The 69,069-nt window shown below is 47.4% G+C and overlaps 1 long non-coding RNA gene across 1 annotated transcript; it reads left to right on the forward strand.

The window, feature by feature from the left end:
• Nucleotides 1–35,267: 35,267 nt before the first annotated feature.
• On the forward strand, nucleotides 35,268–53,199 carry LOC144166721 (uncharacterized). Its single transcript, XR_013321742.1, has 3 exons — nucleotides 35,268–35,421; nucleotides 49,187–49,418; nucleotides 52,875–53,199. It is a non-coding gene; the product is annotated as an uncharacterized LOC144166721 (long non-coding RNA).
• The last annotated feature ends 15,870 nt before the right edge of the window (nucleotides 53,200–69,069 follow it).

A 69,069-nucleotide genomic window follows, 5' to 3' on the forward strand; every position in this document is an offset into this window, starting at 1 on the left:
ATTTGATCGTGCCCCTCGCGAGGGGGATGTTTCATTGCGTCTTCTCTCGGTCGCGGGACCCGTGGCGCCATCTGGCGGAGGCGCGGCACAACTCGCAGCACTTTCTTTGAAAAAGCGCCTCTAAAGCGCGGCAAATATGAAATAGGGATGACGCGCTTTCGAGGCAATCCGCCGACGCGGCTGGTTTGTGTACAGACTCGGCGGCGAGCGTCCCGGGATTCTGGTGCCGACCGAATTCTTTACGCGCTTTCCGTGCTTGCTTGCTGTACTCTTTCTTTTTGCGCATACGCGGTGCGCACTGATAATGCTCGTCGCTGCGCTCATCTTTGTAGCGGGCATCTGCAAAAGGAATGAAGACAAAATGCGAGGTTGGTGCGTTAAAAACACTGCTTTGTCCTGATAACGAGGACACCAATTTTATCGCAAACTCCCAACAAGTCACGGAGAAATTATTTTTGTTTTTGGTCTTTAATCTCGCCTCTCGGCGAAAAAGTCGTTAACGCGCTTTTTTTAAACGAATATGTGTTAGCTCGGTTATGAATCAACATGTCGTTCTTCATACATGTGATGTTGATATGCAAACATATATGCAGTTTTCGTTCTTCCTCGAAGGTGAAATCTCATGCTCAATTTTTAACTCCTCTTGATCAGTTTATCCTTTTTCCGTCTCCGTTCTCTTCCGTGATCCGATCTGCATTTTCTCTTGTCCTGCTGTCCCTTGTGCCCTGGTAGACCTGTAAAACTCAGAAACTGATTACTTCCCCTAACCCCCCTTCCTCTTGTGTTTCCTTCCCTTTACTTCATATTAGTTCTTGCTGTTACTGATGTTCTAACCTGAACTACCTTGATTTTGCTTCCATCTTGTTTCTGTTACTGATATCCCTACCTTAGCTATCTTGATTGGGTTGGATTTCGTTTTTTACTGAAATTTGTTGGACTTCCGCTACTTCCCACTCCTCCAATTTCTGCTCCCTTTATATTTGTACTTTCTACTTTAACGTACTTTAACACTATTGCTCTTATGTCGTGTTTTTCGCTCATTATCAGTAATATTTGATCTCGTGCACCCCGTTACGCGATTATATCTCCCAACTAACCTCAGATATTTTCAAGCGGGTGCAGCCACTCTAACCTCTTCCTTTCTTCCTTAAACCTTACTGTACATATATAGTTCTACACTTTTACGATAGTTTTTTTCCCATTCCCTTTTTAACCCTTCCTAATTTCCTGTGTACACCTTTCCACTTGGTCTTCTCTTTTTTGTTAATAGAGCACCAAAATACATCGATAGATCCACAATTGTTATTGTGCCCTCCTGAGTTACCAGCCTTGGTTGATATTTCCGTTTTAACCCCTGCCCACCCTGTTTATAATATTTCCCCATCACTCTAATAGAATTACGTGCTCTTTTTTAACATACCTCCCACGAGGGAGGGTATTTGTCCTCCTATTTCCTTGAAATGCACCTTCCCGCCGAGGTACGCCATGGGGTCACCAACTCAGGCCGACTCTGTGCTTTTGCAGTTACTTCATTCTTTTTTTCCTTCTCCGAGTTATCCCTAGGGCCTCCGGGCATTGTTGCGCACACTCGAATTGGATCATTTGTTGTACCTTGATCTTGAGGTACAATACGTTTGGCGACGCTTGGCACGTCGTTAGTCTCAACGCAAAAAGAGCCCTGAATGGGTATCCAGAGGTGATTTCCCGCGCGCAGTCGCCAGCATACGCGTACACGACATGTATACCACTATTGCAGTTCTGCGCAATGCAGGGCCACTAAAAAGAAGCAAAAAATCTTTCTTCATTTTCTTGTTTACGTATGAATCCACGTCGCCATTCAAGGTAACATTGCCGCAGCTACGTTTCCGCCTTTACGACTACTCGGTGCGAAGACCTCTTTAACCCCGCGCCGTGCCTCCTCCAACGTCTGCAACGTGTCGGAAGCAGCGAACTAGCGGTTTGTGCTAGGTTGCTGTGCTAGCCCTCTTATGCTATTTAGCTGCTGGCTAAATTAACAAAGAAAGGACTATCCGCTTTGCGTGTGCATTTGCATATGCGTGTGCGGGCGCCGGCGTACATGTGCTCCATAAGCATCCGATCTATATATGAGTGTATATATGCTGGAGTCAGGGCAGGTACCGAAAATGCGTCGTCACTTCGGGCTGACCGATATTCATGTTGCTACGCTCGCTTTATTGCCGGCTCGACCTAAGTCGCGCTGCTGCCATTGCGCTCGCCAAAGCCGCTTTTAATGCTCTATGAAAGCAATTGTTTGCTGGCCATGTGAAAACAAATTGTGACCCATTCCACTGTGGTGCCCTCATCCTGCCGAAGGGACCTTGCGAACGGGCCGTTGAGGTACCGTGCGCATACAAACTTCCGGTGTCCGGAGACCGTGAAAAGCAGGTGTTGCAAGTACCCGTGTATAGTGGAAAGCTTCACTGGTGATTCGTTAGTACCTGGTGCGGGGCCGTCGATCGAGGACGTTAGTACGCATCGGCCGCGGAGCTGGGGGTTGGGGGGGGGGGGGGAGCGGCCGTCGCCACCAAATAGGGTACTTCCTGTCTCCGACGGTTGGGGCCCAGTTATCGGACCCTATGGGTGAGCGGTTACCCGTGGCAGGGACCGCATATTTGGCAATTGGCACTGTCTGATGCCCTCGCTGAGCAATCAGTCTTGAAAAAGAGTCAGACAACTGGCTCGGAGCAAAATTGCTCCCCCCATTCCCATCCTTTTTCCAATAACCCATCCCGATGCCCAAACAATCCACCCCATCCGGCTTCTTCCTAGGGGGGACAAGGGGGGTCCCCCTGTGCCCGTCCCCCTGAAGGTGGGTCGCAAGATAGCTTTTCCCGTTAATTTCTCTCCACCTTCGGGTGGACAAAATTCTCTTTGCCGGTTGGCCCGTTTTTGTACTGTTGCTATTGGGTATAACCGGTTGTACTACGGTGGTACCGGGGGGCTATTGAAAGCTCCATTTACTCGATGTGGTGAGCATTGATGACCAGCGAGTCTTTTAAGCACACAGCGCAGAGGTGGCCCTGAATTAGGTGAGAGCTAGGATGAGAAAACCAGTTTTTTTTTGTGCGTTTACGGTGGTCGTCCCCGAGGAAGACATACAGTTGTAGCCGTTTTCTGCTGAGCGTTCGCGATACAGTTGGCTTAGCTGCAAGACGTCTTCGCACACACAAAGCAAAAATGTACGGAACACTAGCCTATGCCCATCTCGCATTCGGAGAACTTTATCCTGTATGTTCAGTAGCGTCAATGAAACAAATTCTGTTTCGACTGGTTCGGGGTGTGTGCGGTGCTGCAGCACAAATCCCGACCTCCTTTCTTGGTGAAAACGATCACCCCAGTGTGTCCTATAACTTTGCTGTAACCATCACAAGCATACGCCATTTGGAACATGAGGGGACATTCACCTTAGGTGGTCCAGCGTTCGCCTCGCGCTTCAAAGACGCGTGGAGCTTAAGAGTTTTTATTGACGGACAAAGAAAACACCTGTAACTCCACCTATTTGAGCTTCGCTTGAAAGTGTTCTGGAATAATATATCGCGATAGATGAGTTCCGTGCCTGAAGTACAGATAGTAAGACACATTAAATTTTGACGCAACGAGTACATCAGGGATATCGCTGCAGACAGAGAAAAGAAGTATTCCGGAACACTGGTAAAAGATACGCATAAAGATAATGAAATACTGTTTTATTTTGGCAGCCGTATGTACTGAAAATAGATTTTATGCAGCGTTATGTACTTCAAACCAAACACAAGGCACAAAGCTGAATCAGTGATACCAGTACATGGTCAGGAGAAACATATAATATAATTAGGCATACAAGGAAGGGATAATATTGCACTGCAGCTAAAACAGCTTCCTATAGTTTTCACGTCTTTCTCTGTGACTGCTTTCTTGACGATCGTTTTTAACAGCGACGCTGTTTAGCAAATGGTAGTGGTGGTGGTGACGATGTTCATTAACGAATTGACCTAGTCGCCCGTGGTACGTCTGCAATTGCTACCCCGTTCAACAACTGCTTGCCGCGGTGCGCGGGAAATCACCAGGAGTCACTGAGGCGTGTGTCCCTCAAAACTAGAGTATCAGGCGCAAAATATCTCTTCTGGTGATCCATTGGCCTATAGCAAAATTGATAGCATCCAAAGAGGCATGCGGAGCGGCTCTCCTTCTAAGTTCTTTAAAAAAAAGCTAACCGCACTGTGGCATGCTATCGGCAGTCCATAAGAAAATGTCTGATATCACCTGTTACACAAAAAGCTGCGCAACAAGGGGAGGAGATAATGTTCAGCTTATGAAGCCACGCCGGTGACTGCACTGAGTTGGTCCTGATGCGGAACCGTAAGGATGCCTCTGTCCTCTTCATTTCTTTGGTAACATAAATTTGGTGCTGTGGTCACCAAAGCGATCTGACGTGTTCTTTAATGTTAGATTAATTAGCCGTTCGTCTGGCGACACTTTCAGAAAAAGAGTACAAGATATCGCTTCGCGGGCCAACTTGTCGCGGCTTTGTTTCCAAGCAATCCTACTTGCGATAGAACCCACTGAAAGTGAACGTTAAGTCCAGTTTAATTTAGCTGCTAAAGAAGTCGTAGGGGGCGATGACTAGGTTTATCTGCGGGAAATACAAGCTGCAAAAGTTGTAGTGCTGACCACGAATTCATTAGAATTACCGCCCGCCGCGCCCGAAGCGATTTGATCTTTTTCAAGGCCCCGTCTATCGCTATACGCTCCGCCGTTGTTAAAGACGCGGACTGGCCAATGCGAGCCGCCCAGAAAACGTTCATTCTTGCAATCACAAATACCGCTCCGCTGGTATTTAATTTTCTATCGACAGATCCGTCCGTAAACACGTCAACACAATCTCCGTACAACCGGTCCTAGTGCTCAAGTGCTAGAATTCTCACTTCATCCACTGCTGTAAATCTCTTCTAGCGAATGCCCAGGATGGCGAGCCGACACTCCAAACTCTCGAAAGACCACGGCGGGTCCAAGTGATGTTTATTCTTCAGCTAATGTGGGTAGAGAACGCTGAGAGTGTTGCGTGCCACGTGTATGCGAGATTCCACCCTTAAGCGGAGACGACTGGCCAATGCCTTTCCGGCGTCGCACTCTCCCAGCTGGATGAGCTGCAAGAGCAGCCGCTTTGACGCCATCAAGCGGAGGGGTGGAAAATGGGACTCGTCAAGAACCTTTTTGTGTGCCGCCGCCTCGGCAATTCCAAGGGATATCTTCAGGCCCTGGCGGGGCATTGCTTCCAGACGACCATACTGGGACTCCGAGGAACCAAAAAGGTAGTTGGTAAAGAACCCGACTCAAGATGAACCCCGAGTGGAGAGGAAGCATAGATGACGGGTGACTGACCCAGTTGGCTCCAGCAACTCGTCGAAGCACATGTAAGCGGGTACCAAGGACGTGACAAGAGGCTACACGGCCCGCCTCCATAATGACTAATAGTCGATGTTGAGGACAATGAACTTCAGACGATTAGCAAGCCGGATTGGCAAGCTTCCTTGTTTGTCGTCGTCATTGTGCGCTGTTAACCCTTCATGGGCCGCGTAGTTTTCTCTTGGCTTCCAGGAAACAAAATAAAGCCAGACGTTTCCGCGAAGACCGTTAGTCCAACCAACGATAGATTGGATTGGATTGAATAAACTCTATTTAAGCCGGCAGAACGACGTTTTTACGCGCCGCGTCGCAGGCGTCGGCGTCGTCCTGGTGGCTACTCATCCTAGATGTGAGCTCGCCGTTGCCGACTCGCGAGTCTCATGCCTTGCGAGCGCCCGCAGGACCTGTTGGACGGCCCAGTGTTGATTTTCGCAGGTGTAGCTCCTTGCGGCTTCTGCAAGCCTTGGAGGGATGGTTCTTGACGTCACTGCCATAGATATGTTTGTACGGAACAAATTACTTCCTTGAACTATCATAGCTAACCGCTTGTGTTGATATCCGGAGATCCAGATACATACCTATGTCGTCTGCATATGTTGATAAGTACACGGCCTTGCAATCCTTTCTGGACCGAAGCCTGTTAGTTACTCGTCCTTTGGCGTCTCCTGTCATCTTCTTCGTGTCTCGTATCATGTAGTCACGGTACTAAAACACTGGGACACCAGTTTTCCAATGCCTCCCTCTAGAACGTAACACGTACTGCAAGAACACACCCGGATACTCGTTGCCAACGCCTCGCGCTAGAACGTTTCCGTGGTCGAAAACGCGCGCTAAAAACGCACCGGTACACTCGTTTTCCAACGCCTCGCGCTAGAACGCTTCGTGCTTCAAATACTCGAGACTTTTACAGCATAGCTGTATACATCTATTCCTACGGTTTAATCTCCGTGGGCAAACGCGCCAAGGCGCGACGAATACACTTATGCACTGCATGCTTCACGCCTCCTCAGGTTTCACGTTAGTGGAGATGGCCCGGGACTTTTTAAGGCTGGAGGGAGCCCCGCCATCACCACATTGAAACGTGTAAAGAACAGAGCCCTTCCTGCTGAACCCTCGCGATATACCTCTAGTGCTACTTACAAAGTGGCCTAATCACTCCTGCATAGAGCGACCCGTGATAAACGCGTGCACGAAGCGGAGAAGACTTCCTGTAACTCCCATTTCTTGCTGCTTTGTTATGATGCCGCTTTGTAAGAGATTGTCGTAGGCCTTGGACACACCAAAAAAAGACAGTGTTGAAAGACTATAAGACCTCTGGTGCTCGACATGGCTGACAATGTCGAGGACGCTGTCTTGTGCGCACAAACGTTCCCTGAAGCTAGTCATACATGGCGGAAGCCTTTCCGTACTTTCGAGCTACCACATCAGCCTAACATTCACAAGCTTTTTCATGAGCTTAGCCACACACGATGTCAGTGAAGCGGGCCGCTATGAGGCAGTGTTTGCCTAATCCTTGCGGGGCTTTAGAAGCGGTGCTACCCGTGCAAGCTTCCACAAAGAGGGAATATTTTCAGTGTCCCAAACAAAGTTAAAATACAGGAGCAAGTTCTTTTTGCGCTCTAAAGGCGAACTGACAAGAATTTGATTGCTTATTCTATCATGCCCCGCTGCGCATCGTCGGCGCGAACTCTTCAGTGAGGTCTTCCATCTCCCGGAAAAATGAAGGGAACATCCATGACAGACGAACGCAGAGAAGGTAAATCGCAGTACAGGCTCCTTGAATCCCCAGTAAAGCTGCCAGCAAAATCCTCAGCCAAGGCATAAAGGGCCCTGTTTTCTGTAAGGTTAGAGCGATGAACGGCTTGCACGACCGTCGGTTGGCAGAAATTTCATTGACAGCGCTCCAAATGCATGTTTCCGAGGTAAAGACGCTAACAGAATTGAAAACGCAATCCATTGCGATTTCCATAATTTTTGTGTGTAACGCCTAATCACCGACTTTAACCTGTTAAAACTAGCCTTAGTAATACGCCTTCTTTGTTTCATGTTAACTGACGTTCCGCCCTTCGCCGTGCGGCACACAAGTTCCTAAGCTTGAGGTCCGGTGCTGGGAAGTGGGCCGGTAGCTTAAGCATATTGCTGCTCTCTTTCAAGCGAGCATAGCGTCGAAGATATCGCCGTCAGAAGTGCTCACTTCGTGTATATACCGGTCCCAGTTGACGACATGTCCAACCCTGAGCTCAAGTTGTTGAAAACCGGCCTCACCAATAAAAATGGGGATCAAAGCTATCTGGGGGGCTAGTTGGTCTCTTGACATAATTGAATAGATGCGCTAACAGGACGGGACTGAGGGAAGGAAACACAAAAACAGCGCAGACTAGCAAACTGAGTTTATTGACCACAGCATATATACTGTGGTCAATAAACTCAGTATATAGTATAGTATATATGCTTTAGTATATATGCTGTGGTCAATAAACTCAGTTTGCTAGTCTGCGCTGTTTTTGTGTTTCCTTCCCTCAGTCCCGTCCTGTTAGCGCATCTATTCAATTATGTCAAGAGACCAACTAGCCCCCCAGAAAAGATAAGTGGTAGTATATATGCTGTGGTCAATAAACTCAGTTTGCTAGTCTGCGCTCTTTTTGTGTTTCCTTCCCTCAGTCCCGTCCTGTTAGCGCATCTATTCAATTATGTCAAGAGACCAACTAGCCCCCCAGAGATAAGTGGTAGTATATATGCTGTGGTCAATAAACTCAGTTTGCTAGTCTGCGCTGTTTTTGTGTTTCCTTCCCTCAGTCCCGTCCTGTTAGTGCATCTATTCAATTATGAAAAAAATGGGGAAATAATCGTGGCCCATTCGATCTGGAGCAGCGTTCCAGGTGACGGGCATATCCCTAGTAAGCAGTGATAAATCTGTGGCGCTCGTAGAAGAGGGAAACCCGAATAAGTTGTGTGAGCTATCATTCGTGATACGCAACCCCAGTCGGTTGAAAGCTTCAACGAATTGCTTCCCACGAATATCTGTTTTCGTGTCACCTCCCCACGGATGGTGCGCATTGAAGTCACCACAAATTACCCGTGGTGCTGGACAACGGGCACACAACGTCTCCAAGAAATACCTCATATTCATCTGCGATCGTGGGAACACGTACACAGATGCGACGCTGAGTTTCCGGGTGCCCAGCTGGATTCTCACAGCCAGAACCTCGATGGTTTCAGTGCGCAGGTCTTTCACAGACAAAGATACGTGGGGGATCAAGCACCGAACGTATAAAGCAGCACTCCCATTTGGAAAAGTTGGAATGCAAACTTTCTTGTTATCCACGTAGCCGGATAGCGACGTTGTCATGGGTAATCCTCCTTGTGATAAAGCCAATATTGGCGAAGGGGATTCCTTCAAAAACAAATTGAGCTCCAATGAACGGCTATAAAGGCCAGCACAGTTCCACTGGAAAATCGAGGGCACTTTTGAAGAGCGAGTTTTGTTCTCAGAAGGCATTGGCTGCAGCGAAGGATGCTATGAGCAACTTCATATCACAAATTACAGGGCCAGTATCACTTCAAGCACCGTCTTGCTTGTGCTGGGACCATAGGGCAGCAAAAATGCCTCGAACAATCACCTTGAAGTCATCCACCTTGTCCTCCCGGGCATCATACGCCTCCTTGGTTCGTGGGCTTTGGGTCTTCACGACACTGCAGCGCAGGGTTCTCGCTGACGTTCCACGGTAATTTTTCGTGCCCGCAGTTAAAAATACCAAGAAATTGCTGACGGCGCACCCGTAAGCACGGGCCGCGCGGCGATGGCCACGCAGTTATCAAAACCAAGAAAATCCCTAGCGTTCGCAAGCGCGTGCATCGCGACGAACACCCAGCGTCCCCGGCGCACATTTATCAAGTCAAGCATGCCAACTCAGGGCGATTGGCCAAGCATCAGGCGACCACGCGGCAGTTTAAAAAAAATTGGCTCGAATCCACGCTGTGAAGGTGGTTGGAAAGCAAAGCTTTAAACGACAACCACAGCAATTGCACATGCGACGTCACTTCAATTCACACACGTGGCTCTACAAAGAGTGAAACCAGAGATTCTGTCACCGTTACTGCAAATTCGCGGGGCCGGCGTCCCGAACGCAGCAGCAGCTTCGGCCACGGCCAGTACAGAGAGGAAGACGCCGCCGCTGTAGCCTGGCCGTGAGTCGGGAAGAAGATAAAGGAGAGGAGCGTCTTTCGAAGGGTGAGACAGCGGAACCTAGTCATCCGGATGTACTAGCTTGGGGCTACACCACCGCGCGACACAAGCGCAGACACCGAAACAATTCGGCATGTGAGCTTAGTAATTCCCATTTATACCGATTTCAACTAGTTAGTTTAGTAAGTTTGAGAATTGCTAGAAAGCTGAGGGAACTTTTATAATTCCTATTTTTCAGAACCTGTTGCTGCTTTCGCCTTTTGTAATACCTCTTAAAACACAACCGAATTGGTAATCACCAATTTAGAAAACGGATTCCCATTCGTGACGAGCAGTGCACAAAAATTAGCGTTTGTCTGGCGGCCAGATGTCTGGTTTGAACATTTTGTTTCCCCGCCCTGCAAACCAATCCTTAACGTATTGTGCCGTACAACCACTTGATTCCGTCGGGTGCTGGTTACCCTGGAGGTGCTGCCGAACAAGTTAATCAAGCCGTGTGAAGGCACCACACAAAGGACGCGAAGCTGCGCCAAAACAGGTCCAAAACAACCGTCGCTAAAGCAGACGACAAAGTCGTGCCACTGATGCCGCCGCCTGCTGGGTAAGTCCGCTGCGCCATCTCTAGTCTGCTCCGTAAGTGAAACCCTCCGGCGCCCCCCCCTGTCTTTCATCGCCGCCGCCTCCAACGCGTTGAGTTTGTTGTCCCGCACGCCACCAAAGAACCCTTGGCAGGTAGATCGAAAGCTTTGCTTCAAAAGCAAGAAAATTCCTAGCGCTCATGTGTGCTTCACGGCGAGCGCCCGCCGTCCCCGGCGAACGTTTATCAAGCGCTCTCCGCGATTAGGAGAGAAGTATTTTGCATGTACGAACATTCATCATGTAATACAGCAGACTGGCGAGTTGGGCGCGTTTGTAAATTTGCATGTCCAAACCTTCAAAAAGCGCACCACTTAAAACGTCACAAAAACAAGAACAAGACGAGCGCTCGCCCTGTTCTATTTGTGTCGCGTTTTCAGTGTTGCACTTTTTAAAGTTTCGACATTGATCATGTAACATGGGTCAACAGCAAGTCCATGCACTTTTGCAGTAATCCGAGTGACTGTTTAATTTCTACGGTCAAATGTAAGCAATAAATGTTATAGAACCTTCTTGAGAGTAACCTGCACATTTTGATTAATTTCCCTCTTCCTTAAAGGACTCGGGAAAAGCGGTAAAAACTTGCACAACACAGACAGATTGTCCAACGGACTACTGCTGTGTGCGTACGGCACCAGAACCAACGCTCAGATGCCAAGCAAGGGGAGACCCAGGGGAAGCATGCGGCATCACCATGGTCACAATCTTTGGCAGCGGCTCGGTCGGCAGCAATGCAGAAGCATACGAAGAGAAGTGTCCATGCAAAAATGGTATGTTTCAATGTCCTCGAAATCAATAAGGGCAAGAGGGAGGAGACAACTTTATCTCTCGATGAAATCACCAAACAGACAATCTTAGCTTGGGGGATAGCTTGCCTACCCATACAGACACAAACGCGTACACACATGCCTACGTTACGATCGCGCATAAATATCGGATCCTATCTCGCCCACGTAAATGAGTATTCAGAAAAGCGTCCATGGTGATGAGCTCGCCAGTAATACTTCTATGAGTATGCGAACTATACATGTGAGGTTAGTCTTCGGTCCTTCATAGCTCGCCCTGACACAACGGAATAACAAACCTACTTTGCAAGGTAACACATGACAGTTATGTCTTCTGCATTAAAATCAGAGGGGGGAAAGAGATACATGTCTTAGCTGGAGAAGAATGTCACGACCGAGTAGTAGCATTCAAAACTTTTTTTGTTTTAAATGCTACTTGATTGTGCTTACAATACAACAACACGAACAAAAAAATTCCCCCGCATTTCCCCGAGGGGGAGAATGTGAAAGTGCGAATGCACGGTTGTCGGCCCGCTTGCGGCGCTTGCGCTCGGCCCCCGCAGCCCACCGCCTCGCCGCCTTCTCTTCCATCTCTTCCATCGGGTTTGTAGTATCACGTGTACACCACACAGTTATCAAGCCGCTATAACGCCGCTGAGTCGCCAACGCACGCCGCTGACGACGTAGTTTGAATGCGTTAAAGATATAAGGCGCGTCACTAACACTGATATCAGCGTCGCGTCCGTGGCTTGGTCGGTAGAGCGTCGCGCTGCGGCCGCAGAGTCCTCGGATCGAAACCTGGCGCCAGATGCTATTTCTTTTTTAAATATAGAGGAGCACTGCGGACGCCGACGCCGCCGCCGCCGACGCCGCCGGCGGTGGATGGTTTGGGGTCGCTTATAAAGTGCATTCGCACTTAAAACTTCCCGAACCTTCCGTTCATGGCGGATGCCTTTGCATAGATGTGGGCGGATTTTCACACTTCCAGGAGGAAATTTATTATGTAGGATCTAATCTTATCGCACTGCTCTTTGGTCAAGTTCTAGAGCACATTTGTGCGAAATTTGAACCTCGTAGCAAGAATATCTTTGCAATTATAAAGATTTTCTTTTTCTTCGGAACCGGGCGGCAGCGCGCACTGGATCACGTGTAAGCAAAGCTGACCTAGCTAACTTCCGTGACAGGGTGAACAGTTAGAGACCATACTCGCGTTATCGCGTTGTTGTTCCGATAGTGTGACACGATGAGATAAGTCGCTATGCACATTTTCGGTAAAATTACAGTCGAGAACCGAATTGTAAACACCGTCACCGTGCGTTCGAGAACCTTCCCTTCATGGCCGACAGGCTTTGACGGAGCGGCTAGATGTCAGCTTCAACCTAGCCAGCTGAGCGTAAGCTGAGAAGCCCAGCTGCTCTTGACCGGCTTCTCTTTAGCCAGCTGAACTTCCAACCAGCCATTTTTGTAGCTATACACGTGAGCATGGCATTACCTTACCTTCCGGACGGCCAGATGTCAGTGAATATCATCAGTAAGCCAGAACCGCGCGTGTAAAAAGCAGAAACGACAAACGCTTGCTCAGTAACACTACAGCCGTGAGCGCAAATTTCGTAGGCGGGAAACATATTTCTCTCGCTCTCTCCATATTTTTCGTCTGGCTCTCTATGCCGAACGCATGCAAGTATGGAGTGCTGCCTACCTCGCAAATAACCATCATCCCGGATATCTAAGGGGCTACACAGCTTCCCTCGCTAGACAGGCTACGTGCCTTGAATGTTGCAGGGTCAAGATCCAATGGCGGCCTGTCTGGACCCAGAGATTCGTAGCACTCTCTGCTGTATCGGTGTTCTGACCGGCGCCTTGGACAGGTACTCTACAGGTGCTGGGGACTGAGGACCGAGAGTTTTGGCTAGTCATCGGACGTGGCGGCTGTGTATTACACCAGGGTGGTCAGATCCCCGTCTGGTGAGAAAGTGCTGTTTGTGTCTCTAAGAGCTTTCATAGCATGGGTGAAAACCTCAAGTTTTACTTAATTATCACGACAACCCCATTCACCCACAAAAAAATTTGCAAGTTCTCGGCCTTCGCTTGCAATCTCACGGAAGATAAGGATCAGCCGTATAACACATTCTTTGTCATTCCGAACCTATCCTTACCATGACGCGGGTGTCACTACACGCTCCAGGAGACTCAAAGAACCGGACCTTCTTCAAATCTGCAATGTTCTCATCATCTCTCGCATTCGTTATCGAGCGCCGTATGTCGTCCTCACGCGCACTTTGGTGGAGGAGATTGACGCTCTTATCGTCGAAGCGACAGAGATGTCTAAGGTACTTCCGATTACCACTAGCACCACCCTACTTGCGGAACAGGGTGTTCTCCTTGCGGTTTTCGATATAATTGAAATCCATCGCAGCCACCAACGTCCACGCCTCTCTGAAACTGCAACAGGTCGTCATATCCTACCCACAATAGGTTACCCTTCTAGACCCCTCCCCCCGACCTCAAACGACCCCTCTAGACAGCAAAATACTCCGACATATTACCGTAGCACCCATTTACCGCCACATCAACAAAGAACGCAATCCCAAACACCGTCTTACTCGTGCCGCATACTAAACCCATAAAATGAACCCTAATGCCGAGCGCCGCAACGTTTTCACCGATGCAGCATTTTAAAATAACTGCAGGAGGATTTCAAGCTGGGCTAGTTGGAATTTAGACATTCTTGGATAAAACCAGCGCGAATTCAGACGAAGACGAAGGAAGTAACCAGCGGCTGTCCTTGTGGTTACTTCCTTCGTCTTCGTCTGAATTCGCGCGGGTTTTATCCAAGATTGAAGATAACCTCGCTGCGGTCGCCTTCATCACTTGAGGGGGTACTCACTACTCCATCACTCGACACACTGCACCTTTCCAGAAGACGCCGAAGTTCTTCTGGGGAGGTGTCGCCATCGCTTTTGCCGCTTCTGACAACACATTCCCCGTCCGCACCACCTATATCTACACCGATTCCAAGTCAGCATGCTGCCGCCGGGCTCAGGGTCTCGCCTTCCCGTACTCACGCTTCCTCCTCAACAACTTTAAAGGGCCTTTTCACGTGCACCGGTTGCTTCGTCACGCAGGTGTTGCAGGGAACGAACGCGCTCATCAGCTTGCTCGCGAAGCTCTCGTGCGAGCCTCTATCCATGCTCCCGACACAAATCCTTGCCCTCCTTCTGCACTACCCACCATAGCAGACCTTCTGGGCGTACGTCAAGTGTTCCCTACCTCCACTCCGGGCTTACTCGTAGCCAGCAAGTAGTCATTCGGCAGGGCCAAACTTATACACTGCACATAGCCACTCGGCTCCATCTATTCCAACAAAGCCCAGATACCCCTGTCCCACTCTGTCGTCACTGCCGTATTCCCCCTACCCAGAACCACATGCGGTGGGAGTGCCCTTACAACGCTACCCAACCACACAATTACACCAGAGAGTGGCTGGCTGTTGCGGCGAGTCTCCAAAAGCAACGGGGACTGGCGGCCCACATCATCAGGGCCCTCAGCAGCTGCCCGGACCGAGGTGGCTGACTCGCCCCCATCCCATATCAATAAAGCTTCTATCTATCTATCTATCTATCTATCTATCTATCTATCTATCTATCTATCTATCTATCTATCTATCTATCTATCTATCTATCTATCTATCTATCTATCTATCTATCTATCTATCTATCTATCTATCTATCTATCTATCTATCTATCTATCTATCTATCTACCCACCTATCTACCTACCCACCCACCTACCTACCCACCTACCTACCCACCTACCGACCTACCCACCTACCCACCTACCCACCTACCCACCCACCTACCTACCTACCTACCGATATGGGAAAACCGATATTATCATGAAGGGATAAAATACGGAACTTCGGGCGTAAACTGTAGACCCCATTGGCGTACGACAGGAGCGGTTGCAGGTCAATGGGAGAGACTTTCGTCCTGCAGTTGACCAGAGCAGGCTGATGATGATTTTATTGTGACATATACCAACGCAGGTATATGTCAAGAATGCCTCGGAAAGCAAAGGGGAGCCAGAGACAACAAACTGGCAGCCAGTTTGTGGTCTCCCTACCTTACAATATGCACAACCCTAGCATTGCACAAGGCATATACTCATGCACACTGCGAGTAACCACTGGGGGTTCGAGCTAGTTGGGCACGATCACAATACTGAAACGCCGTCGCGTAAACTCAACACCGCCTCTGTTGGGCAGGTGGAGAATAGTCGACAAAAATATGCCCAGGGTATGGAGGAAAGATGTTTATTTTACACCAACGTCCCAGTTACATAATTAACAGTACAAATACGTACTTACCTTGTGGTGAAAGGGGCGATGGGGCGCCATGCGCGCGTCGTCGGCGCAGAGCCAGTGGGCTCTTCGGTAAGGGGAAAATCCGGGGCGCGGCGCAACCGTTGAGCGCGCGCATCACCGTGCTGGCCAGATCGGCTCGCAGCAGCGTGGGAGACGCGGCCCATTCGCTCGCCGGCGCATACCGCACGGCGTGTTCGTCGAGCGGTAGGTACGGCCTTACTATATGCAAGCGTAGGGACCACAGGAGCAGCCTAAGGCACGGGCCGGCAGGCGGAAGGGCTGGTGGGCTTTCGCCGGCACAACAGAGTTGCAGCCGGCTGGTAAAGAAAGCGCCACATACCTTCGGCCAACTCCTTCGGTGTCCTCGAAGCGTCTCCCCGAACGGACCCCTGCGCAGGGCGCGCGTTCGCGTCCCGGCTAGAGGGGGAGTCCGGGAATCGTTAAAAGGGGCCAATGGGGTGAGGTTAGCTCCACTACCAGGGCGGAGCACCTGCTGCGAGACTGTGTTTTATCGCCGCAACGGTCGCTGCAGCCTCACCTCAGGTAGGAGTTTGAGAAGACGGCTCGTCTCTACACAGTGTCGCTGATACGAACCGACATTTCGAGGAGAGAGGGGAAAAGAGCCGCGCAATGGCACAAACCTAGCGATCACGCAGAGGGCTCAGGCGCGAGGATTCCCACAAGTGGTAAAGCGAATTGAGTTTGGTTTTAGGCCATGTTCATATTACCGACGCAAAACTCGTATTGGGATCTATAGACGCAAAAAAATGCCCTGTGACGCAGTTTGGTTGGCTGAGGTTTGAAATAACGTCATTCGTTTTAAGTTATTATGACAGTTGCGGCAAGTCTGAACTAGGCCTTACTGAAACATTACGATGCTTACGACGCGGGAGCGACACAAGCAGTTCCGCGTTTATCGGCAAGGACAAATCTTGGATCCGTCAGATGTTCATTCAGCTAATTGGCCAGGAAATATGCTCCATCGCAAATTACGATAAACGCGTTTTGGTTCGTGCACTCCGTGGTCTGCGTCCAGCTTCGCAGGTCATCCTTCTTCACAGAGTGGAAGGGCACTAATTTTTTGTGATTGATTCGCGACCTACCTCAAGGGAAGAAAAAACCTTGCTTATTACGCCGATGCCAAGAGTCGCAGCTTCGCTGAGCCATCCGGAGTTCCCCAGGGCTCCATTCTGTGCCCTCTACTGTTTAACTTAATTGTGAATGATATACAGTTAATTATAAAACACTCATCTCACTTGCAGTTTGCAGATGACATGAATCTTTATCGTTCAGTGGTATCACATGCCGATTGCGACCAGCTGTAAAGCGACGTACACGCGATTTCCCTCTGGTGTAAAATTAACTACCTAGACCTAATTCCTTTTGAAGACCATTGCTAACACATACACCCGAAAGAATTTTTCTTCAACCTTTTCGTAAAACCTCTACTCAGTTTATCCAGAGTAAGGACGACATGCGATTTGAGTGTTTTGATAGATTCGAATATTCGGTTCATATCTCCTGTTAACTACTTGGCACGATCACCTCTTCACTACCTGGGTGCAACTTCTCGTGCAACTGGGGACTTTTTAGGGGGATTGTGCTTTCTGGCCCTCTATAAACCACTTATTGCACCCAAGAAGGAGTTTTCATCGGCAGTCTGGAATTGTTTTTGAGTGTGCCGTCATGTCTGCGGTATACGGTTACCACCTTTCCCACCGCAAAATACCCCGCCCTTGGGGTGGGGGGGGGGGGCAATGTATGTACTAGGTTGGAAATTTCTTGAAAAAAAAAATTATTAGCCAATGAACTGAAGCCCTCCCATCCCGGATAATCGCACTGCAATGCACCTGGAAAAGCGGCAATATGCATTGTCAGTTGTGTTCCTCAAACACCAATCGATCTTCAGAAATGGTGCAACCAACAGCAAGAGGTGGTCGCAGTTTTAACGCGCCCAGCCAAAGCACCACTTCTTTTAGTGTCGTTTTATGGGAGGCCATGCAGAGAACGTCTTAACCTGGGTTGGCTCCACCACCTTAACCTGGGTTGGCTGCTACTTTTGGCGCCTAAGACACGCTTTTTTAGCGTCTAAAAATCCGGCGTCTAGCCATTACGCATTATTATCGTACTATTGTCTCGTACTACTCAGTGTCTGTTGTATTAACAAGGATCTTGATCGCATAGCTGATTTTGCTGTTCATTTCAGGATTTTATTATACATTTTCGTAGAGATATATTACACGTACTTATTAATAGGGAAGGAGGTTTCAAAGTAAAACTGTCGAGGGCATTATTAGCACCCCAGCAATACTGCGTTTTTGAGGAGCTAGCCATGATAACGATGAAAATAGTGATTGCACAGACGTAAGTACGTAAGGAGAGCGTTTTCTTTGGCTTCAGGCATAAGCGATAATCAATGACCAATAAGTCTATACAAAACCATCAGTGGCCTTTGGCTGACTCAAAAGCTGGAGTACTCAGTTCACAAAACAGCAGGGTTATCAATATAAAATAACTTAACGTATCTGCCCTAGTTCGAACGCTGTGATCCCTTGCTTGAGTGAAAAAATAGAAGGTACAAAAAAAAAACGCGTTTTCAATGCTCTCAATTACGCAGGCCTAAGCTGTGTTGTGCATTGTAAGAAGTGTATTTTTTCAGACACCCTGTGTATTGACTTTTTCTTCTCTTATGTTCAAGGTAACGACTGCCAGGAGGTTACAATGGAAGGAGGTCAAGGAATTTGTGCAAACAATACAAATAAGAAAGCTGCTAAGCCATAATCTCGCCAACTATTTCAAAAAATTCTTCGTAGTGTTAATAAAGCCTGTTATGTGTACATAAAGACCACATGCATTCCTGCCTCATTTACAGAAATGAATTGGATATCTCGCTAACCCCTGTTCGGGCCTCAACAGACGCTGTGTCCACCAACAAAGGTAACAGGCATTGAAAAGCTTCAAATTTTATGCTACACAATGTCAGCTTTCAACATACAGTTGAAACTCGAATTTACGGAATCCGATTTCACAAATTTCCCGATTTAACGATATAATTCGGATTTTCCCCGCAGTTGCTCATAGGCTTAATGCCTTTCTGAACTTGAAATAACGAAAAACATTTCACCGCCAAACTCGATTTGATGAAGTATTCCGGGAAAATCGTGGAGAGCAACCTGCGCCTTGATGGTTGCGAACTGTTCGCAGTATTCTGGATACTATAGTGCCTAGAATATACTGCTTCTGAGGCTGCGTCAGACTCCACAAGACCGCAACATGAGCAGGAATAGGCATCGCCCAGTTCTTAGGAAGAGCTTCCTTGGCGTGACGAGGTGGCCGCAGATCAGAACTTCGACGACTTCTTGAACGCCCACTCAGACACAGACTTTGACACGACAGGAGTTCCCTTCGACGAGGAGATCGTGCAGCTTGTTTCCAACGCACAAGAAGAGTCTGAAGACACGAACGATTCGGATACTGTCGAAGCTCTCGTGCCCACACCAAGCCAGGTGATGGGCGCCGTCGACCTCCTGGGGCGGTTTGTTGGGGCATACCAGGGTGCCGAGGACGCTTTTATTTCACTGGCCAGCAATGACAAGTGTGTGATCCCGCTGCTCACAAAGCGCGCGTTAGCGGAAATTACGAGCTTTGCAGTTGGCATTAAATTTGTCGTTCTCTCGACTTTATGAAGTTCCCGATTTAACGAAATAATTCGCGAATCTCGTTGACTTCGTCAAATCGAGGATCAACTGTAATTGGTCACTCAGTGAGCGAATACACCTTACGATGCAGCAATCCCGATGTTAGGGAAAAACATAATAATAAATGTCTTTTTTATACGGGGTAGAAGGACGGGAGCAAGTTTTCTTCCACCCATGCATGTGGCGAAGGAAAATTAAGGAATAAGGAAGAAAGCAGAAAAGAAAGAAAAACTCACAGTCATTCAATCATGGGAAGGTGTATGACCAGCGGAGTTGTTTGAGCGTTGCCGTGGTACTAGCGCAGAGTCCGCGTGGAAACCACACACGATCACATAGCATATAAGCGACGTCTAATCGGCTGGCCTTAAAGGCCCAACCACATGCAGCGTATTTTCGGTGTCGCGCGAGCGTCAGCGTCGTTCGGCGTCAACGCGCGGGCCTGCAGGAGAGGGCGAGTAACCGCATGGGACTGGCGAAATCACGCGCCGGCGTGCGTGCTCGACGCTTCTTTCGGCGTCCAGCACGAGATTGAACAGTCGCCGGTATTAGTCGCGCAGGGACTTCCATTTTTTCTGCACGGTTCCTGCGGCACAAACACACGAAAACAATGACGACTTGTTAGAATAGCATGCCGGCCACCATTAAAACAGCGAGACGGACTGGCTCAACCGGAAACTGGCACCAGCGCCGCTTCCGCCGCTCGCGCCGATATCTGGCGAGCGTAGATAGCGGCGTCACCCGAGCGTCAGCCCGCGTCACCATGCATTTTGGCGCGCGCGCTGACGCTCGTCGACGCCGAACGACACTGACGCTCGCGCGACGCCGAAAATACGCTGCATGTGGTTGGGCCTTAAGCGGTTTATCCGCGCCGCGGCGTTAATTGAGGCGTTTGGCGGGATTGTAGCCACGCCACCGACTTTCGTTTTCCGCATCGCGCTATTGTGCTCCCCGAAGTGCATCGCGCTGAAAGCGGTACTGAAGGCAACTAGCAAGTTGTTTTCAAACGAAAGTCTGACTTTCCCATAGCCATTTTAGCGTTAATTCGGTTCCGAAAGATGCCTTAATTGCTGAGAAATAACTAATCAAACAACGCATTTCTCTTCCTGTTTTGCCTCACAGCGATTCCATGACGCGAACAGCGGCTGCTGCAGCCGCTATTTGCGTCACGATAAACCGGAAGCAAGCGAGAAAGTGGTGATGCATAGGAGGAACTAAATAACTCACTAAAATCGTTGACACGCTATGACTGCGAGAAAAGCTCCGCTAACGGGCGTGATTGTGCCACCTCGGGGGCCTCCGAGATCAGTAATTCAGCAATCATAGCGTTGTTTTTGCTGCACATAATCCGTACAAAGAACGAAAAACATTATATTTATATAGATTTCTTTAGACGGTATGAAGAACTATATTATTATAAGGTACTCATGGGAAACTTCAAAGAAAGTTTACTGAAAAATGATGCGGCAGGAAAAAAATACACGCGAACTTGCTAAGACAAAGACAGGTTCTGGGATAATGTATACAGCTTCAAACAGCTTACTCGCTCGCCTGTAGCGGAGCGGAATACCTAAGGACCTCCAAATGTCCGTGCGCGTCCATCCATGCGCACACCACCATCAAGCGAAAATCAAGCGAAATTCGATTTGAGCCGTGAGTTGCAGTTTCATTTAGGAAATAATCAAAGTCCCACTCACGGCTCAAATCGAATGATGGTCGGGGCGCAAATCGGATGTCACTCGGGGCGCAACTTGGATGTCCTTTCTAGTCCCCGTACTCCGTGCCCTCGCCATCATCCACAGAGTGGAGAAGCTGCCATTTTTTTGTGCTCATCTCGCATGAAGGTTCTAAATAATCACTAACAAAGAAATATTTTTTGAGCTTCAATTATATAATAATAAAACAATTTGATTTACATTTTACAATAATTTCCCAGGACCTCGACTTTGCGGTAACTTCCAGAACATTCCATTCATGGCTCACGCGTTTGGACAGAGCTGCGCAAATTTTCATTGTCGTCAGGAAATGGGCTATGTAAGTTCTTATCCTTTGCATTCATCTTTTATAACGTTCCAGAGCACATTGGTACCCAATTTAGACCTTGTTTCAGCAATAGTTTTACAGTTCTAAACGTTTTTTTTTGTTTCTTCCGCGCGGTGGACTATCGCGGCAACGTGGCTCTCTAAAGCAGTGTTGTACACGTTCCTCTAAAATAGGAACGAAAGGTCGTTCCTCGTTACTTCTCAATTTTGAAACGAGTTCCCGTTACAAGTTCCTTTATTGCGAAAGGAACGCGTTCCAGTTCCACTTCGAAAATTGGAACGTGTCGTTACATTAACGTTACAATTAGGTTTTTAAAGTAAAATATAGTGTCGGATAATTCTGGGGTGAAATTAAGTGAGAAATTTAAAACTAACATCGGACTACGTATATTATACGAATATTAACACCGCCGGCAGCAGATTATCTAGAGATAAAAATAATCAAAAGAAAATCTCCTAGGCGAATTTTTTCAGGGAGCACAGGACAAATTCCAGACGGCTCTAGGACATTTTGGTGCAGCATGTTTCGGTGCGGAAATTTCGGTGTACGGACATATCGGTGTACGGACATTTCGCAAACTTTTCGGCGACCAAATTATCCGGTGCTTGCCTGTTTGCGACAGCCGTTATATTTTTACTTCCGCTTAACGTGGGTTATGGACAACAATATGGAGCAGGGAATTTATTTTTTGATTTTTTTAGAAATTCTACATTTATATATTTTTGTTTAATACCTATTCCCGGGGACACCTGTTATGCAGCCGATTGAATTCTTTAGCACACGTTTTTTTTTTCATTTACGACAGGTTGTTAATTTATATTCGCTCTTTTTTAGCTAAGACAATTAACCGGTGTTTACGACGGTCCGATTTTTTTTTTGTATTTCTTTAAATTACATAACTTCAAATTACATAAATTACATGCACACTCTCAATATCTAAAACGTAACAAACATTAGCTAGCCCGCCCCCCCCCCCCCCCCCTCCCCAGAATGCAGAAAACCTTATGCGTAGGCTGGGCTGCCTTGGTAAACTGAATTTGCGAACACTGGTCTAGGATATTGTCGTTGAGGAAGAACGGGCCTTTTTGAAAACAGCCGCAGCTTCTAATGTCCGATATGGTGATTAAGCGCGTACGGGTTGTGCATACAAATTGCACCCATCCTGTTCCGGAAAACCAACCTTCGTTTTATGTTTACATGCCTACATTCACCACATTTTAATCCTTCGTCCTAGCGCCCCCCCCCCCCCCCCTCTTCGCCTGCATGCTCGAATCTCGACCAGATTTCTTTTTCAGTCATATTATTTTTGGTTTCGCCTGAAAATCCTTGAGGCGTGGCGGAGTTCCGGCCTCCGAAGCCTCACCGCGGTGATACAGGAAAAAGCTTTACATACACCATGAGCTCACGAAACCTCTATAATGTGCAACAAAAAGCCACCCAAAAAGCCGCTGAGAACACAATGGCCACTATCGTTTGCTGGCTACGCCCTTCCGCGCGTCGCAGTCGACGGCGCCCCCGCACCAGGAATCGCTCTCTCTTCACCTTCAGTCTCCCCATTGGGAATTAACTCTGCAAGTCGCGTATATAATGGACACCCCAGGCATACATTGCTTTCTCCCATTATAAGGAGCAAAAAAATTGAATAGGCTAGTGTGACGAGAGCGGCAACAGTCGTCTTCAAGTTTTCGAAGCCCAGTTGACGCAATGGTGAACCACAAGTGACACCCCCCTCTCTCTACCAAGGGGGCTAGTAGCCGGCGGGGCTCAGCCTTCCCCTCCCCTAAGTAACGCCACCGTAAGTGCGATCGTTGGTTGGTTAGTTTTAAGTAGAACCGACACCGAATGCAACAAATACGAGATTTATTGAGAAAATAATTAAAACGGAATGCACATGCGCCTAATCTACCTCGTTTTTCTGTTTTTTTTTCTCGGATGTTTTATTGTGGGGTTGGGGAGGATAGACTAAATGCAGTAGTGTCTTGCACGTTGGGTGAAGTGAAAGCAAAGCGCTTTGGTAACACTTAAAGTAGTAGGGTTGTTCACATGAATGTTAAAATAAAAAAAAAGGTTGAACGGATGCAAATTAACAACGTTAATTTTTACCATCTACTAATTTTTACCATCTACTACAGAAATTGGGTTTTACGTGGCAATGCTCCGCCAGGGATTAGCGTTTGTTTCCATACACGGCGGCGCAAGCACAAGCCTCGAACGTAAAATCATATCAATTGGTCACGAAATTACAATATTAAAGCTAAAATGTTCAAAGAATGCCTTGGACATCCCGTGACTCAAAATGTCTGGGCCAAGACGTCGTGCACCAAAATGTCCGTGCACAGAAATGTCCGCACCGAAACGTCCTGCACCTAAATCTCCGGATCCCGTATTAGACAATCCTTCCCCGCCAGGGACCAATTCTATCGGCCGGACGCGCGCCCTGGCCTCCTCAGGCAAACGATGAAAGGTGAAAACCATTCTCGCGGCTACGCTATTCACCCGTCGAACGCCGAGTAAGTTCAACCAGCATGAAAGCAAGCACAAGCTGCGACCTGCTGCGTGGTTATTCTTCTGCCTTTGACCTTCGAGGAAGCACTTACGGCTGAAGGGCGGGCAAAATTGACCAGCTTATACGAAAAGAAACTCGAGCCTTGGCATCAAAAACAGCCAAATCCTAGTGATGTAACGGCAGGAACGCCGTTCCTGCCGTTCCTTCAAAAACGTAACGAGTTACAGTTACAGTTCCACCGAGCGTTAATGGAACGGTGGCGTTCCTCGGTTCCTCCAAAAAGGAACTAGTTCCAGGAACGCCGTTCCTTGTAACGCCGTTCCGTACAACACTGCTCTAAAGACCATACTCGGGTTATTGCGTTGCCGTTCCGATAGTTTGGCAAGTTGAATCGGTTCTCTAGGTACATTGTTGGTAAAGTTGCAGCTAAAAGCCGAATTGTAAACAAACCGTCACCGAAATGTAAACAAACCGCCAGGAAGCTTCCATTTATGCCGGCGGGCAGAGCTGAACGAATTCTCACATGTTAGTCAGGAAATGGGCTATGTAAGTTCTTATCCTTTCGCATTCTTCTTTCATAAAGTTTTAGAGCACATTGGTACCAATTTTGACCTCGTGGCAGAGACAGTTTTACAGCTCTAAACGTTTTTTTTTTGTTTCTTCCGCGCGGCGGAGCGGCCGAACGCCCTGAGTCACATGCAAGCAAAAAAAACCTAGCTAACTATCGCGGCAAAGTGGCTCTTTAAAGACCATACTCGGGTTATCGCGTTGCCGTTCCGATAGTTTGGCAAGTTCAATCGGCTCTCGAGGTACATTGTTGGTAAAGTTACAGCTAAAAGCCGAAATGTAAACAAACCGTCACCGAAATGTAAACAAATTTCCAGGAACCTTCCATTTATGGCGGCGGGCAGAGCAGAGCGAATTTTCACATGTTAGTCAGAAAATCTGCCATGTGAGTTGTCATCCGTTCGCATTCATCTTTCAGAAAGTTCTAGACCACATGTGTACCAAATATGAACCTCATAGTAGCAATAGTTTTGCAGTTATAAACGTTTTTTCAAATTTTTTTTCTTCTGTGCCGGGGTGGTGGCTTGCACTTTGTCCAACGCAAGCAAGAGAAAGCAAGCTAACTTGCGCGACAAGGTGGCTCTTTCAGGACATTAAGGACGAGACACATGGACGATTGGTGCATGCGAATCGCATGCGACTAATCGTGACGACTGTCGCCACGACTAGTCGTACGCGTGAATTTGAGACACATGGCCCGATGCGCGCATGCGACGCGTCGTCGGCGCTGCTCCGCCCACTGTTTTTGCTCAATGGTCAACTTGTAGATTCCGTGCGTCGTTCGCAAGAAATGGATAAAGCAGTCAATCGTGAAGCGTTTTTTTTTTTCTTCGGAAAAAGTCCGCGCGCACGCCGGCCGCGCCTGCCAGCTCGGCACATTCAGCGGCTCGAACCGGCGCAGATCACGGTAGCAACCGCTTGTCGCTGCTCTTCCGAATCAATCTGATCGCTAAAAAGAAATTCCACATGCGAGGAAGTAGGTGTTAGTGTGGTAAAAATGGTGCTAGGGATTGTTGTCAGGGCTTATTTTAAAAGCGGCGGTAAGATATCTGCCGCGATGCAAGGCTATGCTGACCGGCCGTGGATGCCGCGGCGCGCGGTGCACCGAGCGACCGAGAGACGGCGATACGTGCGCGTAAGCATCGAAACAGGCTACGCAGATGTCTTGGCCACCGATCGCTTAAACGGCAGTTATAGCTAAAATAAAGTTCCACATGCGAGAAAGGGAATGATAGTGTGGTGAAAAGTTGTGTTACGGATTGTCATTCGCAGTTGCAGAAATAGCGGCGATCGAATATCCGCCAGGATGCTAAGCCTAAAGTTCCCATCACCCGAGCCGACCCAAGCAACGTAAGCCGGTTGCGTGCTTAGCGGGGTCTCATTGGCTGTGGCCTCACGACGATCGCAACGATGGCACGTCTGCATCTGGCTTGCCAGTCGCACGTCGTGAGCCTCCTACGACCAGCGAACGACGTCAAAACAGGTCCTCATGATCAGTCATAACGATCAGTCGCATGCGAATCGCGTGCACCCGTCGTACATGTGTCTGACGCTTTACTCGCGTTATCGCGTTGCTGTGCCGATAGCCTTGCAAGTTGAATCAGCTCTCTAGGCGCATTGTTGGTAAAGCTACAGCCAAAACAGAAACTTTAAACAACCGTCACCGTAACTTCGAGGACCTTCCACTCAGGGCGGCCGCGTTTGGACAGAGCTTCGCGAATTTTTACATTTTCGTCAGGAAATATGCCATGTAAGTTGTAATCCTTTCGTATTCATCCTTCGTAAAGTTCTAGAGCATATTTCTACGAAATTTGAACTCCCGTAGCATCAATAGTTTTAATAAACGTTTTTCGTTTTCTTCTGTGCCGGGGCGGCTATGCGCGCTCAGTCACATTCAAGGGAAAGAAATTTAGCCAATTTGCGCAAGAAGGTGACCCCTTATATTCCATACTCCCGTTATCGCGTTGCTGTTTCAATAGTTTGATAAGTTAAATCATCTCGCGATGCACATTTTTAGTAAAGTTACCGCCAAAAGCCAAAAGTTAAGCACAGTCACCATACGCCCGCGAAGCTTCTATTCATAGCGGACACGCTTTGACGGAGCTGCGCGAGCTGAGCTTCAAACTAATCAGTTGAGCGCGAGCTGTGAAGCTCAGCTTTTGTTGACCAGCTTCTCTTTAGTCAGCTGAACTTCAACGAGACATTTTTTTTGTAGCTATAGTTATACACTTGAGCATGGCAGTAGCTTACCTATCCGACGGCCAGACATCAGTGAATATAATCAGTAAACCAGCGTGTAACCTTACTCCTTCATTACCGCGCGCATAAAAATTAAAACCTACAAACGCTGGTTCAGTATAACTACAGGCATGCGCGACAACGTCGTCTGCGGGAAACCTCTCTCGCTCTTTCGCTATTTCTTGTCTGGCTCTTTGTGCCAACCCATGCAGGTATGGAGTGCTGGCTGCTCCGGAAGTAACCATCATCCCGGATACCTAAGCGGCTGCACTAGGAAGGTTCAACTGTGCTAGGAAGGCTTTAGGGACACAAACAGCAGTCTTTCACCAGAGAAGGATTTGGCCACCTTGGTGTAGTAGTTTGCCGCCACCTCCCATGATTAACCAACTCAACCCTTGGCCCTCAGTCCCACTCTAGAGCACCTGTCCGCGGCAATGGTCAGAACAACGATGCGGCAAATAAGCGTTGAGAATCTCTCGATCCGGACAGGCCACCATTGCAACTTGACCCTGGCAACGTTCAACACATGCGCTCTGTCTAGCAACGGACGCTTAGCTGAACTACTAGAAAAGCTCCCACTTTCCTGATGGAGGCGAAAAGCAAAAACGCCCGTGTGTACGATATTTCGGCGCACGTTAAAGATCCCAAGGTGGTCGAAATTAATCCGGAGCCCTCCGCTACGGCGCGCCTCATCGCCTGAGTTGCGTCGGCGCGTTAAACCCTACAACCAACCAACCAAAACCTCCCAGAGATTAAGTGGGATATTGTAGTTATGCGAAGTTAGAAGAACAGAAGAAGGCTTCATGAAGCTCACTATCGGGAAGATTTTGCGCTAGAGTGGACCCCAAGAGAAGAAAGAACACGGGATGGGAATTGTAATCTACAGAGAAACAGCAGAAAATGCGGACGAGTTTTTCAGCATAAGCGAGAGAGTCACGGCTCTCGTGATCAAGGTAAAAAGCTATCATGTTAAAGATAGTGACGGCCGATGCGCCAACAACCAGCTATAATGATAAAGCCTTAAAATAGCCTCTACGAGGACGTCGAATCAGCAAGGAAGAAGGCAACAACGCAGTTCATGATTGCGATGGGAGATTTTACGCAAGGGTCGATACCAAGCAAATGGGAGAACGGCAACAGGGAAACTTCGAAATGGACAATCGCAATATCGAGGAGATACAGTGGTGGGACTTGCAGAGAGGAATAACCTGATGCAATGAACACATTCTTCAACAAACGAAAGAATAGGAAAAGGACATGTGAATGTCCCGATGGTACATCCAAAAACAAAATTGACTTCATTCTAAGTGACTTCATTCTTAGACGATACCCGGGTATCGTCTAAGACATAGAGGTGCTAAGTAAGATCATGAGCAGCGATGACAGTGTGATTAGGTGCAAGCTAAGGCTGAATCTTAAATGAGAAAAGAGGAAATTCGTGAAAATAGGAAACCCCGCATGGGATCAATCAGAGCCAGATTGGAGGAGCTTAAAATAACTCTTCAATAGAAATCTCCCGTTTGAACCAGCACAACGAAGTCAGTATAGACCGGCTAAATGACAACCTAACATCGGCACTCAGCAAATCAGCACCAGCTGTGGGGGAAGCAACATGTAGAGAACAAAGTGGAAAACTAAGAAAACGAAGGAACTAATTGCCAGACGTAAGACATGTCAAGGGCGGCAGTTCCGATTGATTAGCGAAATTGTCAAAACTGATTAGCAGAAATAACTTTAAAGACATTCGTGTGTATAACATGGCACTGATGGAGGAAACGCTGCAAATAGGGGGAAGCTTGAAAACAACTAAGAGAAAGATGGCCGACGGCACATAATGGGCGCACTCAGAGATGAGCAGGGAAATATTGCGCACAACTTGGACGAGAAAATTAAGGTAGTAGAGTGATTCGACACCACGCTGAATGTCAGCGACGTCAGACCAGGGGAAACTACTGAGAATACAAGCTCAACTTCCGACGTCCCTCTAGTAACTCAAAAGGAAGTTCGAAAGGCTCTCAAAGGCAATAAATCCCGGAAATCTGCCGGCAACGACAGCATAAGCGTAGATCTTTTGGATGAGGGGCGAGGTATTGTAGTGGAAAATCTAGCTGTACTATTTTCGGAATGCTTGAAGACTCCCAAGAGCCCATATATAGCCTGAAAACACGCCAACATTATGACGTTTCATAGGGAGGGGGATCCCAAGGACATGAAGAATTTCAGACAAATCAGAGTACTCTCAGTTGTTTGCAAGCTGTTTACCAAAGTTATAGTTAGCGGCATAGGTGACAGCCTGGATTCCTATAAACGAAGAGATCAGGCTGGGTTAGGAAAGGGTTCTCAATCACGGATCACATGGATGTCGTCAACTAAGTGATAGAAAAATCCGCAGAGTACATTAAACCTCTTTACATGGCGTTTTTAAATTACGAGTAAGCGTTTGATTCCGTACTCACCGCAGCCGTTTTAGAAGCAGACCAGGGAATAGAGGAAACCTAAATAAGACTTGATTAATTGGTTTATTGTAGGGATTGACGCGCCGACGTTACACGGGCGATGAGGTGGGCGGCAGAGGAGGGTACCGGATTAATTATGAACACCTGGGGATCTTTAACGTGTGCCGATACTTGATAAGCCTTCTAGAATGCATATGTAAGTCATGCACGGGCAGGATACCCCCCATACTCAATGCGATAAATTCTGATGTGAAAGTGGGTAAACAGGCACATACGATCTCTTCAAAGCTATTCACAGCATGTCTGACGGGATATTTGGAAAGCTTGATGGGAAAATATAGCATTAAGGATATACGGGGAATACTTGAGCCATTTGAGATTTTTGGACGACATAGTCTTGCTGTATAAGACTGCAGTTCACATGAAAACAATGCTTGAGAAACTAGAATCACCAAGCACGGACGGGAGGCTAAAACTAAATACGAAAAAATGTAATGTAATGATGAATAAGCATGCCAAGAGCGTCTTTTCCAGCTTAATAAACGAAACGCTAGACGAAGTAATAGAATAAAACTACCTCAGACAGATGGTTAGGGCTGACCCCAATCACGAGAGAGAAATCTGGCGCATAATAGGAATGGGCTGGACAGCACTTGACAAGCACTCCGAAATAATGAAAAGTAAGCTACCTCTGTCACTGAAAAGAAATATCTGCAACCAGTGCAGACTGCCGGTGGTGACATACGGAGCTGAAATTTGGAGCTTTACTAAAGTTTTAGAAATCAAACTTACGTCGGCTCAACGGACCACGGAACGAATAATGTTAGGAATAACACCCAACGACAAGAAATGAGCTACCTGGTTCGGAGAATAAACTAGAATAGATGATAGCATAGTTCAAATAAACAAAACGAAATGGACGTGGGCTGCGCATGTAGTGAGGCGAACCGACAACCGGTGGACAATTATGGTAACAGAGTGGATGCCAAGGGATCGGTCTAGAACAAGGGAAAAGCCACAACAGGATGGAGGAATGAAATACAGAACTAGGGGGTAGACTGTGGACAAGATAAGAGCAGGTCAGGAACGGTTGGAGGTCAACGGGAACGGGATAGGCCTCCGGCCTGCAGTAAACCTGAGCAGGCTGATGATGACAATGATGATGTTGAATCAGTAGTCTCCTAAACAGGGCGATACTTTTTGCTGGTCTCGTCGAAGTCCCTTTCCTATATTTAATTAATAGGCATGCAGTTTTAGCGTGTCATGCATCAAGCATTCTTTTCGTATAGCTGGCAGCTATGTGGTGTATATATTTGCATTTAAAAATACTAAATTTAAGGTAAGCATTTTGCGGCTGCAAAAAACCATACGAAGAGGATCTAGATGTTTATTCTTTTCCTGATGTCTTGGACCAGTAGTAGTTAAGCGTCCTCCGCGATTTGCCGGTGTTGGCTTTTCCATCGGGTTAGTTTCAGTGAAGTGGTGGGATGCCCCTTCAAAAACAACGAAATATGTAGAGTGTGCGTTAGGGTTTCTCCTATACATAGAACATGTTTGATGCGAAGCATATACTTACGCCCCAACACCTCCACTTTCTTGGAGTCGGGGCTAGCTTCTTCGCGGGGGGCCGTTCCTTGGTATTCACAAAACGCAGGCCGGGCAGCCCCGTCAAGATCTGGTCTCTCCGCCCCACTGTGGTCCAGAGGGACCGTGCACCCTCCTTGCAGAAGTGGGAGTCGCGCTGAACACGCAGGAGGTGGTGCCTCGTTTCGCATGACGCGAATCGAAGGTTGTCGATGTACCTGCATCGAAAGAGCACAAGACGGTGGTAAAGATAAGGAAGAGCAACATTTGGTAAGTTCAAGTAGAAAAAAAAATGTATCTTGCATGTTCTGCTATACCATGCATTCAATGTCTTTGAAAAGTAGTGGAACCTCATGCTCCCTCTCACTGCTTGGCTCGCAGACTGAGTGCTGCACATCATTCCGAATACTAAAAAGTATTCTCCCCACATAAAAAAATAACGTGAAGAAGACATTTAATACCCAACATCACCAAGTCTATGAGAGTTGTACTTTGGAGAATTTTGATAATAGGGAATTGATGATGGTTGGAGTTTTTTGGCGCAAGGCCAGCTGGGGCAAAGAGCCCCAAACAAAAGTATCTTAAAAAAGGTAGTGGCTACTAAAGCCAGAACAATAAAATCAATTAATGGCAATGGTGATGGCTGGTGTATAGGGCCAGATTTGAGGAGGCGGAGGAGGAAAAACTTTATTGTGAGCCAGGTGATGTGGGAGTGGCTCCTCAGTCCAGGAGACCATGGGACGACCTTGCTGTCTCAGCCCTGGACACCAGGATTTGCTGTGCATCCAAGCTGGCGCTGGTCGTCAGGTTCTCCCACAGCTCTGGAAGGGGAAGGGAAGTGGGTAAAGGAGGGAGGGCTGGGTTGTGTGCGCACCCCAAGATCATGTGTATGAGGCTACATGGGTTAGGGCAGAATTTACATGTGGCAGAGTATTGGGTGGGGTACATCCGATGTAGCCAAGATTTGATTATGCGTGATAGGAAATGAGGTTTAAAAACTTGACGTCTGACAAATACTCAAACACACGTTTCACGGAAACAATGGCATCGTCACCTAGAAAAAACGATAGATGTAGGGGAATATGTTGTCTGTAGAGTTCTCTGAAGTGTTTGTGTCGTGTTGTGTGAAGTGTCTTGCACGTGATTAGTATGTGCACTACGGATAGGGCCTCTCCGCACCTGCTGCACTGGGGTCTAGAGGATCCCGTCAGCAAATACGAGTGCGTTGCATGGGTGTGCCCTATCCGCAGCCTACCCAAGGCGACTTCTGTGTGTCTGTTGCGTGTGTCAGTGGTGTATGGTCCCAAGCGTGGTTTTATAACGTGTAACTTGTTATCTGTCTGTTCACTCCAGTGTGTTTGCCATGTTCTACGCAAGTGTTGTCTTATGTGTGGCTTGAGGTCTGTATATGGTACGGTTGTTATGTCTACAGTGTTCCTGAGTGCAGCAGCAGCGGCCCTCTCGTTTGCCAACTCGTTCCCAGCAATCCCAGCGTGTCCTGGACCCAGCAGAGGAGCAGCTGATGCTTCTGTGCATGCACAGACATGATAGTGTTAAATACAAGATTAACTATGTGGTTTTTGGGTGGTGTATGCCATGACAGTGCGCGGACAACACTCAAGGAATCTGTGTAGATGATAGACTTCGGAATTTGATTTTTAAGTATGTGTCGTACAATCAGTAAAATTCCATATGCTTCTGCTGAAAAAATTGTTGTGTGGACGCTCATGGTTCTGGCTGCACTGAAATTCGGACCATGTGCAGCGCAAGAGACCATAGTGGAGGTTTTAGACGCGTCACTGTAAAATTCTGCAAGTGGGTATTTAAACTGCAGAGACAGAAAGTGCTGCAGTATTGCAGCTAGCGAGGCATTCGTCGCTACCGTCATCGAGGCGTCGTCCGGCGCGACGAGGGCGGCGGCGAGCGTTCGGGTCCGAGTGGCGTGCCAGGCGAAGGAGGTGCCAGACACTGCTGTGTGATTCGAGGAGTGCAATGCGGAATTATGCCAAGGGCAAAGTGTGTGGTGAGGCTGTGCGCGTTCTGTGCACGGCCGACCTCCAACGAGAGAACAGGTGTGTTAAATTCAAGTGTTTCCCGGCGCACGCGGGCAATGATGCGTCGGCGAATCACGACAACCACAACAAGATGGCACACACAGTGGCGCAAGCGCTAATCAACCACGCTGCTGCAACCGACTGGCCAGTGTGGTGTAGCGCTAAGGACCGTATGACGACGTTCAACGAACTTACACAGTTCCACCGCTTGGCTCGAAGGACTCTCCCACTCCCGCACCCGGGGCTGAGCCGAGCGGAGGTGGTGCTGTTCAAACAGCTACGGACTGGGTCCTTTCCCACCCCCTAGTTGATGAAGAATGTGCACCCGCAAGTGTATGTGAGTGATGTGTGCCGAGTGGGCCAGTGGGAGAGGGCCACCGTGACGCACATCCTATAAGGCTGCACCAAGCTCCCCGACGAATCGTCGACAAGCACAATGATTCTGCCGCGGCTCGCGGCTGTGGCGAAGTGCTGCGACCAAGAAATCCAAACTTGGGCCATCCAGCAGGTCTCGGCGCCTCTTGAAAGGCAAAGGCCTAGCGAAACCTACGGGACGTTGTCCACAAGGGCGACCGACCGCGAAAGTAGTACGCGCCGTAGTCGAGTAAAGACCACCCGCTCAGAAGACGTAAGGGCCCCCGTCGCGGTGCCATTTAATATAGGGTGTCGCTCTGCAGGCGACTAAATAAAGTTGCTTCTATCTATGTATCTTGGTCACGTCGCCCTCTTTTCTTTCGAAACCAGCTATTACCACGCGCTCTGTCCACTGTGTTTTCGATGTGCAGAATTTTTTCTTCCGCTGTGAAGACTGAGCGACAGAGAAAATTTTTTGTGAGGTCCTATCTGTTGGTCACGCAATTTAAAAAAGGTGACAAAATTTTCTTAGGAGGATTGCTTTGGCGAAGGGAAGCAGCATGCATTTAATCAGTCGCCTACGGATACTAGCCGGCAATGGTCGTTTGTCGTTTGGTCGTTTGTAGTTTGGGGGCGACCAGAAAAAAATTACCGGGATATCATATCTGTTGCTCACGCGGTCAAAAAAAAACAACGAGACAAAATCATCTGCTGAGGGCTGGCTTGGTGACGGGAAGCATGCATTTATTCAGTGAGTCGCCTACGAATACTCCCCGGCAGTGGTAGTTTTTTCTAGTTTTGTTAAATGGCTCTGAGAAATTTGTCTAGTGCGTTTTTGTTTTTACAAGCCTTGAGTTTCGTCGAAGCACCCTTGAGAAAAGTGAACGACAACTCATGCGCAAGTTGGAAACGGCGAAGCGGGCACTCCCAACCAGAGCGGTACCTTCCTCCGTTCTACTCCTCGCGCTCTATTCGCTGTCACAATCACTCACTCCCCACTCCGTTCCGCATTCTCTTTACTAAATCTTCTGTAGCGGTAGATCGTTCACTCAGTTGCACAAACACCACTCTATCCTATGAACCGGAGACTAAGATCTGCGCTGTAAAAAAACACGTTAAATTAAGCTTCCATGCGGTCTTACTTCGGTACAGTCGAACCTCGTTATATCGAACACGGGTATATCGAATTATTGCTTATATCGAACCATTGTCAGTTTTATAAAAGAATTACATGCATTTTTAATTTTCTGTATCGAACTCGGTCGGTTAAGAAATGGATATATCGAACTCAGCGCCGGCCAAAAGCGCGCGCTCGGGAGACAGGCGGCAGGCTTTCCCGCAACGCAGGGGAAAATAGCGGTGGCGCAGCAGGCGTTTGCGACTAAAACGCATGCCTGAGGCGCTGGTAGGCGACATACGCAGTTGGCTGACTCAGGCTCAGCCGGTTCACCAGTTGGATCAGTCGTTGTTCATCAGCTTCAGTCATCGTCTTGCCTTGTTTCAGTCGATAAGCTCAAGTCTCAACGCCTTAACGAACTCTACAGCGTCGTGCGTGGTTTAAACTAGCGAACACTGTTCGCGCAGTTACGTGACTGTGTTTGCAAGGCGCTGTGTCAGCCGCGTGCGGCGTAGTGATGGTCAACTCGAAGAAACAGTCAACGCTGCTGCAGTTTTTTTCCCCTTGGAATAAATAGTTCACTTTAACGCTTCATGTGAGTAGTCATTCTTGTCGTTGCCTTTTTAGTGATTGAATCGCGCTAAATTTTGACGCGTTTTTGATCAAATTTTATATATCGAATTTCGGTTATATCGAACTATTTGACGGTTCGCGCACTGTTCGATATAACGAGGTTTGACTGTATATTGCAGCGAGTCTTACTGGAGTGACGTGTGATCAGTTCGCAATAAATGTCTCAACTGTGGGCGCGCCGCTTGCAAGGAATTAATCTCATTAGAACATTAGTACTGCGCAGTAGTACGTAACGTTGTCTCGCTTGCGCCTTATACATGCGTCGTCATCTTAGTATATGCATTTGCAGCAATGATTCATAGCCAGACACTTCTTGATGGATACTTTGCTATGTTGTTGAAGCGGCCTGTCACCGCTATCGGGAACACAAGTGAACAGGTTTCATATATTCACCGTTTAAAAAAAATGAATGTAGCAAACAATTCTTGCTTCCGCTTTGTACGCAAGAAATGCCCCCTCGAAGCTAGTAAACACAAAATCACACCTTTCACAGCGACATATGCGTCATGCTGTACAAGACCCCCTGCGTGCCACGTCGAAAACATAGAAATGAGTGTTACATTGTGGATGCACTATATTTTAAAAAAGCGAAATGTCTCTTTTTCTTCCGGAACAATTGCTCAACTGACGTTATGACGCAGAAATCTGCTCCACGCATTAGAGCGGTAAAATGATTTGTCGTGCAAAAAATCCAGGTGATATGAATTGGGTTCCGTTATGCAGCTTCACTGCAGCGTTCCTCCTTATGTCAGTTCTTTGCAACGAAAACTCAGCCAAAAAACGCCGGAAGCAGCATAGAGTAAGATAAGTTTTTACCATTATTACGTGGCAGTGGGGTGTTGTACTCTTAGCCATATACTTTCCCAAGTTGTGCTACTTCATGTCCGCTACCGAAATTTTCGATGGTTACCCTGATGCACCAGACTTTATTGCCGGGAGATTTACTGGCTTCTATTAATGAACTTTGGCTTTGCGTCGACTCCTGCGTTGGTATTTTCTACTAGCAGAAGGAGCAAGGTCGATATCCTTAAACCACTCCTGATCCTTATGTGCGTGAACGTGAACAGTGGTTTTACAATACCACCCGTCAACACATTATTCAGCGATATTAAAGGACACACTTTTTTAGGATGCATTCAATAGTAACGGCAGCGTTTAGCCTGTGATATCCAATTTCGGCGTTGTAAATAATATTACATGTTTTATCCACCATCCAAGTCAACACTTTCTGATGAGGAATTAAATCATGATGGCAGCGCCATGGCCACAAATATCAAACCCCAGGGCTGGGATTATCATTCACTTTTTTATAAAGAATTGGTCGACAAGGAAGAGTAAGCCAACATGGCCTGATTCCTTGCTCGAAGAGATGTAACTATTTCCTATAAGTGATTCACGTGATATCTCTCGACACTGTAATCCCGAAATGCGGACGCATACGTGGCTAGAATGCGAATCATTGTTTGGCAACTGATATCCTGGCCTTCCTTTTTTTCTATGCTAGGACGCTTGAGGTAGGTATATTAGGATAGGCGGCTTCTAGCCTGTAATCCCTCTCTGCTAGAATGCGCCATAACAGCTATAGTTAGTGTAAAAAGCGCTACGAACACCAGAACGCGCCAACGCAAAAATATGAACCTACTACAAACATAAGCCTTTTTCTCAGAAGCCTACCTGCTACCACCGCTAAGGTTATAAGTAGTTATTCTCTCAAGCCATACAATGCCTTGCGTATAAAGACAATAATCGGAGGTGCATACTGCAGGTAATATTTTTTGATGAGCACTATAAGCGGTGGCGCGCTATGCCTGTAACGTCTGTATTCGCACTCAGGGCTCATGAAAAAAAATCAGTTCGGCAAGTAAACTTAACTGAATGGAACAAACGCAAAAAGGGTGAGTTGCCAACTGCTTGGCGAAGTTCGAACCACAAAACTGCATTTCTTCTGGTATTGGTTCTTGCCTCTGCATTGTTCAAATGTCGCCGTACTGGCGTTTTTATTATTCACTGTTACAAGTATTCTCAAGTTGGATCATTGACACAGAATTATTTCCCACGCTTTAGGTAATCCCTTACAGGGGCTTTAATGCGCCGGACCTAATGAGCCGGACCTAACCCTAACTCACCACAATCGATCACACTTGGTCTCACTTGAATGCTTAAATTTGTGTCCAGGTGGCTGACCAGCAAAATATCGCCGATACTGCGACGTCTTGCAAGTTAAAACCGTTAATTAAACCAAAGCCTACAGTACATAGCGTACGCGCTCCATCGAGTACTGGAGGGAACTGCCTTACATTGGAGCAATTGTAGCATGCGCAGAATATGGAGAAATAGTATTAACTCGCAGCAAAAAAAAAAATTCGACGTACAACGGTAGATGGTGCAATGATGTATTTGCACTATGCTTATAAATGATGTATTAGCACAATTTGCACCATCTGTAGGCCATGAGAGAGACCCGTGCAAGTTACGACTACGACGACGACGACGGCGATCGACGACGACGATGATGATGAGGATGAGGATTTTTTTTTGCTGAACACAGCGTTGTCTGCAAATTTGTGTGGTTTAGCTGTTATATAGAGCAGTCCAGATCTTCGTCTTCAGACGAAAATATTTTGGATACGCTCAAGCGTACATAGCTTCCATGTGAAATCACCATGCCTTACGGCAATCTCTCGCAAAAAAAAGACAGTCATTTCTGGGGCACTGCTCCCACCTTTCTCAGTAACGCTCGAGATGACAGCGGCAGTTAAGTGCAGACCCTTCCACCATTCAAGCACTGCGTCAACATGACGGCTACAATGACTGTGACGTCAGAATAAGGCCGTATTAATGTTATGATTCCTGCTGCCAAATCCAGGGACTGACATGGACGTCACCTTGCAAGGCGGTTTCATCTTAACGAATTCTCAAACGGACCCCCGTGCGAAAATGATAACTCCGCCGATATCTTAGGTCTTCAAAATAGCTTGCTGCTGGCTATGTTGGCTCCAGTCTGAAAACATGGCTGTTAGCGCAAATAAACAGAACACAAGGAAGGGGAAGAAGACACAGACAGCGCCTGCTTTTTCCTTGTGTTCTGTTTATTTGCGCTGAAAGCCACGTATTTAGACGTTAACCCATCTTATAAATTCTAAGTGTCAAAGCATTAATGACCGAAGGAATACTCTGGGGATTTCGTGGCACCGAACGGATATGCCGCTACTGTATAGCGCCACTGGGTGAGCTGTTGGGGCAAAGGCGGCAGGGACGCCGGCAGTGAGAGCGGCGATGTGCCGACAGAGCTCCTGAATGGCTCATTTATGACTGGCGACTACTGCGCCAATGGCTGAGAACAGCGCTTGCTCTGCTCCTCACCCTCTCTCACTGCATCGCCAGCAGCTGGGGTGTCTCTACGCCATTGAGATGGATTTCATCGTAAATTCAGGTACTCGCATACTAGCATCTCCCCATCCCGGGTACTCGCATACTAGCATCTCCCCATCCCGACGTATCTCGAGGTGGTTGGCAGGCGCCTCAGCAACGACGACGCTGTTATTGGGGGGTCACATGACGCGCCTCCCCTAATGGGGATGTCTGGCCGTGGCGCGCACCCGCGTTCGCTGACTGATGACGCGTTTCATCTAAGGGGGTTTAACCTTCACATATAACGTTCCCAACCACATATGGCGTCGCAGGCATTGGGAATGTCATACTGGCTTATATCCGCGTTAACTTTCCTGCGCGCACTAAACTTACAATCGCAGTACTCACGCTACATAATTTTTGTCTCATAAGAACCCTTCCATGCACACTTATCTGTGGATGTCTTCAGATGACGGGGAGTGCTTCTGTTATGCCAAAGCGCATGATTTGCTCATGTCGAAGACGAATTCTGACGGTAATTATATTGCATGAGCAATCAACTGGGCATTTAACAAAAATTTGCGCCGTCGATCTGCGGGTTGATTGATTGTAGGGTTGAACGCGCCGACGAAACGCACGTGATGAGACGCGCCGTAGTGGAGGGCTGCAGATTAATTTTGATAAATCTGCGGACAGAGAGCTACAGAGGAATAGATAAGGATACAGCGCGCACGGAGAGAGGGGACGTTAGCACACCTGGAAATACCATTGGTTGCGGTGGCTTCGCGTTTGCACTGCTGCGACCTAGACGTTAAGGGGACCAGTCGAGTATCAGCTGACCCCTTCCCCACCCTGCGCGTATACAGAATTGGGTATTGCCGCTTCCTATCACTGCTTATATGCTATATAAAATACTGTGTGAGACTTGTGCGTGCGGCTGCTAAGGGGCTAACGCGGAAGCCGAGCATCACTGTTCGGCAATTCTCGTCACCGGGTAGTTCTTGGAAGACTCCGCTCCCACGCAGGGATAGAAACCCCAAAGGCTGGCATAATCAACTGGCGGCCTAGTCACGGGACTTTGCCGCAAACAAACGGTGAATACTACGAGCCTGGAATCGTGTGTTTTCACGGGTTGTAAACGGGTTGTGCAGCATCAGAACCGTTTCTAGCTCGGTTGGCTAGAAAATTGCCGCTAAGTGCACTAATCAAGTTTGTGTTCTCTGCGTTTTTGAGGGTTTAGATTTTCATAATAATTTGAAGAAGTTAATCTCCATCGGCAAGAAGTTGGGCTTGACAGGGGCGGAAATTAAGAATTGGGTAATGTAACAGCAGAATGGAGCAAATAATGAAGCTGAAAGGACGGCGGAGCTTGGGCGTTTGTTGGTGGAAAATTAAAGGGTCCGGTCGCGTGAAGAATAAGAGCAGAAGAAGCAGTTTGAACTGCAGTAGGGGAGAGGATAGGCACAAAGAGAAGCCCTTTGCCGATGGTGGCTTCAATGGAATTCGCTCTTGCGGGTATTTTATTCCTCTTCAAGGGGGGGCGCCACTTGCGCTCGAAGAAGGTAGACATGTGTTCCATAGGCTCCGTCTTCGACCTCTGGTAGTGCCGGACTTCTTGTAGTTATTGCCTTGAGTGTGCACTCCACAGCTTCGCGAAGTGGCCAGCTTCCCGTTCGTGCTCATCTCCAGCAGATCTGACCGCGCGGCGACGCATTACTGGCGACTTGAACTGTGCCCGCCAGCTAAGCCTCTTGCCCGGCAGTGAGGCGGCCGGCTGCGGTGGCACTCCCTCGCACGTGCTCGGACACCTCGTGCTCCCTCCTCCTGCCTGCATGCTCGCGCACAATGTCGGCGGCAACATCGTCTTCTTCAACGCTCCCACAACTTCCAAGGTCGGCGCTTCATGCTCCCAGTGGTTCCCTGCTGGCCCCCGCTCAACTGGTCCTGGCTTCTCCGCCGATGACGCTCTCACAAGCTACAGCCTCCACCCCTGCAACTCAGTCCCCTGATGACCCGAATGGTCAAGTTATGGATCAAGACGGCAGCAACCGGGACAACGACGGCCCCTGGAAGATCTGGACTCGAGTCAAGCCCAATCGGAAGACTGCAATCACTCGCCTAGATCGGGTAAGTAGGCCCCGAGCACTCTTCTTGGTGAGACCACTCACAAAAATCAGTGTGCGCGCTATACCCAAAAACGCCCTCGCACATCTGTTAGGCGCTCTTGCGCCTACTCCCGAAATGGCCGAACTCGCAACGCACCGCTACGACGTCGCCGGAAACTGCATACAGGTTACCTTATATGACCAGGAGCACGCTAACCACCTCCTTGCAACTACAAGTCTCTGCTTTCAGCACGACAACCGTGTGGTCACTCTTCCTATCGAGGTTAAACACTCCCCCAGCCGTGCGAATACTTCACGTGGAGTCATCACAGTGGAACCTGGAGATTCAAATGAAACAATTTTGAATTGGATTCGCTGTGAGCAAGCTGAGGTCTTGGCGGCGCAACGGATAGGCAAAACGAATCGAGCTGTTCTAACCTTTGCCTCTCCAACGATTCCGAACGTCGTCAAATACTATATGGCTATAGTTAAAGTATCTCCTTATGAGCCCAAGCGAATGGTTTGCTTCGCATGCCACAACATCGGGCACATGGCGAAGTACTGCCCGCATCAACCTGTGTGTCGTAAATGTGGGCGCGTACATGCCGAAGCTGAACCTTGCGAGCGCACACTTTATTGCGTGGCATGTAAAAAGGATGGGCATCTGGCAGTGGACCCCACGTGTCCGGCCCGCTCTGCCTTCTCCCCTCGCACCAATTCAAAAGTGCAAGACGGCGTGTCCTGGGCTGATCGTGTTTGTACTCATGGCAACCCAAGTACCAATGCCGTCGGCGCAGTGTCGTCACCTGCTGCAGCTACAGTTGACCCTCCACCTCCACGTCCTGAGACAAGCGGCCCCATTCTGCAGACAGTATTGTCCGAACTTGCCAGCCTCCGAACTGAACTTCACCAGCTTCGTGAGGAAAACGCGCAGCTCAAGGCTGAACTTGCAGCATCCAAGCTGGGGTCTCATACCACGCCCACCCATGCAGCTTCCTCGACCTCAATCACGCCCCCAAAAAAGGCTGATTCCCCCTCTACTTCCATTATTGCACCTGCAAAGTCGGCCCTCCGCAATCCCCTTCCCTCCACGCCCAAGCAACGAAAAAGTCGCAGTACTAGTGTCAAGCGTACCCCCACCTCGCAAAAAGCGACCAACACGAACGATATTATGGAGATTCTAAAATTTATTCGCGCTGACATCCAGCAAGAACGGCGCGCTCGAATGGCTGACATGGACAAGCTTCGCACTTTCACAGAAAAATATGCTGAACAAACTACGGCCATGATGAATTACCTCCAAACCCTACCCGGTCCACCAAATGAAGGCGATGAACCGCCTAGAAAGATAACCCTCTGTGCTACCCTTGGACAATGAAGCGGTCCCTTTGCGTTTTACAGTGGAACTGCCGTAGTTTCAATCAATCGGCTTCTATTCTGTCCAGTCGAGTATCACAAATTCTTCCAGTTCTTATTCTCCTTCAAGAAACCAGATCCATGCCCAAACTTAGAGGATACACTAGTTATTCAGAACCATCAATAACTCACCGTGGCAAGACCACACCACTCTCCCAGCCTCTAGTGGTAGAACAAGCAGCTGTTTTGGTACGATCGGACCTAGGTTGCTGTAAGCTGTCCGTCCCAGGTCAATGCTCGAAGGATCACGAGGTGGTTATCGTGCAGGTTCGCCTACCTGACGGGAAACCAATAATTGCAGCATCCGTGTACTACCGTCCAGTCACCGGCTCGCAAAAATCCATCAACTATAATTGGCTACACCACCTCGTTTCGCAGTACCCCCGCACTCCCATTATCATCGGCGGCGACTTTAATGCGAAAAGTACCACATGGGGATATGCCTCTACCGACAGCCGAGGCTCCTGCCTTGAGGCGGCCATTGACGACTGTGGCCTCTCGCTTCTCAATGACCCTACATTACCCACGAGGGTGGGTCTTCATCCCAAGCAAAATAACAGTTCACCTGACCTCACTATTTCTACTCCTGGGGTGATTCGTGAGTGGAGCACCTATACCACCACTTTGGGAAGCGATCATTACCCGATCCTCCTTACTCTTCGAGGAAAGCGCTTCCGCGCTCGTCAATGCCTTTCGCACATCAACTGGACAGCCTTTCGAAGCAACGTTGATATCCCTGAAAATGCTACCCTGTCGCAATTCACTGCGGCTATACAGTGTGCGAAATTGCAGGCTACTGAGAAAATCATCTGTGACTCTTCGACATCTGCCCTGGACGCACATCTCACTAACCTCTGGAAGCGCGTGCAATCTCTCACCACTCGTTACCTCACCAATGGAAAACGTCAGCAAGACCTGATCCGGATTCGTCGCCAATATCAAATCATCAGGGAATACCAACGATCCCTTTCCAACGATCCCTTTCCTTTTCACATAGCCTTTGTGAGAAGCTTGGTAAAGAACGCGGGCTTTCTAAACTATGGAGCACATTTCGGAGCTTGTCGGGCAAGTGTAAGCAAAAACCCACGTTGTTTGCTTCGCTCACTCTCCGAGACACGCCAGAGGACGTTGAGCGTCGCCTTATTACGGCGTTTTTCCCTCACGCCTCTCTCAGTCCCCACCCCCCGCTGCCGACCATAATGGTTCCAGACGTGGATAGAGATCTGGACGCCCCATTCACCATGGGGGAGTTTAAAGCGGCTCTTCACCAGGGCAAACCACATTCTGCACCTGGTCATGATGGTGTGACATGGCAGCACCTGCGTAACTTGGATGAGTCGGCGCACTTAATACTGCTTGATATAATTAATACTTACTGGGCCTCGGGTGACGTTCCCAATGACCTCAAACTGACGCTAGTTCATCCGATACCCAAGCCAAACAAAGACTTCTCTGTCCTGACTAACCTACGGCCAATTTCACTCACGCCCACGATTTGCAAACTTATTGAGCGCCTAATCAATAACCGCCTTCAGTATTATTTGGAATACGTGCGTCCGTGGTTTCACCCGTCTCAAACTGGATTCCGTCCTCACCTAAGTACGCACGACTGCCTTTGGCTGCTCCGACGTGTTCTCAATCGCACATCCCGGGCTGGCAATCCGGATTACGTCCTCACTTTTGACGTGCGAAAAGCATTTGACAACGTTAGCCAATCGGCGATCCTCGAAGAGCTCGCTATGGCCTTCCCCAGCCAAAAGGCCCAAAACTGGATACGAAATTTTCTTGAAAATCGTCCAATTCGGCTCAACAGCACGCATCCAGGATGGAACCCAAGAACATTTTATCTAGACAGGGGTGTTCCCCAGGGGTCTGTCCTTGGACCCGTTCTTTTTAATTTGGCTATGGCACGCGTCGCCCGCAACCTGGAACGGGACACTGCGGCTCGTTTTGCTATCTACGCTGACGATCTAACAGTGTGGGTTGAAGCCGCCGACTACAAATGCACTGAAGACATGGCTACAGAATTGCAGGCGGCGGTAAACAGCCTCTCAACCACTCTCCCTACCCTCGGCCTTGAGCTGGCACCAGAGAAAACAGAATTTCTCCTAGTCCACGGTCAGCACCGACCGCCCGCCAACATGCATCATACTATCTACATCGGCGACACACCCATTGCCTCACACTGTGGCCATATCCGTCTACTAAGTGTTCCCCTCGCTAGCCACAACAGTGCTCGGCAATGGATAACGCAGCTGCGCAAAAATTGGAAACCGATGCTGCGCCTAATCTCTCGCCTTTCCAACAAATTTGGTGGCGCCAACCAATCGGCATGTCTCACACTCTCAAGGGCAGTAGCCGTCGGTCGTCTGACTTATGGCGCCCTGGCTTATGACCTCTCTTCGGCGCACAAGAAGCACTTAGCGGTGCTTTACCGGGCCATGCTTCGTACTATCACCGGACTTCCGAGGCATACTCGCATTGACGCTCTTGAACGAGCTGCCCCTGTCCCTCCAATGGAAGAGCTCCTTGCGGAAGCCGTGCAACAACATCGGTTTCGGCGGACACTAACACAACAGGGGACTGCACTCTGTGCGTGGGACGAACGTGTACCTCCAGTACTTCCATCGGCCTCGCCACCCCCTCCCCCTTGGGTAAGCCCGCCTGTTACAGTTGCCCACCAACGAACCGGAATTCCGCGCTCCCGTCGTACCGCTCGTGAAAGGGCCCTTCAGCGCGTCCTCGCAGCGAAATTGCCGGACGAGGTCGATATTTTCACGGATGCTAGCCTCTCCCCTTCCCACATGGGTCTGGCCTGGCGCTGCCCAGCTCGACCGGAACTGGACGGCTCCCTCACACGTCACGCTTGTAACTCGTCCCCCCTGGAAGCGGAACTCCAGAGCATCCTTAGCGCACTGGATCATTTGGCATTCACCATTGCAAACCCGCCACCTCCACGCATCCGCATTCTCACAGACTCTCACCAAGCCCTCCAAGAGCTGCGCAAACCCTTCACCGATCATCCAACAGTGCACCGAATCCAACATATGACCGCCATTCTGTCGCGTAATGGGATCACTACCCGTTTGGCATGGGTTCCGGGTCACACAGATCCGGATGGGGGCAACCAGGCTGCACATGATGCAGCACGGGAGCGCCTTGATAGTACACCTCCCCTGGTTGACAACGCGTCGCCCTCCTTCCTCTGCCCTCGCCTTCAAATTGATCACGCACGCCAGGCACGGAAGTGCCGTCTTTCTTCCGTTACCCCTCCTGGCTACCTGGCTCTGGCTCCCCCGATGCCTCGCTCTGCGGAAGTATTCGTCAACAAAGCTAGAGCCAACGCAGCTCTCACACCCCACATCACAAGAAAATGGATTTACCCAACGGGGTCTCCACCTCCTTACTGTCCCCACTGCCGAATGACCGTATTCGCCACCCTTGACCACCTAATCTGGCGCTGCTCCGCGTTTTTGCTGTACCGGCCTATCCTCACCAATGCTATGCCTCCCGATGCCTCAGAAGATGATCCTCCATTTGAAGATCCGAGTTTTATCAGAGCCCTTGGGCTGTTCGGCGTAGAGAGTGGTCTCTCAAGATTAGTGTAGAATCGGGCCCACTTCGGTCGTGAAAATCTCCTAATGGTAGATCTACACCTTAGCCTGACCTCCGCGGTCTGAAGGGAACCCCTGTGCCGTCTTCATGGATGCATCATCTTTTTAGCTGGGCTACTCCTCCCTTCCCCTCCTTCCCCTACCCCTATTTTGGCCGCATGGCCTTCCCTCGCCTAATAAAGGACTACAACAACAACAACCTCTTCAAGAGAAGTAAAATTACCATCAGATTGGTTTACATTAGCTCCAAACTGTTAAGAGACACTGAACGAATTAAAAGAACCTATTCTTGAACACTACGTTACTGCCGCATAAAGCAAGAATATTGCCAGGCAGCTGCAAAGTAGGAAAGATCATTCCTGTCCACAGATCAGGTAAAAAACAGTCCCCCGTAAATTACAGCCGCATTTCAACAGCCATCGCCTGATGCAATGTCGTGTAGCAGGTCATGTAGTTTTACTTAACTCACTTCCTGGAAGATAACAATTTTTTTCATCTTACAAGTGTTACTTTTGTGAATAGTTATCTTGTGAAGGTCATCTGGACATATCTGATCATGTTTTGCATGCATATCTTGCCTGCAACCTACAGACTATTGAAATAGTTCAAGACTTTGCTAAATTGTTTGACAAAGTACAACACACACACACACACACGCACCAGTTACTGCAGGTTGCCTGTTTTAATTCGCACTTCCAGAGTTTTGAATGAATGTAATGATTCCTTACTAACCGTTCTCAGTTTATAGCTATTAAATAACCGATTCCAGCTCCCCCGCGGTAACAGCGGGAGTCTCCCAAGAGGCCATCGTCGGACGCCTTACGTTTCGAATGTATATTAACGATCAACCCATTATGCGTCTTTTCGTATATGTGTGTCAGCCCACGACTGTGTCACATATTGAAAAATTACTAAACCTTCGGATCAAACGGCGCTCCAAGATGACCTTAACCGTGTGCAGGAATAGTGCGAACGGTGGCCAGTGAAGCTTAATCCCATTACAACCGAACTAGTTCAGTTGTAACGCTAGCGTAGTCCCCTGCGTTTTTCGTATATAATCGCTAACTTCACTTTTGAACAAGTTTAATTTTATATTTACTTCACCGTCGGCTTGTCCAGTTCTCTGTCATGGCGCGCACGTATAACGGACGTTATATCATCAGCGAAATGATGTCTAGGGCTTAAAGCGTTGTTTGCATCATGCCCCAGAGGATAGAAAACTTTTAGCTTGAGAATATTTAATCAGATCTAAACTTGAATACGCGGCTCCCATCTGAAGTCTTCACCAGGTACGCTTAGTAAATGAATTAGAATGTGTGCAAAACCGTGCCGCTGGATTATTCATTCTTCATATTTATGGGACATCAGCATATTAAACTTGAAAGGTAAAGCTGGTCTTCTTAATATTTTTATGCGTCGCCGAATCACTAGCCTCTGTATCCAACACAAGTTTTTTTCACATTTTCTTCAATTAAGCGCCCTACATAACAACACCGACACAGTTATCTGACTGCCCATCTGTATCAAGTTGCCGGCCCACACGCTCACACTACCATGCTTGCTGCCTCGTTTTTTCTCGCGCAGGTGCGAGCTGAAATGGCGTTCTTTCTGACGTTGTAGCAGTCACGTGGGTGTCACCTTCGCACAGACAATTACGACGCACTTATTTTTAAACACCTAGGGGCTTTGCTACTTTTACCTGCTAGCCCACGCCTTATGTAACCCCCTTGCATAGGGTGTTGCATAAGGAGTGGGGTGTTACATAATGGTCTTTAATGTAATAACGTCATGCAAAAAAGTGAATAGAACAAAAGAAGGCCAAAAAAGAGTTTGAGAGAAAAAAGAAAAGAGAGCAGGTAGAAGCAGAGATCGGTGGCTCACGAACACCGCGAAAGGGGGCTGAAGAAGGAGAGCGAGTGCGGAAGGGGTGCTCCAATCAGTTGGCGCAAACCTGAAATTTCAGCGCACAGACAGCGAAGCGGCGTAGCTCGCAAATCTCAGAGTAAGAGAGGATGCAAGCGCCTGTGCCTAAATCCCGACAAGCTACTCGCACCGTTTGACGAGCAAATGGACGACCATGACGTCTATTCAAGCGAAACGTTTTTGGTCTGACTCGTGGCGGTGTCGTACCCAAAGCGCACTACTGAAATCCAACATTAGAAAACGCAATGGGACATGATGATGATAATGATAACTGTGATGAAACAAAAGAAATGCTTTCGTCGGTCGCAAGCGAACCTGGGTTCCCTGGCGTTATGAAGCCGACGTCTAGACAATTGCGTCATCATCGTATTCAGGGCTCTGAGCATTTCCCGTAGGTTCGTTGAGCGGGAGTTCACTTTGGAGTTTCGCTGAGTTGGAGGGGACTAATCCAAAGACCAAAGCCAGAGTTGAAGTGAACTTGGGCTTTGGACTCGGCAGTTTAGAGTTTGCACTACGACAATGGGCGGGAAAGGGGAAGGGGGAAGGGGGGGGGGGGCTGATGCTCAGCTTTATTGTGAGGGATCCGTCTCCCGTCGTCTGAGTTCGAGACTGTGACTCGCAGGGAGTTTGAACTATGATCGTTGATGCTTGGACTTTGACTCTCCGGCAGTTGGCCCTATGATCGTTTCTCGCCTTAAAGCGAAATAATTGCTATATTACGCAATTACCTTTTTAATAATTCTATCTAAGTGTTTGATTGTAAAGAGAAAATTGTAGAGGCAAACAAGCAAACCGATAATTATACTTAGATTTGCGACATTTTAATTGCGTGCAGAGCTACAGCGCTCAGAACCTCAGCTCTCCAGATGAGAGCAACGGGCTCCGTGCTGCAGGTGAGGGCCACAAAGCCACGCCTACGCGTTCATGTCACTCGGAGCTATACACGTCACACGCCCATCACGCTTCACCTTCGGCTTTATCTTCGCCCGCAAACGGCGGTCACAGCGCAACACTTTCTGCTCGAGCCGAAGATAAAGCGTGGTGGGCGTGTGACGTGTACAGCTCCGAGTGACATGATCGCGGGGGCGTGGCTTTGCGGCCCTCAGCTGCCGCACGGAGGCCGTTGCTCTCATCTGGAGAGCTGTTCTGAGCGCTGTAGCTCTGCACGCAATTAAAATGTCGCAAATCTAATTATAATTATCGGTTTGTTTAATGATCGATTGCAATTCCCTCTGTACAATAAAACTCGCAACTAGAATAATTAAAAAGGTGATTAATTAATTATAGTACATATTTCGGTAAATATCACTTGTTACCCGTTTCATTGCGTCCGCCATTGCCTCTGACCACTTCTCTCAAGAGAAACAATTTTACCTCCAAAAGCCTATTTTTTCAAATTACTTAGTCTTCCCTGTAGCACCCTGTATATCTTTGTTAAGTTCTGCCACGTCCATGATGCGCTTTTCGAACTGTCTTCATAAATAAACATTAAACGTTTTTCATTTGATTGTGCCTAGTATACAATTCCATTCTGCCAGGCCTCGCATTTAATTATAATTCAGAATTGGTCATTTTAAAATAACTTTCTCGGACAAGTAAGACAATATCCGGACCAAAGCTCACACTAATGCGTAAGACTTGAAGGTAGCGAAGCTGCTCGCAACCTTCACGACCATCACGTTGGTTTAAATCCACGATTGCACTTGATTTTTCTTCGCTGCCGCAGCGACCTTTTCTCCATCATTGTTGCTATATAAGTGTGAGCTTTCTTCATTTTTCTGCAAGCGATAATCATTGGACATCACCTTGGAGGGGGGTACCCTACGACGCGTCTTTCTCGTTCCGAGCAAGTGTTGCCACGATTACGGCGAACGATGGAGTTTTTTTTTTTTTGCCAATCCTGGCAAATCTCCCTAGGTGGGTATTCTTGGATTGACAAACGCGCACCGCGGACGCTGTGCGGTCGACGCTAGGCACGCACACAAGAGCACTAGGCATTTTCTTTGTTCTTTTTAACTGAGGAGCGGTTACCGCGAGGTACAGGCTCACTTGCGCTTGGTATTTTCTTGCTAGTTTTAACTGCGGACTCACAAAATGACAAACTGCAAAACAGCTTCGCTGTTAAGGATGACAAATCAATCATTTTTCTCTCCAGGATAAATGTGGGGACAAGTGCAAGTACGATGAAGACTGCGGCATCGGGTTATGCTGCGTACTTAAGACCCCTGACAGTACAGCCGTCTGCAATAGACTGGGAGATTTCGGACAACACTGCTCAACACTGACTACCGCTGAACTTACTTCAGCCCATGGGTTTGCAGAGCTTGAAAAACTTGCGGATTCTGTTTACTTGCATCCATACGTTATACACTGCCCTTGCAAATTGGGTAAGACTTCCCCACGGCTGCTTGAGCCATGGAAATATTTTAAAATACTTATGCTTATTTCACAAGCAATGAAGGATGTACAGTATTTATTTTCTCAGCCCAATGTTACTTTCAAAATGAGTTTCGAGAAATATTACATTATAATATGTTGCGATTGCAATGGTGCGTTAAAAGCCTAGTATTTAATCATCATCATCATCATCATAATCATCATCATAATCATCATCATCAACATCAATAACCGCACAGCATTTGTGTCGAAGTAAAGCCGCCTTTTAGAGGGGGTCACAGAACAACGCTGAGATTGGATCAGCCCTTCTTGCCCCGGCAAAATTGCCACACGTCCCAGAATACAGTCTCTGTTGCATCATACTTCCCTGTAGCGCGGCGGCAAGCCTTGTTATTGGCGACCGGGCTAAAGCGGAGGAGCATTACAGGAAAAAATTCCCCCGCCTTTCCCCGAGGGGGAGAATGTGAAAGTGCGAATGCACGGTTGTCGGCCCGCTTGCGGCGCTTGCGCTCGGCCCCCGCAGCCCACCGCCTCGCCGCCTTCTCTTCCATCTCTTCCATCGGGTTTGTAGTATCACGTGTACACCACGCAGTTATCAAGCCGCTATAACGCCGCTGAGTCGCCAACGCACGCCGCTGACGACGTAGTTTGAATGCGTTAAAGATATAAGGCGCGTTACTCACACTGATATCAGCGTGGCGTCCGTGGCTTAGTCGGTAGAGCGTCGGGCTGCGGCCCGCAAAGTCCTCGGATCGAAACCTGGCGCCGGATGCTGTTTCTTTCTTAAATATAGAGGAGCACTGCGGACGCCGCCGCCGGCGGTGGATGGTTTGGGGTCGCTTATAAAGAGCATTCGCTCTTAAAAGGAGAATCCAGAAGCAAACTGCACCCCTGAGGAGGGCAAGCGAAAAAGTAGCAGGAAGAACATGTGGTTGATCCCTCTTTCATAGGAATCGGCAAAACACGAAAGTGAAAGCGGCCTTCACAGGAGCAGTTGAATTTTAAAGGAATTTCCTGCTTGTGCGAAGGATTCGCGAGCGTGACCCCGCCAGACGAAGTGAAACCGTGAAACCGACACGCAAATAACAAAAAACGGGGAGGGTGCCTCAATTCACGCGCGTCCCCCGTACACGAAGGCGCCGGCATCAGGCGACAACTGTCGGCGCTCATTAGCGTCATGATGCGCTACTTCCCTTCGCCTCTTCTAGTCGGCGCGCGCGCACCATCTGAATAAGTCATAGGGAAGCACATAAGGCGCGTTCGTGGCATATGCTCACATCTCTGTTGGTAGCGCAGTGGGAAGAGCGCCATCTTTCTAGGGACCATAGCGCCACGTACCTCCGGTTCCGGCCAGGGGGTCGTGGGATCGAAACCGGGCGCCGCCGCGCGTCAGTGGCACTTTTTCTGGCGACGCCACTTCCGTGACGGATATCACGTCACAAAAATCTATGCGTACGGGGGCATAAAACACTTCCGTGTTAAAACATGGAGAGCAGGAACAACGCACCGCACCGCACAAGAATCCCACGTGAATACTTGGAGGGCACAGTTGAATAAAGCTTAAATTTTTACACGCGAATTGGTAAGCGATGTATTTAGCTCTTTCGAGAACTTTCGGCTGGCCACAAATCAGCTGTAGTGCAACGTTAAAACTGCTATTTCTTGCAGAAAAAATATATATTCTATACATTTCCTATCACTAAGGCCATCCAACCTCAAAGTAACTTTTCGAAAGGCTCAAATCTTTCATTGCAGGATGTTATGCAATTGCTCCTTTTTAGATATGCAGCCTTCCCAAGCACTCCCAGGGAGCAACTGTTATGTTTTCTTTGCATAAGCTTAAACACTTCGAAATGCATATTTTTCTAGTTTGCAGTCTTATTACTTTTACAATCCGAGTACCTCTATTTTACGTTGACCTTAGTGACTGCAATAATGATATGCCTTCATCTTATAATATTTCATTTATCTGCAACTACATTTCTCATCTTGAGCGGTGGTAACAGTTACCACCCATTACAGTATGCAGGGTCAAATTAAAGTGACACAGGGATTCCCCGTATGTTGAATCCAAATATTTCGCTTTCAGGCGTTCCATTGTTTTCCCTCCCATACGCACTACTGTGCGCGCTAACGCTCCTTCAGTTTCCTCTCTTCTTCGTCCGAGCGAACAAAACGCGCAGGTCCCATTGCGGGTTAAAACTTGGAAGGACTTGAGAACATCGGGCTGTCGGTTTCCCCGCTCCGTCGTAGGCATCCTACTGTGTAACACACCGACGCTCAACCACGGAGGTCAGCAGACTGGTCGGACTGGTCATGAGACGTCCAAGTTTACATCGCCCTCCAGCACAACGGGTATACTTCACCGGTGAGAGCTTGAAGCCTAGTTACAGCTACTGGACAAGATGAAACTTGAGGCATCAACGGCTCATGCTGCACGTTCGGGGGAAGTGGCTTCTTTTTATTTTCACGCCCCTTCTCGCTTCTGTGCGCGCTGACACTCCTTCAATTTCCTCTCTTGTTCCTCCGAGCGAAGGGCACGCCTCCGTCCAATAGCGAGGTAAAACGCAGCTGCTGATAACGGCCGTTATCTGCCGATTTTGCAACTTGTTGTAGAGGCATTGGTGGCGGCGACAGGTATAAAACTTGTGAAAGGCATCGACTGGGGCATGTACAGAGGCTGCAACGGGATGAGAACTAAGGTGAGCGGGGGAGGCAGTTTCGTTGTAAGAAGCATACTGAAATAAGCCACTTGCACTACTATGCCATCCCGCTGAGTTTTATTTGCCTGCCGCAGTTAGTGCACAGTGAACGGGTAAACGTAACAGAATTTTAGCCTACTAACACGACATTGTCCTCAGCGGATGGAGTATGTTTGCAGAAAACGGCTGTAACTCTTGCTTAATCTAAACTTCCCGGAAACAAATTATATGGGAATTAGTAGCTACAATAACTCTGATATTACGCCGAGTTTCATATACATTTTTGAATTACGTAGTTCACAGTGACGTTGTAAAGATTGTGGAATTACCGTCAGCTTTTAATACACGGGCTTCTACGAGAGGAAAATTAACAGCCCTATACTTGTACGCGAGAATAAAACTTTAGAGTAAGTATGCCAAATCGCGAAGTACAAAAAAACTTGTTTTGTTTCGTGCACTCCTTGGGATGAGCTTAGCTTCGCTGGTCATTCTTCATAGAGTGGTGGGCACGGAACTGTCTTTCCTTGAACCGGCGTATCGCAAGCACCGATCCGTAAATGCGCAGCAAATCTGGGTAACGTACACGGCTTGCTAAGTTGATGTCTCTACCTGAAAACAGTGAAAAAGTTTCATGTTTAGGCTATTGGTATATTGTAGGGTTCTTGTAGGTCATTATTTCATTTTGTTCAAACGTTCAACTTTGGTGCTGCGCTATTCGTTTATTCTGAAACATTTTTTTTCCAGGCCTTACGTGCGTTGTCACTGGAAAAGGACATTTTGGAAAGAAGATACAAGCTCGGAGTGAAAATGACATACAGAAGAATCCGCCAAAAGGATTTAACGATTCCAATGTTGGCTGCTGCGAATATGCACCCAAAGTCAATAAATAATAATACAAAAGGAACAATAAGTACACAAGATTACTGCAGACGATATTGTTTACACCACCCGTTACCCGTGCCTGCGGTACAACAACATATTTTTTATCATTGACGCAAAGGGCGTTCTTTCAAATGTCGCACTGACGCCACGCTCGACATAAAAATAAAATAAAAAAGTGTACAGAAAAAGTTGCCTTGACTTATAATAAATTTTTGGCATTTGTTTTGTTGCTTGCAGACGGGATAACCACGCAAGTATGTACGAGCGATTACTTGATAGCAGCAAGCTCTTAATCGTTCGTTTGTAATAGCCTGGGAGCACGGAGCAAGAATATATAGGAGACGAAACGCCCATTGCGGCCGGCCTAATCGCGCGACCAGATAATGTCACAATGATAACTACGGCGACCTAAGGAGCACTGCAGCTGCGGCAGCGAAGAAATTGACAGCGACACCTGGTTGAATGTATAAAAGCAATACTGTTGTTACAGCATTCGCCACAAGGCGTGAATCGATATGGGCTCGAGCTGCTGCGCGACGCGGGGACGAAACGCGCGTTTATCTCGGACGTAGCGCGCGCGCGCGCGTGCGCGCGTCATCTTCCCGCAATGCCGGTGATGCTGGCACTTTTCAGTGCACTGTCGCATAACCAATAAAATAGCTGGTGCACTCAACTCGCTTCGAGCGCATCGCACGCGAAATAAGGCCATGCATTTACAGGTTTTACATTTTTTGCGTTTACAGGTTTGTATTTTGGGCTTTGTGCTCGCGCAAGATTGCTTACGCATTAAAAGAAAATGCCCCTTTAATTCGCTCGTACGGGCTGGTTTAAACTTGACAGAAAATTAATCGCGAAGGCGGGCTCTTCAGCCAACATTAGCGCAGAAGAGCGCGCACACTCTCGCTTCAGCCACGGAATGTTTCGGCGGCCCGGCGAAATGCCGACCCGATGCAGCGGCCGGCTTGGACTGCGCGAGCGCGAACAGAATGCGCGCCGGCCGTGGCGATGACCGCGCACTTCCTTCGCTTGCCGCCAGATGCCGGAAACTTGACGTTCGCCAAGTGCTTGTGACGTTATCAGGCTGCCCCAGGAAGCTCAGTTTCCCCTCCTATTTTATTCTTGCTCCGTGCCTGGGAGGCACAAAGAACGTTGTTGAAGGCTACACATTTGAGAGTGCCCAAGGAGCACAAAAACGCGCCGCATTTTTTAGGCGGAAGCCTTAAATACCATTGAAGCTATTTGTAAACATTGTCGGGTTATTTGCACAAATTAGTTGGCGGCCCCTAGGCCATGTTTCGACCACTGTCGGTGCGTTTACGCAATTTTCTTTGGTAGAAACATCAGTTCGAAAGGGCTACCTGGTATCCGCATCCTCCTTGCCGATTTCCTATGAGGTTTCGTATGGCTGCGCCTACTGCGCGTCTCGCCGATCCTGCGACTGAGTCAGTCGGCCGGCCAACGGAAGGTCGTCTCCGTTAGTTCGCTCCACAGGCGTCGAATATGAGGGGGGAGGTGGGAGGCTCGAGGGCCGCATTCGCCTCCGGGATTTCCCAGGGGGGCCGAGTACCTCACGGTGGTTCTGACTCTGCACCCCCCCCCCCCCCCCGTCCCCAAGGTTTCACTCATCGCCAGTGACGTTACCAGTTGAAGTTTCTATTGTGTTGCTTAATTCTGAATAGTAGTAATCAATCAATCAATCAATCAATCAATCAATCAACCTTTATTTTTGGTGCCCAGGAACAACCCTAGGGTCTTGGTACTGGTACACCATATACAAGCATTCATAAAAACAAACTAAAATCAAGACAACACAACACAGAAAACCATATATATGAAAGAAACAATAAGGTAAACATAGTTACAGAGATCCCAGAATGCAAAACAGCAAAAAAAAAAAAGGAAGCCTAGTGTTAGAAGCCATGACACCCGGCCAGCAAAAACGTTGAAGGCACGTGAAAAATTGAAAATACACAAGCAAATACTCAATGAACATGACGGAGATAGATTATACACATAAAACAAAGGTTTTGTAACATAATAATAATAATAATAATCAATCAATCAATCATGTTTATTTACGTGCCCAGGAACAGCCAGAGGCCTGAGTGCTGGCGCACGGGTAGTTACATGAAAACAAAATACAAGAAACATATAGCAAGAAACAAACAAGCGACAAGACACACACAAATTGAAGTAGTGAAAATGACAGAAATAAAGCACAGGCGGAGCCTGGGTACAGGTAAAAAATAAAAAAAGAAGATGCCTATGTTGCTGTGCCCGTCGTAAAGGCCACACGACAGGCAGAGCAACAAAGTTTGACAGTAATACAACAAAAACAACGGCAAGAGTGTAGAGACAAATGAAAAAACGAACAAATGACAGTAAACAGTTTCAAAAATAGGCAACTATCAGTTGGATAGACACAACCGCAGAGAAATCAAATTCCAGAAAAAAAAAGAACGACAGACATATCATAGGTGTTTAACATACTGTATTCAACAGCGTTGTACGGTAAACTGTAAAGGATTTCTGAAAGATGTCAAGGCGTTCAAAGAAGCGGTTGTAACAATTCTGTATTCTGCGCACAGGAGAATGATTGGAGTTGCGCGCAGCGGTCAAGAACGGGCGATGCGACCTGGTGGGCCTTTGTGGTACACTAAACTCTAAACAGTTAAGCAGGTCTGCGCAAGAAAGGTCACCATGAACAATTTTGTGAAGAAATGTAAGGTCTGCACGCATACGTCTGCAGTTCAAGGAAGGGATGGAAGGGACTATGGATAAGTCAGAATCAGGATGAAAACTGTGATTGTGATGACGGTGCCTAAATATGGATAAAAACTTCTTCTGCACACGTTCTATTAGTTCACTACTAGATTTGGAGATGCCGTTCCAGGCAACAGAAGCATATTCTAACTGTGGTATACATATTGCATTGTATAACTTTAGGAATGGATCTGGAGAAGAGAATTCCTTTGTAATCCGACACACATTTCCAAGGCTTCGGAGTGCTCGCGGGGTGATGAACCTAATATGAGGAGAAAAAGAGAGGGTACTGTCGAAAAGCACCCCTAGGTCCCTAATCTCCTCAACCCTTGGCAGAGGAGCTCCCTCAATACTGTAGGAAAACAGCAGACGGTGGGTTTTCCGGCTGTAGGTGACAATCTTTGTTTTAGTGGGGTTTAAAATTAGGCAGTTTTTCCTGCACCAGACCGATAATTCCGACACATCCCTCTGCAAGGCACAGCAGTCCTGAACACCGCTAATGTGCCTAAATAGTTTGACATCATCAGCATAGAGAAGAAAAGAAGAGTTTGTTAACACTGTTGAAACATCATTGATAAAGACAGAAAACAATAATGGACCCAGCACGGAACCCTGGGGTACACCACTTGTTGCAGGGTAAACACTAGACTTTTTGTAGTTAACATCTACATAAAAGGACCGGTCAAGGAGATAGTTGGACAACAAGGCAACAAGGCTTGCGTCTACACCGGACTTAGCAAGCTTGTTAATTAATAACTGATGGTTCACCACATCAAACGCCTTACTGAGGTCAAAATAAATAACGTCCCACTGGCCGTTTTCACAAACTGCAGCCGAAGCCTGTGTCATAAAGCTTGCAAGATTTGTGACCGTCGATCGACCCGAGAAAAAGCCGTGCTGATTTGGTATCACAACGTTCTTGACGCAGGCAGCAAGAACTTTGTGCAGAGCTGACTCAAAGAGTTTTGAGGCGACACAAAGGAGTGAGATCGGGCGATAGTTAGAAACGGCTGACTTATCACCAGACTTAAATATTGGAAAAATTCGAGCGATCTTCCATGCACGAGGAAATTTACCTAAAAGTAAGCAGTTATTATAAATGGAAGTTAAGACAGGCACAAAAATGTTCCCGTAAGCCTTCATGAGGGCTGCTGGAATTCCATCTGCACCACAGGAAAATGATGGTTTCATCCGTTGAAGGCTATCATTGACAATTTTTTCATCGAACCTAAGTGTGTTAAAATTAGAGTTATTAAACGATAGGCGTTCGTCGTTGCCATCTGGCAGTTGAAAGACAGAATGAAAGTACTGAGCAAAACTGGTGGCAACATCCTCAACCTCTTCACCATCGGAATTAAGCAGGCTAACGTGTTCTTTAGACGCCTTAGAACGGCCGCGTACATACCTCCAGAATTCAGCCGGTTTCTGAGACGCAGCAGCCTCTAACGATTCCATATAGAGCTGGTGGTCACGCCGGTAGAGGATTTTACAAAGTGAGCGATACCGACTAAACTCCGCTTTCCACTTGTCAAGCCCAGAACGCTTGGCCTTTTTGTGGGCGCTATCCTTAAGTTTAAGCGAACTTCGAAGTTCTTTAGAAAACCAGTGGGGAAATTTGGAAGGAACAGGCTTATAACAAGGGATATACTTTTCCATGCCACTTCTGACTATTTCGGTAAAACGTCGAACCTGTTCGTCAACATCATTGACATCCAAAACACTAGACCATTCAGCAGATGAATAAAAGTGATACAGCCCAGCATAATCTCCACGCTTGAAAGCATATCGCGGGACTGAACAATTGTCAACACCGCCAGAGCGATGCTGGGTCGCGACCGAGACAGAGACAATAAGAGGGGGGTGAAACTTGTCGGGGTGCACAAGGGATATTTCGGAGGCACACACTTGTACGTTTTCTAAGTTTGAGAAGCACACATCTAGAACATTAATAATAATAATCAATCAATCAATCAATCAATCAATCAATCATGTTTATTTACGTGCCCAGGAACAGCCAGAGGCCTGAGTGCTGGCGCACGGGTAGTTACATGAAAACAAAATACAAGAAACATATAGCAAGAAACAAACAAGCGACAAGACACACACAAATTGAAGTAGTGAAAATGACAGAAATAAAGCACAGGCGGAGCCTGGGTACAGGTAAAAATAAAAAAAGAAGATGCCTATGTTGCTCTGCCCGTCGTAAAGGCCACACGACAGGCAGAGCAACAAAGTTTGACAGTAATACAACAAAAACAACGGCAAGAGTGTAGAGACAAATGACAAAACGAACAAATGACAGTAAACAGTTTCAAAAATAGGCAACTATCAGTTGGATAGACACAACCGCAGAGAAATCAAATTCCAGAAAAAAAAAAAAGAACGACAGACATATCATAGGTGTTTAACATACTGTATTCAACAGCGTTGTACGGTAAACTGTAAAGGATTTCTGAAAGATGTCAAGGCGTTCAAAGAAGCGGTTGTAACAATTCTGTATTCTGCGCACAGGAGAATGATTGGATAATAATAATAATAATAATAATAATAATAATAATAATAATAATAATAATAATAATAATAATAATAATAATAATAATAATCAATCAATCAATCAACCTTTATTTTTGGTGCCCAGGAACAACCCTAGGGTCTTGGTACTGGTACACCATATAGAAGAATTCATAAAAACAAACTAAAATCAAGACAACACAACACAGAAAACCGTATATATGAAAGAAACAATAAGATAAAAATAGTTACAGAGATCCCAGAAAGCAAAACAGCAAAACAGCAAAAAAAAAAAGGAAGCCTAGTGTTAGAAGCCATGACACCCGGCCAGCAAAACGTTGAAGGCACGTGAAAAATTGAAAATACACAAGCAAATACTCAATGCACATGACGGAGATAGATTATACACATAAAACAAAGGTTCAAAGGTTTTGTAACAAAATGTTAGGAAGTTTCAAAATGGAAAAAACGAAGTTCAGCGTTACAAGCACTGACACTTAAACCGACAGAAATTCAAGCAACACAAAATCAGGAAATGTGAAAAACAAACAAGCAAGATGATGATTTGCATAAAATAAATACGGAACAGAGATACGGCACATAAATGACATAAAGGCACTTAAGTTACAACAGTTTTCAATTCATTAGAGAACAAAGACAAAGAGCTCTGGAATATATCAAGACGATCGGAATATTCATTATATGCACATTGTATTCTGCAGATGGACGAGCATCGTTTACTTAAAGCATCTGTTCTGAAAGTTCGAAATCTTCGGAAAAGTTTGTTCGGCAAGTTGACATTGATAAGTGCAACCAAGTCATCACACAAAATATCACCATGAAGAAGTTTATAAAGAAAGATAATGTCGGCTCTCATTCGTCGACACCAAAGGGAAGGAATACTTTTGAGACAAGACGTGCTGCCGTTTGCGTCTTCTTGTACATGACGGAAACGGTGCCTAAAGATAGAAAGGAACTTATTTTGAACTCTCTCGATGCGGTCACTATTGGACTTGCAAGTTCCATTCCAAACAACAGAACCGTATTCGAGAAGAGGTAAGCAGAGAGCCGAATACAACTTTAAGAAAGGAAGAGGACTTTTAAACTCTCTGGAATACCTGCAGACAGCACCCAGACATCGAAGAGAGCGTCCGGTAATTTGTGTAACGTGGGAAGAGAAAGTCAGAGATGAATCAAATAGTACTCCCAAGTCCCGAATTTCGGTCACCCTCGGCAGTGCAGTGCTTGCTATTTTATAGGAGTATTGCAGCTGTTGAGTTTTCCTACTATAGGAAACAACTTTCGTTTTTGAGGGGTTCAAAATTAAGTCGTTTTTGGTGCACCAACGATGGAATGACACAATATCAGCCTGAAGAGAATTACAGTCCTGAACATTACGCACTTCTCTGAAGATTTTCACATCATCAGCATACAACAAAAAAGAAGAATTTTTAATGGCAGAAGCAACATCGTTAATGAAAATGGAAAAAAGAAGGGGGCCCAGAACGGAGCCCTGGGGTACACCACTGGTTGCTTTGTACCTAAATGATGTTTGACCATTAACACTTACATAGCAATATCGCTCCTGGAGATAGCAACGTATAAGACCCACTAAGGAAGCGTGAACATCTAACAGAATGAGCTTGGCAAGCAATAACGAGTGGTTGACTACATCAAAGGCCTTGCTCATGTCACAGTAGACCGCATCAAGCTGGCTTCTACCAATGACTGCTGGGACAGCCTGCTCCATGAAGCATGCGAGGTTTGTGGAAGTTGAGCGACCACGCATGAAGCCATGTTGATTAGGAATGAGGACGTGTTTAAGTGAGAAAGACAAGACCTTATGAAGAGATAACTCGAATATTTTAGATGCAGAACAAAGAAGCGACACTGGCCTATAGTTCATGGGGTCGGTTTTTGGGCCTGACTTGAAAACAGGGAATACACGACAGATTTTCCATGAACGAGGGTACGTGCCAGACCGGAGACAGTTATTAAATATTGAGGTGAACACAGGAACAAATATATTTGCATACGTTTTTAGAATTGCAGCAGGAATACCAGGCTGGCCCAGAAGAAAACGAGGGCTTTAGCCGCTTGATGCTGGCCCGCACGATGTTCTCATCCAATTGGAAACAAGCGGAGTAACCGTCCTGGTGACAAGAGACGCTGCCGTCATCACTACCACCGCTAAGCCCAAACAAAGAAGAAAACTGACGAGCAAAGCAGTCGGCCGCATCTGCAACCTCATCGCCGTTGGAATCCAGTAGACGAATAGATTCTTTCGTTGTACTAGATCTAGAATGAATGTACTTCCAGAAGGCTCCCGGCTGATGAGTTGCTTTAGCTTCAACTGACGCCAGGTACAAAGCATGATCACGTTTGTGCAATATTTTGCATAGGGCACGTAGGCGCCGGAACTCCTGAACGAACTGATTCGCACCAGAGCGCTTCATCTTTCTGTGCGCGCGTTCTTTGAGTTTCAGGGCATCCCGCAATTCAGAAGAAAACCAGTGTGGGAACTTGAACTTCTTTGGTAAATATTGCGGGATGTATTTCTTCATACCCAAAAGCACAATCTCAGTAAAACGGTCAACTTGTTCATTGACATCAGAGTGGTCAATGACTGTTGACCAAGGGGCAGCAGAAAAGTAGCCATACAGCCCAACGTAATCTCCCCTGGCGAAAGCGTAGCGAGGTTGCGCATTGCTTGAATAATAATAATAATAATAATAATAATAATAATAATAATAATAATAATAATAATAATATACATCATGACCAGCCTATCTCCGCCTACTGCAGGGCAAAGGCCTCTCCCATAGACCTCCAAATACCCCGTCCTGCGCTAATTGGAACCAATTAATCTCCGATAACTTCATCTCATCTGCCCATCTTTCTGCCTGCTGGAGTCCCCCTCAGACGGCAAGAAGAATCTTTTATTAACAAGTCTTACGCAAACGTGGCATATAGCCCGGACGTAACACGAATATGATACAACGGTGCCACTTCGCTTACATCGGCACCCACGTGTACCTTTTCAACGCTCACAACGCCTAACCAGTACCATTTAATCTGGCACTCTGACATTTGACAAGGGCAGAGCCGCCCTGCTTGATAAATGGTCATTGCCATTTGACGCTCATCCGCACTTACAGCTACACCGGAGTAACACATCCTTACTCGCAGCAATGGGCCAATACGCACTAGAGAGTGGTCTCTATAAAGCAGTATAGAGCCGGCCAGACCATGTTCTTTTAGGCGGCACACAAGAACGAAGACGCCCACGAAAGCACCTATGATCCCACAACAAACTTTACTGGTATCCCCCTTTGCCCCCTCCCTACTTACCTCCTTTCCCCCAAAGGCCTTCGTGCCTCCTTTTGTAATACAGCATATTCATTCATTCATTCTATCTGCCGCCCCTGCTATGCAGCTCACTTTCACACTTCCCATTTATTCCTTCATTTTATTCCTACTCCCATCTATTCACACTTCCCATTTATCCACACTCTGCTATGTGAGTGAAAACAGCCCTCCCCATGTCCCGACACGAAGGAACCATTGGCTGGTAGAGGGAGAAAGCTTTGCTTTAAAAAACGATCTCGCTTTACGCGTGCTGAGTCCCACTGAGTCCTACGTCACGTGCATCAAAGACGTACTGGCCCTTGGTCTTAAAGTTGACCGACGAATGTCGAAAGAAGACTAGGTGCGACACGTGTTGCGCTGTATAGTGTATTAAAATGTACTAGTAGACTGTACCCAGTGCATGGACATGTCACGTTCCCTGCGCTTGGATTTGGTGGCGTCTTCACCAGGCGGTTCGTGGTGTTGGAAATTCGTCGTTGTGCCTTGTATCTCGACGCACTCGCACTGATCTTCGTTTTGGAAAAATCATCAAGTACGCCAGCACGATAACACTGAAAGTTCCACACTCGTAGTTCATTTCAACCCAGGTACGCTACGGTGAAATCTTCGCCTAAAGTACGCGTGGGATCCTCGATGTTTCTGTTATCGACCGAAAAAGTGAGTTCATTTTCAGCTTGAATATTTGTTTCTCACTTGGTGAGTTTCCTTTGCCTCGGGGCTCCTGAGGACTGTGCAGCTCCTGGTTGTGCTGTTTCGTATTCCAGCGGACGGGATGTTGCTCCTGTCACGTGTGTTGTTTTGTGTTTGTGTCGATCGGAAACAACTGAATGGTGCGTGTAGGCGGGAGTGTCACCTGGTACGAATTTTTGTTTGTGTACCTGACGGTTCTTGTAGACATTAAACATTGGCTGTTCACTGGTGACGTAGCTACATCACACTACTGTTGCAAGGGTGCTGCCACCCACGATTTAAGGTGGGACAAAGTTATCTTTGTTGTCTGATGAAAGACGAACCCGTTTGAACATTATGACACTCATTTTAGCCCACCTCCTTTTCACGCCGTGTTACGGTTTCCGTTATGCCGAACGCTTAGCAGAGGTGCTGACGAACTCATTCCTGAGTTGTGAAAATATTAAGATGTCTTCGGGCTTCATTCTTACTTTTGACAGTTGCAAGAACTCGTGTTTGAAACAATAGTCGCACGTCGCAAGCTTCTATGGAAGTTCGGAGCTTCTGACCTCTCACGGAAAAATTTTATTGTCTTCAAGTTGGCAAGCAAACACATTTTTCTGAGTACCGGTGTGTTTTATCAATAATTTTGCCAAGTGGAGAACAATCCCCGGTTCCCGCAATCACTCCTACCAAAATGACCAACTGTGGAGCAATGCACTTCACCTTTTTCAGGTGCACCTATCATAAAATAAAGTCATTGATGCCAGGCGTACATTTTCTACAACTCATTCTTCCGATCTCCCTTCAGAATGAAATTTCATACGAAACAGTTGAAGAGGTAGAAAAAATGCACGGCAAGCGATTTTTTCCGCCAATATCAGTATATTTCTATGTATTTCTACTGTGTCCTCTCGCAACAACAAAGCCAATCTCATCGTCCGAGGTAAGTTTTTGTAACTCGTTTGAGAAACCAACTGTTATTACTCGAGAATTCCAGAGCTCCTGCGTTATGTTTTGCCTGGTTGCGTACCGCAGGAGTGCAGGCCGTTTTGATCAGTACAGGCGAATCCAAATTGTTCACGTTTGCTGCAAACAACGCTCCTTTGTTGGGGGAGCAAGTTTTTTTGGGGAGCAGTCATTGCATGTATTCTTGACTACTTGTATTGGCTGATTTTCTTTGGCGTTGTTTGGGGTTGTGAGCACAATATTTGACTTTCGAATACTTTCACATGCTTATTTGTCAATGTGGTTCGTGTTTTCTTACGGCCCTATTGGCAGATATGGAACATAACGGCCAGAGTTACATATATCCACGTTAGCAGGAACTCCTGATAAAACCTATACCTGTTTGATTTTGATTTCTTTTACTCTTAGTCCGATACCCGCCCTTCCATACTTGAGTCTCCAAAATGCGTGTGCGTGGAATTATGATACTTAAAATACCGAAATCCATAATGTGTTAATATCGAGAAGAAATATACCACCTGCCACGAGTTCGTTGAACCTGTGGTGCACATCCTCCGTTTTGTACATGCCCTCAACAGCCTCTCGGTGTGTCGTCCTAATTCCATGTCATAACAATGCTTCGAGGAATGCGGCACTTAACTCTAATTCAAGCCGTTTTTCGTATCTCTGATGACCATGTGTTTGTTACATTACACGTACAATTGGTGTCATGGATGATCCGTTGTCTGTTATCTTCCTCACAATGCAGAATGATTTCTGGGTTCGTGTAAATCCTGGGTGATTCGTGACAATATGGTGGTAACTGTTACATCGGCAGCACTTTTTTCATGCTTTACCGCATTCTTTGACACCGCCAGCCTTACGGATTGCAATTATGGAGAAGAAGCCCACACCTCTGGTACATTCAACAACCAGATGCATTCTAGGAATGATTCTGGTAGAATGTATCAATTCATTAGCGGAACCATCGTTATCGGCTTCGTCTTCTGCGGCTTTCACTGTGTTGCTCTCTACATGTCATTGAGCGTATTTCGTACCTCGTCTTCAGGTTTTGCTTAAAGGGACACTGAAGTGATATGTAAACATTGCGGGATTACTTGCGCAAATTGTAGTCCGGAGTCCCCAGGCCATGTTTCGACCACCCTGGGCGCGTTTACGCGATTTTATTTAGTAGAAAAATTAATTCGAAAATTCTGTCCTCCTCTCTTTACGCTCGCCCATTTTCTGCGGCGTTTTCGTGTGACGTCGAGAGGAGCCGAGCTCGCAATTGGCTGCGCTACTGCACGGCTCCCCGGCCTTCAGACAGAGTCAGTCGGCCCAGCGTTTCGTCCGCCGGCCGCCGACGGGTCGTCGCAATTCGTTCACTCAGTTGAAACGAAGCCAGGACACGTTTGTGAATGGAAGAATCTGCCTTTCTTTTTACTTGGTTAGTTTGTACACTGTATCTAGCTCCAAGTCAAGGTCGCTTCACACAAGCGCTGCACAAGCGCACATGCGACGCTTCGCTGACTGGTACGCCAGTAGGAAAATATAAGGCCTCTTGAAGGCGGGAGAAGAGTCAGCGAAGTCAATATAGGTACTAAGGAAATAAAATCAACTGATATTTTTACCATACAGCGTAAAACTAGGGTGCGGGAAGTACTTTTTTGCGCTGGGCGAACAAGCACAGCGGTCAGCAGCACGACTACGCATCTGCGAACGCTTTCCCGTCTACGAAATGCAATTGCTAGACGTGAGCTATTGTGGAAACTGGGGCGACGTTTACTGCACGAGCGCAATACAACAAATAGTCACCTAAGCTGCTTGAAATGCCAAAACTAAATAAAAGTGTAAACTGGTTGTACAATATATACCCTATATTACCAAGGCCATCAGAGCCCGGCCCGTGGCCGAGTGGCCTGGGGTGCTAGGTGTGTCGCCGCAAGTATTTTGCAAGTCACGAGTTTGAATCCCCGCGGGTAGTGCTTTTTTTTTGTAAGTTAACTTTTTAGTTTTCCGCCGATGTTTTCTACATTGAGTTCACCTTTTTTTGGGCCGCAACGTTCATGGCTCCACGAACTAGTTCACAGAACGCGCGCAGGCTGGCACTGGCGCGCTAGCGAGTTCTCGTTGGCGTGCTGTTGCTATAAGCACCGACTGCTTGCAGGCAGTGGGCACAGGCCAGAATGAACAGACCCTTGGCTTGGTGTGAACACGCTTTTTACGATACAGGCATGAGGGAGGCAAGCTCGAAATATGGGGGAAAAGCGCATGACATTTGGGCGTCTGCGGGTACGCGGAGGGCGTTCATGTACTGCGTAGGTCTCGGCTAGTGAATGCTACGATTCCAAGCCGTCCTGGGAGGCTTATCTTTATGCATTTTTACAGCTGACAACATGGCAGAAGCGCGGTACGATGATTACTGAGTTATTGAGAATGCCCATCCAACAACGCCACCGGTTGTGTTTTACAGAACCGAAACCGAAACTTGTTTGGTTGCTCACCTTGGGCATCGTCCAATCACGGTGCCCGCTCCTCCTAACGTCACAGCTTTAGTTGGTGCGGCCGCCGCAAACCGCGCATGGTAGTTTTTCTTCTTTCGCGCTTTGTAAAATAATTACCGATTTGTCAACCGGATAAACGATGAAAAGTGTGCTAATTTGAGCCAGTCTGCGCAGTGCAAGCAAAAACGGGAGCTTGACAAATTCACTTCAGTGTCCCTTTAAAATTCGGCTACCCTTTTATCCCGGATAGGATTCTTCCCTGGCCTACAGCTGCTACACAGAAAATTTCAGCTGCTTTGGATATTTTCCTCACGTAATATTTATTATACTTTCTTCTCCGAATGTACACGTTTTGGAGCTGCCCACAGCAAACTTCCCTTTCCTTCCTTTTAAACTTCCTCCTCCTTTAATTATTTTAAAAAGTTCCTCCCGTGTGTGCGCACGACTAGTTCTAACGTTGATGCTTTGAAAAATTTTGCCACCTCTTCCAATGAAATTCGTTTATTTCTGCTCGTCTATTTCATTTTATGGCATTTCTGAAGGATGTTCCTGTTCTTTATCCTGCTATGGCTTCCTTGTTCATGCCGTTGATTCAAAACATCAGGTATGGCAATGAAGCTGTTTTCAGTACATATATTCTTTTAGACAATAATGCAGGCCAGAATTAGGCCCAAGCAGGCGCCTGAAGAGCAGTACCTAGTACATCAGGGAGATGTAATTGTACAATCAGTATCTTCAAATACGGCAACTTCATACAGGCTTTCCGAGAGCGCATGCACATTTATTCTGCAGCGTTAGTCCGAAAACCAGTCCTTGTCTCCCGTTTGCTGTATTGTTGGCTCCATATACCTTGCCAACCTCTAAGAAATCGCTGCAGGTTGGCTTCACCAAAACACTCCAGAATTATCAATGAGCGTGACAATATGTGCGAATGGGCCGTCATTTACTGGAATGCCATATATAATCACGCTGACGGGTCATTCCGGAGGATTTTGGTGCAGTCCACCTGCAGCGAATTCTTCGAGTGTATTTCTACGCTAATGAAGCATTCATCTCAAAAATCCTTGTTATTGCTACATTATCTTTTGTGCGTTATACGGTCCATTTGGATCTCTTAATTACTGCAACCTTTATTTAGCACGAAAGCACTGTATGACCTTTTCTGGGACTATCAGGAGTACGCGTGCCTAGATGGTACCAACGATTCAATTGGATGCCACGTAAAAACACCAAATCAAAATTCTTAAATACCTAAGTAAGGATATTCGTTAGTGAGGACAACATCTGTCATGCGAAGCTTAGGACCAATTCACTAATTGATGCATTGAGACCTCAACACGCATATCACCATTATAAAATGAGCACACTGAATACCGCGTTTCACTTTGAATTTAGATTTGGTGGACTGTGTAGCGTCTACCCCAGCACATGGAGAGCGGAGATTCCCACGCAGGTATTTGAAAAAGTGAAGGGCCACAAGAATGCCGCAAGGAGAGCAAAGACGCAAGCGCTCACCGCACCTAAATTCAGAAAGACTAACACTACCATGACGCCAAAAAAGTGTTGCCCACGTTTTCGGCATGGACAACGAAAGACAGATAAAAAAATTAAGGCTCCGCGAGGCAGAATCGCAACGTCGCAAGCGTTAACTATCATGTATAAGTCGTGCAGCTGTAACACGCGTGAGTTCCATGAGGTATTTGTGCATCTTAACTGCCCTCAGTGATTATGGTGTAGGATTTAATGATGGATGTTCGCTAACAGCCTAGCTAAAATGCATTCAAATGACTCTTCTATGCACACTGTCAAAGTACAACTTGTTTGGTGATATATGCATGCAACCACACATTTCTTAATCGGATGCCGTATTGAAGATTTTACTGCCATAAAATTGAAGTGTCCGTACGTATACATGGTGGGCAGAAAAGAACAGTTGTACAAGGGGTTTTCTATCATGCCCAGAAAATTCTAATTCATGGAGCTGATAGGCAAAACCGCCACATTGTGCCTGCTTTTACACCGTAAGGCAAGGAGAAAGAAGTATTTGAGGAGGGAAATCCGCTGGCCTGGGACAGCGCGGGCTGGCGGCGCGTTAATGTCACTGTTTGGCGAGGAGGATATGCAGCTTGCGGAGCAGCACAACAGATGACGCGTCAAGCGCGTTGCCATAGTTTATATGTTCATCTAAGGATGCGACGCACAAAATTCATAATGTCATCGAATGTATTGTAAAAATTTCACGATTTCTTTCTGTAAGTGCTGGAGATTTTAGCAGCAGTTATTAATAAATACTGCCCTAGTTGCTTGCCATGCTGCGCTTGAAGAGAAGTACTAGAAGGAATTCCCGAGTAGACGACGTCTGCGACGCCGCATTCTTGGCACGAGTAGTTCACTCTCACCGCTGTCGGCTCTCGCCCTGTTCTCAGATTTTCGTGCTCTTTTCATGTTGCACAAAGGCAAGTATTTTCCATCCGTGCTTCCTGAGGATGCGCCGGAGACGTGTTTTACCGAACTGCAACAGTGGCTACTCATCCTGCAAAAAAAAAAAAGGTAATTACCGTTAAAGTTCCCAGTGACCCGGGACGGTTAGAAATGTGGGCTGGTGATCAGGAGCTCACGTCTCGTGACTAAGTTTGCGCAAAGCACCTCTCAAAGAGCGCCGTAGAGAAGCGGCAGTATTACGCGGCGAACTTGGTGGCGAAGTCTTTCTAGACAAATTTAAACGGTCTGTCCTGTTACCAGGCGCCCTACCGTCAATATTTCCGAGCTGTCCCAGCCATAGAGTTTCTTAGTAAGTATACTAGAGAAAAAACTGCGCCTTGTAAGCCATGTCGTCGGAGGGGTGGGGGGGGTCATAGGAAGACCCCCCTTTTTGGCTTGGGCTTGGCATGACAATTGGATTCTTAAGCGGTTTTTAGGATTTGCTTCCTTAACTATGCATTAAGACGTTTACGAGCTACAAGGAAGCCGAAATCCCACGTGTTCTGTGATAGCCGTTTTCGGTGAAACAGCAGGCAGTGCGTGATCGCACCTGACGTTGCTCATGCCGTAGTCGCAGGACGCATGACGGTGCGGGTTATAAGCCGCCGCGAAATTTGTAGCCGATGAAAAGAAGAAGCAAAACGTACGTCAACGAAGACAAGATACGACTACTGGGATACGACAGATACGGGCGCTTGTATGCGTCCTATCTTGTCATCGTGCACGACTATTTAACGCACGTTTTCTTTTTTCTTGTTAAACTAGTTGGCGGTCAGTGCACCGGTTCACCACGAAGGCAACGTTTTAATAGG

The sequence above is a fragment of the Haemaphysalis longicornis genome, unplaced genomic scaffold (genome assembly GCF_048455015.1).
Source record: "Haemaphysalis longicornis isolate Haplotype H1 unplaced genomic scaffold, Haemaphysalis longicornis Haplotype H1 scaffold_189, whole genome shotgun sequence".
Taxonomy (NCBI): domain Eukaryota; kingdom Metazoa; phylum Arthropoda; class Arachnida; order Ixodida; family Ixodidae; genus Haemaphysalis; species Haemaphysalis longicornis.